We start from the raw sequence: 61,698 nt of genomic DNA, 5'->3' as shown, positions 1-61,698 counted from the left end.
CCCTTTCTCTGTGATGTCATTCTAATGGAATCCAGAAAGAACAAAACCCTGTCACTTTCTCTGTGATCATCATTCTAATGGAATCCAGAAAGAACAAAACCCTGTCACTTTCTCTGTGATGTCATTCTAATGGAATCCAGAAAGAACCAAACCCTGTCTCTTTCTCTGTGATCATCATTCTAATGGAATCCAGAAAGAACAAAACCCTGTCTCTTTCTCTGTGATCATCATTCTAATGGAATCCAGAAAGAACAAAACCCTGTCTCTTTCTCTGTGATCATCATTCTAATGGAATCCAGAAAGAACAACACCCTGTCCCTTTCTCTGTGATCATCATTCTAATGGAATCCAGAAAGAACAAAACCCTGTCTCTTTCTCTGTGATCATCATTCTAATGGAATCCAGAAAGAACAAAACCCTGTCTCTCTCTGTGATCATCATTCTAATGGAATCCAGAAAGAACAACACCCTGTCCCTTTCTCTGTGATGTCATTTTAATGGAATCCAGAAAGAACAACACCCTGTTTCTTTCTCTGTGATCATCATTCTAATGGAATCCAGAAAGAACAAAACCCTGTTTCTTTCTCTGTGATCATCATTCTAATGGACTCCAGAAAGAACAAAACCCTGTCTCTCTCTGTGATCATCATTCTAATGGAATCCAGAAAGAACAAAACCCTGTCTCTTTCTCTGTGATCACCATTCTAATGGAATCCAGAAAGAACAAAACCCTGTCTCTTTCTCTGTGATCATCATTCTAATGGAATCCAGAAAGAACAACACCCTGTCCCTTTCTCTGTGATCATCATTCTAATGGAATCCAGAAAGAACAAAACCCTGTCTCTTTCTCTGTGATCATCATTCTAATGGAATCCAGAAAGAACAAAACCCTGTCTCTTTCTCTGTGATCATCATTCTAATGGAATCCAGAAAGAACAAAACCCTGTCCCTTTCTCTGTGATGTCATTCTAATGGAATCCAGAAAGAACCAAACCCTGTCACTTTCTCTGTGATGTCATTCTAATGGAATCCAGAAAGAACAAAACCCTGTCTCTTTCTCTGTGATCATCATTCTAATGGACTCCAGAAAGAACAAAACCCTGTCTCTTTCTCTGTGATCATCATTCTAATGGAATCCAGAAATAACAAAACCCTGTTTCTTTCTCTGTGATCATCATTCTAATGGAATCCAGAAATAACAAAACCCTGTCTCTTTCTCTGTGATCATCATTCTAATGGAATCCAGAAATAACAACACCCTGTCTCTTTCTCTGTGATCATCATTCTAATGGAATCCAGAAATAACAAAACCCTGTCTCTCTCTGTGATCATCATTCTAATGGAATCCAGAAAGAACAACACCCTGTCCCTTTCTCTGTGATGTTATTTTAATGGAATCCAGAAAGAACAACACCCTGTCCCTTTCTCTGTGATGTCATTTTAATGGAATCCAGAAAGAACAACACCCTGTCCCTTTCTCTGTGATGTCATTTTAATGGAATCCAGAAAGAACAACACCCTGTCCCTTTCTCTGTGATGTCATTTTAATGGAATCCAGAAAGAACAACACCCTGTCCCTTTCTCTGTGATGTCATTTTAATGGAATCCAGAAAGAACAACACCCTGTCCCTTTCTCTGTGATCATCATTCTAATGGAATCCAGAAATAACAAAACCCTGTCTCTTTCTCTGTGATCATCATTTTAATGGAATCCAGAAAGAACAACACCCTGTCCCTTTCTCTGTGATCATCATTCTAATGGAATCCAGAAATAACAAAACCCTGTCTCTTTCTCTGTGATCATCATTTTAATGGAATCCAGAAAGAACAACACCCTGTCCCTTTCTCTGTGATCATCATTCTAATGGAATCCAGAAATAACAAAACCCTGTCTCTTTCTCTGTGATCATCATTTTAATGGAATCCAGAAAGAACAACACCCTGTCCCTTTCTCTGTGATCATCATTCTAATGGAATCCAGAAATAACAAAACCCTGTCTCTTTCTCTGTGATCATCATTTTAATGGAATCCAGAAAGAACAACACCCTGTCCCTTTCTCTGTGATCATCATTCTAATGGAATCCAGAAATAACAAAACCCTGTCTCTTTCTCTGTGATCATCATTTTAATGGAATCCAGAAAGAACAACACCCTGTCCCTTTCTCTGTGATCATCATTCTAATGGAATCCAGAAATAACAAAACCCTGTCTCTCTCTGTGATCATCATTCTAATGGAATCCAGAAATAACAAAACCCTGTCCCTTTCTCTGTGATGTCATTCTAATGGAATCCAGAAATAACAAAACCCTGTCTCTTTCTCTGTGATCATCATTCTAATGGAATCCAGAAATAACAAAACCCTGTCTCTTTCTCTGTGATCATCATTCTAATGGAATCCAGAAATAACAAAACCCTGTCCCTTTCTCTGTGATGTCATTCTAATGGAATCCAGAAATAACAAAACCCTGTCTCTTTCTCTGTGATCATCATTTTAATGGAATCCAGAAAGAACAACACCCTGTCCCTTTCTCTGTGATCATCATTCTAATGGAATCCAGAAATAACAAAACCCTGTCTCTCTCTGTGATCATCATTCTAATGGAATCCAGAAATAACAAAACCCTGTCCCTTTCTCTGTGATGTCATTCTAATGGAATCCAGAAATAACAAAACCCTGTCTCTTTCTCTGTGATCATCATTTTAATGGAATCCAGAAAGAACAACACCCTGTCCCTTTCTCTGTGATCATCATTCTAATGGAATCCAGAAATAACAAAACCCTGTCTCTTTCTCTGTGATCATCATTTTAATGGAATCCAGAAAGAACAACACCCTGTCTCTTTCTCTGTGATCATCATTTTAATGGAATCCAGAAAGAACAACACCCTGTCCCTTTCTCTGTGATCATCATTCTAATGGAATCCAGAAATAACAAAACCCTGTCTCTTTCTCTGTGATCATCATTTTAATGGAATCCAGAAAGAACAACACCCTGTCCCTTTCTCTGTGATCATCATTCTAATGGAATCCAGAAATAACAAAACCCTGTCTCTCTCTGTGATCATCATTCTAATGGAATCCAGAAATAACAAAACCCTGTCCCTTTCTCTGTGATGTCATTCTAATGGAATCCAGAAATAACAAAACCCTGTCTCTTTCTCTGTGATGTCATTCTAATGGAATCCAGAAATAACAAAACCCTGTCCCTTTCTCTGTGATGTCATTCTAATGGAATCCAGAAAGAACAAAACCCTGTTTCTTTCTCTGTGATGTCATTCTAATGGAATCCAGAAAGAACAAAACCCTGTTTCTTTCTCTGTGATGTCATTCTAATGGAATCCAGAAATAACAAAACCCTGTTTCTTTCTCTGTGATGTCATTCTAATGGAATCCAGAAAGAACAAAACCCTGTCTCTTTCTCTGTGATCATCATTCTAATGGACTCCAGAAAGAACAAAACCCTGTCCTCAAACATTTACATCAAAAGGTGCAAAGTTATGGGCAAAGACACAAAACAACCACATCAAATTAAATATTGTTCTTGATCAAATAACATAGAAAACAACCACTTTTCATGCAGCATTAATTTACCATCCTTACAAACCACTTAATGTACATTACTTTACTGTACATAGGCTGGTCATCTAGGTTTATACCTGTAGACTTTCTATCACCATGAAGAAAAACAATGACCACTACAGAAATTGAGTACATTGAGACATCAAGTGGTTTGTGATGATGTGATGATGGGCTGTGGTAAAGCATGGTGCTTGCAATGCTAAGGTTGTGGGTTTGATTCCCATGGTGGACCAGTACAAAAAAGTATGAAAATGTATAGACTCACAACTGTAAGTTGCTCTAGATAAGAGTGTCTACTAAATTGGAAAAGGAATGAATAGACTATTTACATTTTCATATAGAAATAACTTACATTTTCAAAGTACTTGAAGAAACTGGTAAACATACACTACCATTCTAAAGTTTGGGGTCACTTAGAAATGTCCTTGTTTTTGAAAGAAAGCAAATTTATTAAATAGTACCCTCAAAACACCAGTCTCAACGTCAACAGTGAAGAGGCGACTCCGGGATGCTGGCCTTCTAGGCAGAGTTGCAAGGAAATAGACATATCTCAGACTGACCAATAAAAAGAAAAGATTAAGGTGGGCAAAATAACACAGACACTGGACAGAGGAACTCTGCCTAGAAGGCCAGCATCCAGAGTCGCCTCTTCACTGTTGACATTGAGACTGGTGTTTGCAGGTCCTATTTAATGAAGCTGCCAGTTGAGGACTTGTGAGGCATTTTTTATGTCCGCAAAAAAAATCACAGCACCCCTACCCCCAAACTACTTCTCGCGGCTATGTCCTTATGCTTCCAAAACCGTACTGCAAGTGATGCATGTTCATTTTCAGACCGAATGTCGCGGCTCTTAACAAAACTCCCCCCTACAGAAGAGGCCTTCCTTCAATGACTCTTATGTGTAATATAATGGAACTGAGTCAAGACCAGGAGCTACACTTGCAGAACATCCAGAATATATATTTTTTGCATAATAATCTATTCAGAAATTATTATGTAATGATGATTCGTGCATAACATTATTGTTTATTCCAAAAATCTGAAATGCATGGAAGTATGTATAATTGTAGCCTACTACTGAGAATCCGTTTGTCTCTCTTTAACAATTTGAAAGGCAGTAAGCGGTATAGGCACTAGTCAGTCTGATTTAGGACTTGATTTTTACTGCGGTATTTTCATAGATTAAGTACTAAATTGGGTCAGTGTGTTGTACGGCATTAGTGAAGCAGAGTTTTTGTGGAAACCTGCATATCATGGAATGTAAGGATTTTAGATTTGTTATGTTAGATTGTTCTGGGACACCAAAGAAGAAACACAAGGCGGAATTCAATAGGTACATCATTTCATCTTTATATCATTTCTGTGGAAGAACAAGAAGAAACAACATTTACAAACAATAGATGTGCTCAGATCTGGAGCAATCAGGTAAGATCCTTATTCACCCCGAGTCTCTTTTTCAGTTTGTATGACAGACCTTGGGGATGGGGATAGGGGAGAATGTGCATGTTGTGGAGTGAGGAGAGCTGGTGAATTCAGGGACTCTGCTGGTTTGATTCAATATGCGATCTGATCTGACACCTTTGTGAGTTATGAAAATGCATGCACTCACTACTCTACTCTGGATAAGTGTCTGCTAATGACACATCCCTCTCACCAATATAATACAGAGCCCTCTTCAACATGACTTTCTCCAGTGCATAGTCCATTTCTTCATTGCCAACCCCCACCCTTTAGAGAGTCAATAACATTTCTATAGGCTCTAATCCATAAACTTGTCTTATGTACTGTGATTTTGCCCAGCAGTTCCACCATATATTGTTATTATTTGAATAAGACAATGTATTATTTACAACAACAAAATAATCTGAACAAAATGGAGTACAAAACCCAACAAGCTTGGAGACACAGTGCTGTCTCTGTCTCCATTAAACCTGATGCAGATGTAACAATACACAGAAAATAGCATTTCTATATGAAATCCAAGGCTGTTGAATATATAGACTTAATTGCATATTTAAACCCCAGACGTGTTTGTAAGTGAAATGGGAGTCATATGATCTTAAGTGTAAAGTTGATCTATGTATTATTATATATACAGGATCTCTTTCTCTTATTCACACATTAAACCCCCACACATTCAGTCACCAATAATGGTCCCTGACACATCATTGTCCACATCTTCTCTGATTCTCTCTCAACTGTGGTTTGGCGATGGTCAGTAGATTAGGAATGAGTTAAACAAGTAAGTGAACAAACAGTCTTTTGGTCTCTGGGTAAACAGCAATACACATGAATCTGTCCAGGAGGGTAACGGTGAGCGTAAAACACTACGTTCTAACAGACCATCTTTCAACAAGTGGAGATCTTGAGGTTATTTGTGTGTGTGTGTGTGTGTGTGCGTGTGCGTGTGTGTGTGTGTGTGTGTGTATAAGTGTGCATGAAAACAGGATGACGATCAAAATCTGTTCAATATTGTATTTTTTAAAACATGCTTCTTGAATATATATATTTTGATTTGCCCAAGTCATCATTGTTCTTCTCATGGAAAGTCTCTGGAAAGTCCTGCCCTAGAAAGTGGTGGTGGGCAAGTTGTGATTGGCTGTGTGTGTGTATCAGGGCTGTTCAGGGGTCAATGCGGAAGGCCAGCAGCTTGTCTGAGTGCAGGTTGTTGAGGGTGTGCAGGTCGGGCAGGCGCAGGAGCAGCTTGGGGAATATGGCTGCGCTCTCTTCAGGACGACGGCGGTGGATGAGAGAACGCATGGCGCGGATCAACCCTTCCTGGAGCTGTTCCACTGCACCCATGTCAGCGATGCCTGAACGGTCTGAGAAGACGAGAGGAGACAGGGTGAGAGTTTGTTTGAGAAACACCAATATCTATTTATGGATGTTGGCACAGCTTTGTGGTTGGTTAGTTTATCGCTATGCTGATGATTAAATACAAAAATATATTCGAAAAAAAATGACACCATTCATGTTACAAATGTAAGCCTATCTCCATACTGGTCAAGGTGCAAATGCAATACTATAAGGAATTAAACAGCTCTTTGTCTCACCTGCAGAGACCAGCACGACGGCCATGAACAAAGCCATCTCTTCAGGCTCCAGCCTTAGAGTTCCCAGCTTCTCACTGAAGTCAAACATGGAGTTGAGCAGCGCCCCCATTCCCAGCGCCCGCAGGGAGGACAGAGGGTATGTCTGGCTGTTCAGGAAAGTCACCGTCCTCTCCTCAGGGTTGAACAGGGTGCAGTACCTCACCATCAACACCTGACCAAGACATAAGACACAATGGAAGGTTAGCCAACAGGGAGTGGGATTAAATGTATTGGGAGAGAAAATGAAGAGGTATTTTTTACTTAATTTCAGCTGCAGTTACAAACATCTGTTTTAGGGCCGGTTTCCCAGATAAAGCCTAGTCCTGGACTAACCAAGCAGTTATTACCTGGAAGGTGCCTGATTTGAGCAGCATGACCTGGTCGTGCTGGCTGAGCTCCTGGAAGCCAGGGATGCCCTTAGCGAACTCCACCACTTCCCTCACTGCTGGGGTGAAACACTGGGAGAAAGATTCCCATACCTGCTGGCCGGAACGACTGGCCGCAGAGACAGGACACGCATTGAGAGGACAAGCCTGAGAGAGTTAAGAGAGGGTTAGATAGAGCGGGAAAGTTATCTACGTCACTTGCTTTGGCAATGTTAACATATGTTTCCCATGCCAATAAAGCCCCTTGAATTTAATTGAATTTAATTGAGCGTTAGATACAGATAGATTATAATCACACTATACTATTTGTTTTGCAGCTTAACAAAAGTCAAGTTTAAGACCAACTTTATAACAACTCTCCATTTACTCACCAGCACTTTGGTGCCCGCTGCTAACTTCCATGGACAGGAAGTCTGAGTTTGGGTCTCTTGGGTCTCTTCCTTAATGGAGAAACAGTTGTGATTGGTCGAGCTGCCCCGTTGAGGCGTGTCGATATTGGACTGTCCATGATTCTGATTGGATGTCGCAGGGTAACTATAGCAACAGTTGTCCACAGAAGGGAATGTATGGTGGTTGTCATTGGTTACTGAGCAGCAAGGGGCGGGGCCTGCAGGACAGGACTGATACCCTTGGGTAGAGCCGGAGTGGGGGGAGCCATGGAAGTTCTCCTGAGATGCGTAACTCTTGAAGGGGCAGGATGTTGGGAGGTTGTTATTGTTGTTATTGATGTTGATGCCCAACTTGGCTGCCCTGTCTTGGCTGCTGGCGAAGATGTCCTGATAGGACCGTGAGATGGCTCTGATTGCCTCTTTAGAGGGAACCTCTGCTGAGCTGGGAGGGGCTTCGGAGATAGGGGAGGAGTCTACGTCCATGGTGGTGTTAGACTCGTTCAGGCTGTTCATGTAGCTTTGCATCTCCTCCAGAAGCCTCTGCTTCTCCCTCTTAGGGATACGGCCAAAACGCACAGCTGAGGAAGACAAACAGAAGGAAATGGACAAATGGACTTGGAGTAATGTGTTTAAATGGTCTGTACAGAAACCAAAATATTCACACATATCCTTGAATACTAAAATGTGTTAATTGTATCTGGCTGTCTCTTCAATATGGATGGATCTGAGCAGATTGTGTTAGTCTTGTAATGGACCCCACAACTCCATCTCCTCCTCCCGATCCCCTCTCCTCCTCCCTATCCCCTCTCCTCCTCCCTATCCCCTCTCCTCCTCCCTATCCCCTCTCCTCCTCCCTACTCCCTCTCTTCCTCCCTACCCTCCTCCCTATCCCCTCTCCTCCTTCCTATCCCCTCTCCTCCTCCCTATCCCCTCTCCTCCTCCCTACTCCCTCTCTTCCTCCCTACCCTCCTCCCTATCCCCTCTCCTCCTTCCTATCCCCTCTCCTCCTCCCTACTCCCTCTCTTCCTCCCTACCCTCCTCCCTATCCCCTCTCCTCCTTCCTATCCGCTCTCCTCCTCCCTACTCCCTCTCCTCCCTATACCCCCTCTCCTCCCTATTCCCCTCCTCTCCTCCTCCCTATCCCCTCTCCTCCTTCATACCCCCTCTCCTCCCTATACCCCCTCTCCTCCCTATTCCCCTCCTCCTCCTCCCGATCCCCTCTCATCCTCCCTATCCCCTCTCCTCCTCCCTGCTCCCTCTCTTCCTCCCTACCCTCCTCCCTATCCCCTCTCCTCCTTCCTATCCCCTCTCCTCCTCCCTACTCCCTCTCTTCCTCCCTACCCTCCTCCCTATCCCCTCTCCTCCTTCCTATCCCCTCTCCTCCTCCCTATCCCCTCTCCTCCTCCCTACTCCCTCTCTTCCTCCCTACCCTCCTCCCTATCCCCTCTCCTCCTTCCTATCCCCTCTCCTCCTCCCTACTCCCTCTCTTCCTCCCTACCTTCCTCCCTATCCCCTCTCCTCCTTCCTATCAGCTCTCCTCCTCCCTACTCCCTCTCCTCCCTATACCCCCTCTCCTCCCTATTCCCCTCCTCCTCTCCTCCTCCCTATCCCCTCTCCTCCTTTATACCCCCTCTCCTCCCTATACCCCCTCTCCTCCCTATTCCCCTCCTCCTCCTTATCCCTTCTCCTCCTCCCTACTCCCTCTCCTCCTCCCTACCCTCCTCCCTATCCCCTCTCCTCCTCCCTACTCTCTCTCCTCCTCCCTATCCCCTCTCCTCCTCCCTACTCCCTCTCTTCCTCCCTACCCTCCTCCCTATCCCCTCTCCTCCTCCCTATCCCCTCTCCTTCTTCTTATCCCCTCTCCTCCTTCCTATCCCCACTCCTCCTTCCTATCCCCTCTCCTCCTTCATACCCCCTCTCCTCCCTATTCCCCTCCTCCTCCCTATCCCCTCTCCTTCTCCGTACCCCCTCTTCTCCTTATTCCCCCCTCTAAAAATATCCATCTGCTGGAGATGTAATTGACAGACCCCCTCTCTCTCCTCCTCTCCATCTCTCTCTCCGTCTCTCCTTCCTTCCCTCCCTCCTTCTCTGCTCTGTAAGTAGGGCAGTGGGTCATCATGAACGTGATGTCACTGCTACTGTGGCGGACAGAGAAAAAGAGAGAGAGGCTCTCCGCACGCAGGAAGGAGAGGTTGCAGAGAATGAGGGATGGAGGAAGGAGAGGTTACAGTGAAGGAGGGGGTAAGTGACAGTGAAGAGGAGGAGTGAAGTAGAGGATTACAGAAAGAAAGTGGTGAATGAGGAGAGTGAGACGCCACAAGGTGGAGTGTGAGATAAGAAGTAGACTTCATACGGCAGTCCTGCCTCATGAGAGTTCTCCAACCAAGCCAGCACAATGCATGAGGCAAAATGTAAATAATGTATAAGAATTATTAATAAGAGTGCAATCATGAACTTATGTTGTAGAAACAAACTAACTTACAGTGTTTGAGGGCAAAATAAGATACTGCACTATGCTATGACATTGGAGGAGTTATCTGTGTGTTGCTTTAGTTACAGATGTGAACATCTGTGGTAAAGATCCAATGCAGCCTTTTTTATCTCAATATCAAATTATTTCTGGGGAACAATTAAGTACCTTACTGTGATTGTTTTCAATTAAAATGGAAAAAAATAAGAAAATAATAGCTTCTGGGGGTGCTTTGCTGCAGGAGGCACTGGCGCACTTCACAAAATAGATGGCATCATGAGGCAGGAAAATTATGCGGATATATTGAAGCAACATCTCAAGACATCAGTCAGTTAAAGTTTGGTCGCAAATGGGTCTTCCAAATGAACAATGACCCCAAGCATATGTCCACAGTTGTGGCAAAATGGCTTAAGGACAACAAAGTCAAGGTATTGGAGTGGCCATCACAAAGCCCTGACCTCAATCCTATACATTTGTGGGCAGAACTGAAAAAGTGTGTGCGAGCAAGGAGGCCTACAAACCTGACTCAGTTACACCAGCTCTGTCAGGATGAATGGGCCAAAATTCACCCAAATTATTGTGGGAAGCTTGTGGAAGGCTACCGGACACGTTTGACCCAAGTTAATACATTTAAAGGCAATGCTACCAAATACTAATTGAGTGTATGTAAACTTCTGACCCACTGGGAATGTGATGAAATAAATAAAAGCTGAAATAAATCATTCTCTCTACTATTATTCTGACATTTCACATTCTTAAAATAAAGTGGAGATCCTAACTGACCTAAGACAGGGAATTTTTACTAGGATTAAATGTCAGGAGTTTTATGAAAAACTGAGTTTAAATGTATTTGGCTAAGTTGTATGTAAACTTCCGACTTCAACTGTATATAATAAACACAGGATATTCATTTTTTTACTGTACTAGGCCTTTAATATATCTGGCATCATTACATGATCGGTTGGGTCTCTGCACTGTCCCTAAAGATCATCGACCTAGATCGAGCTAAAGGGCTATACACAGTGGCATGAGGTTAGAGGAGATCTGCTATGTTAGTTTATATGGATTTACTATTATATGTCAAGAAATGAGTCTGTAGCGTCTAGTCATTACAGTATGGACTGTATCTTTAAGAAGACTAACAGGTTTCAGGGAGGGAAAGTATGCCACTACTGTGCCAACTGACTGAAATATTTGCCTTGCCTATACGGTATCATAAGACACAGAATCACACATCATCAGGCTCCTGAGAATTTAGGGCGTATTCTTTCATGTGGACTGCAGGCAGTTGACTGAGGTTTTCCTGTTTTCGCAACAGTTGCAGCAGAAGGAAAGAGGTTTCTAGGTTGCGGTTCTTGACAATTGCGAGAACATATTTTTTAATAGGGTCAATATGAGTGTTTGTTCCCTTAAAAAAACTCTACACTACCCTCATTTCTTGTACTCAACCTTTGTGCAACCAAACTGTCGACCGCATGCATAAATCACGCTTGGTTCTCTCATAGATTAAGCAATATAGAGAACTAGAGATAACTACAACAATACTGACAGGAAGAAGAGTAGAAGACAGGCAAACTATTTGAACGAAGTCACGAGGAACCACTATTTCTGCTATGCTTTTTTAGATAAACCGAAACGTATTCTCGTAATCTGCTATGATTGGGCAATTTATCAATATTTTGCTTATTAAGACTAAAAGCGTAGGATACGATTGATTAATTGCGTGTCAAGGACAGGCTGTTTTGTTCCTGCATCTCAAGCTTAATTGTTTGCTGTATCCCTAATTAATTCCACAAGATGTTATAAGGGCAAACAGTACACAAGGTAATCAAGTTGACCCTGTTCCAATTTCCCAAAATAATTCCTGTTTGCTGCAGTTTTCTGGATGACAGATAGCTTTTGGGACTTCAAGGCTCCTGTTCTCATAAATCACTGTCGGAGAGGAGAGTGGGATGGGGGTGAGGAGAGTGGGATAGAGGAAGAGCACAGGATGAAAGTGGGATGGAGGAGAGGAGAGTGTGATGTAGGCAGAGGAGAGTGTGATGGAGGGAGGGGAGAGTGTGATGGGGAAGAGGAGAGTGTGATGGGGAGAGGAGAGTGGGATAGAGGAGAGGAGAGTGGGATGGAGGGAGAGGAGAGTGTGATGGAGGAGAGGAGAGTGGGATGGAGGAGGGGTGAGTGGGATGGAGGGAGGGGAGAGTGGGATGGAGGGAGAGGAGAGTGGGATGGAGGAGAGGAGAGTGGGATGGAGGGAGAAGCGAGTGGGATGGAGGAGAGGAGAGTGGGATGGAGGGAGATGAGAGTGGGATGGAGGAGAGGACAGTGGGATGGGAGGAGAGTGGGATGGAGGAGAGGAGAGGGGGATGGAGGCAGAGAGTGGGATGGGGAGGAGAGTGGGATGGAGAGGAGAGTGGGATGGAGGAGAGTGGGATGGAGGCAGAAGAGAGTGTGATGGAGGGAGAGGAGAGAGGGATGGAGGGAGAGGAGAGTGGGTTGGAGGAGAGGAGAGTGGGATGGGGAGAGGAGAGTGGGATGGAGGGAGAGGAGAGTGGGATGGAGGCAGAGGAGAGTGGGATGGGGAGAGGAGAGTGGGATGGAGGGAGAGGAGAGTGGGATGGAGGGAGAGGACAGTGGGATGGAGGAGAGGAGAGTGGGATGGAGGGAGAGGAGAGTGGGATGGAGGGAGAGGAGAGTGGGTTGGAGGAGAGGAGAGTGGGATGGAGGGAGAGGAGAGTGGGTTGGAGGAGAGGAGAGTGGGATGGGAGAGGAGAGTGGGATGGAGGGAGGGAGAGGAGTGTGGGATGGAGGAGAGGAGAGTGGGATGGAGGAGAGGAGAGTGCGATGGGGAGAGGAGAGTAGGATGGAGGGAGGGAGAGGAGAGTGGGATGGAGGAGAGGAGAGTGGGATGGGGAGAGGAGAGTGGGATGGGGAGAGGAGAGTGGGATGGAGGGAGAAGAGAGTGGGATGGAGGAGAGGAGAGTGGGATGGAGGGAGAGGAGAGTGGGATGGAGGAGAGGACAGTGGGATGGGGAGGAGAGTGGGATGGAGGAGAGGAGAGGGGGATGGAGGCAGAAAGTGGGATGGGGAGGAGAGTGGGATGGAGAGGAGAGTGGGATGGAGGAGAGTGGGATGGAGGCAGAAGAGAGTGTGATGGAGGCAGAGGAGAGTAGGATGGAGGGAGAGGAGAGTGGGATGGAGGAGAGTGGGATGGAGGAGAGGAGAGTGGGATGGAGGGAGAGGAGAGTGGGATGGAGGGAGAGGAGAGTGGGTTGGAGGAGAGGAGAGTGGGATGGAGGCAGAGGAGAGTGGGTTGGAGGAGAGGAGAGTGGGATGGGAGAGGAGAGTGGGATGGAGGGAGGGAGAGGAGAGTGGGATGGAGGGAGGGAGAAGAGAGTGGGATGGAGGGAGGGAGAGGAGAGTGGGATGGAGGAGAGGAGAGTGGGATGGAGGAGAGGAGAGTGGGATGGGGAGAGGAGAGTAGGATGGAGGGAGGGAGAGGAGAGTGGGATGGAGGAGAGGAGAGTGGGATGGGGAGAGGAGAGTGGGATGGGGAGAGGAGAGTGGGATGGAGGGAGGGAGAGAAGAGTGGGATGGAGGAGAGGAGAGTGGGATGGGGAGAGGAGAGTGGGATGGAGGAAGAGCACAGGAGGAGAGCTCATGGAACATGGAGGAGAAGAACATGGAGAGGAGCAGGGACAAGAGAGAGAGGAGGAATCTGAACAAGAAAAAGACAGACCGACTTTGAAACCTTTGAATGAGCAAGAGGCTGTGTGGATATAGGGTATTTTCCTAAGTCTGCCCTTCAACAGTAGGCCAGTGCAATGTCTCAGGTGAAAGATGTATTGTTTTATTTTACCTTTATTTAACTAGGCAAGTCAGTTAAGAACAAATTCTTATTTACAATGACAGCCTAGGAACAGTGGGTTAACTGCCTGTTCAGGGGCAGAACGACAGACTTTTACCTTGTCAGCCCTGGGATTCGATCTAGCAACCTTTCGGTTACTGGCCCAACACTCTAATCACTAGACTACCTGCCGATAAAAAGATAAGGTGCAGTGCTGATGGAACTTGTAACTGATAAACACTCATTGGATGGCCTCAAAAGACTCTCTGCCCCATTTTGAGCCTGCACTACCATTAAGATTTCACTATAACTCTTACCATCTCTGGACATGCCAACGAAGAGGCATTTCTTGAAGCGACAGTGTTGGCAACGGTTGCGGTTCATTCTCATGATGAGGCAGTTCTCATTTTTCACACACATCTTGTAGTTGATATTCTGCTGGATGCTGCGACGGAAGAAACCCTAGACAGGAAATACAAGCAGATGTACAGTTAGTTTGCATCCTGGTTGGTTTTTATGGTAATATAGACTGTGTAATGTAATCATATTATATACAGTTTGTGTTTATTTGTCAGGGTCTTTACCTTGCAACCCTCACAAGCGTGCACTCCGTAGTGGAACCCAGATGCAATGTCTCCACACACTTTGCACAGAAGCACTATCCCACCAGCCTCTGTAGACATAGCAAGAGAGAGGCACAGATAATCAGAAATGTGATCAGATCAGTGAGCCTACGAGGGTGAATACCAACCAATTGTACAAGCAACAAAAGATGTGTACAGTCAGCTAAAAGATGCAGGGGACATGGGTCATGGATAAGGTGGATATTCAGGTTCAGGAAGTAAAGAGGGAAAATAACACATTGGTAAACAACTCACTGGTGAAAGTTCCTGTGAATCCACATGGTCTTGTCCCAGCGATGGGGTGTTGGTAGGTGTCCTGGTGGGTGGATGTTGATGTAGCCACATTGTAGACTTCTGGGAACTGGAACACCAGTTTGGAAGATGGAGGGGTACATCTTCCTCCCCTCTGGCCCTTCAGGGACCCCAGGTGCCCGAGCTCTGTGAAGGTGATCTCCTCTGGGGAGGAGGGCTGGGAGTGGGAGGGGGGGGGGGACTCGGTCTGGTACCCACTGGACGGGCTGCCTGGGCTGGCACTGCCAGAGGAGCCCGCATACAGAATAACACCACCTGTTCACAAAACAGAGACAGTGCAGGGAGTTAGTCAGGTAGCTGGCACAAAATAGCTGATAAGTTTGCTCTGAAAAGGAGTTTAAAGTATCAAAGTGCATGCTGTAGTTTAGGATGCCATTTTCAACAAGCAAAAACCTTAATTTGAAAGGGCTGTACTGAATTCATTTTGGTGTCGAAAAATAGTGTGTAACATGTTTTGGAACAGCAAGTTTTATGTGATGTCATGTTGCACATCCCTCTGACCCTGCAAAGGAGGTCAGCTCTGAGAATGTGCTGCAAGCGTCCTGCCTCATCATATGATATGAATTTAATAGGTATAATTGTGCATTCAAGCACATGCAGGGTGTGGAGCAAGGTAAAACATGTGGGAAACAGCGCATTGCTTTTGTGCCAACCAAATTCTAAATATGCACATTTTTCCAACAGTGGTGTGTTTCCAACAAACTGACTCGATGGAGAATTAAAATCAGTGTATGATTATGTACTTTTTTCTGCTTACGTTTTCATGTAGGCCTACCGAATAAAAATCGAATATTCAATGTGTTTCGTCACATTTTCAAATTTTCAAACAAATTTGCATTAAATATAAAACGTGACTACTCTGGTTTTGGCACGTGCGCGCTGTAGCCAATAGCTCGCAGATACAGTGAAGGGTAGGCTGTGTGTGTTGACTAATCTACTTGATGAGATTATTTTAAGAGCGAAAACGTTTGTATTTTACCCACACAAAATCATCACACCATGTCGAACGAGCAAAATATCTGTCTGCATTTATAAAATTACACAGAAACTTCCTGTTTTCATCACAGCTGTCATTATTTCGTTTTATAAAATATGACGTTAGGCTCCTCGCATAAAAACTGTGGATGGAAACGTGGTAATTAAATTTTTTTTGGCGTCAGGCAAAGTATTTATTTGCGGTCGTTATAAATAGGCTAACAGGCCCCTCAGCTGCCTTCTCATCCTCTCCTCGTATCTCTGGTTATCATGAGCTGTCCACGCGCTGAGACACCACTGCGCGCGCTGACATGTGTGCGCGAGGTATACTGCCTACACTATAGTTAAAACAATCACCACCCGGTTCTGTGTGGCTCAGTTGGATCCACTGGGGACCAGTACGGGGGAAAATTATGAAAATTAATGCACACACTACTGTAAATCGCTATGTTCGAGACCGTATGCTAAAATGTAAAAATGGGTCCATGATTTTAGAAATATAGGTCTGGTGGGGGAGCGCCCCGGGAATGGTATAGAGAGGTACTTACTTACCGACTTTATTGTCCCCATGGGGACATTTTGTTGCAGTTTCATGTACACGTTTAAATACAAAACTAAACTTTCATAACAGTTACATACCAATAAAACAAAACAAAAAGACTAGCCTGCTGGTCTTACTGAGTCGATGGGAACATTAGCCTGCTGGTCTTACTGAGTCGATGGGAACATTAGCCTGCTGGTCTTACTGAGTCGATGGGAACATTAGCCTGCTGGTCTTACTGAGTCGATGGGAACATTAGCCTGCTGGTCTTACTGAGTCGATGGGAACATTAGCCTGCTGGTCTTACTGAGTCGATGGGAACATTAGCCTGCTGGCCTTACTGAGTCGATGGGAACATTAGCCTGCTGGCCTTACTGAGTCGATGGGAACATTAGCCTGCTGGTCTTACTGAGTCGATGGGAACATTAGCCTGCTGGCCTTACTGAGTCGATGGGAACATTAGCCTGCTGGTCTTACTGAGTCGATGGGAACATTAGCCTGCTGGCCTTACTGAGTCGATGGGAACATTAGCCTGCTGGCCTTACTGAGTCGATGGGAACATTAGCCTGCTGGTCTTACTGAGTCGATGGGAACATTAGCCTGCTGGCCTTACTGAGTCGATGGGAACATTAGCCTGCTGGCCTTACTGAGTCGATGGGAACATTAGCCTGCTGGCCTTACTGAGTCGATGGGAACATTAGCCTGCTGGCCTTACTGAGTCGATGGGAACATTAGCCTGCTGGCCTTACTGAGTCGATGGGAACATTAGCCTGCTGGCCTTACTGAGTCGATGGGAACATTAGCCTGCTGGCCTTACTGAGTCGATGGGAACATTAGCCTGCTGGCCTTACTGAGTCGATGGGAACATTAGCCTGCTGGCCTTACTGAGTCGATGGGAACATTAGCCTGCTGGCCTTACTGAGTCGATGGGAACATTAGCCTGCTGGTCTTACTGAGTCGATGGGAACATTAGCCTGCTGGCCTTACTGAGTCGATGGGAACATTAGCCTGCTGGCCTTACTGAGTCGATGGGAACATTAGCCTGCTGGCCTTACTGAGTCGATGGGAACATTAGCCTGAGCTATTTAGGAGTGATATCACACCTGGCACAAATGATTGTCTAGTTCTGTTTTTCCTGCTGAGGGGTGCTCTATACCTGCGAACCAGAGGGGAGTAGTTCAAAGTCCAGGTACAGGGGGTGGCTTGGGTCTAAAATTATTTTGTGAGCCTTGCGGAGGGCCCTGACCTTAAAGATCTCATCCAGGCCTGTCTGTTTGACTCCAAGTACCTTGCTTGCTGTGGTGATAATCCTTCTCAGTTTATTTCTCTGGCTGACAGTGGCATTGCCAAACCAACAAACAATACAACATTTTTAAATACTCTCAATGAAAGATTTGTATAACAGAGTCAGTATAGTACAGTCTACATTAAAAGATCCCAGCTTTTTGAGAAAATACAGTCTCTGTTGGCTCTTTTTGTAGGTCAGGACTGTACATTTTCTCCACTGAAGCTTATTGTCTAAGAGAACACCCATGTATTTGTATTCCTCTACAATCTCTATATTCTGACCTCTGATAGATGTTGCAGAGGTAGGTTTTGTACACTTCCTGAAGTCTATGCACATCTCTTCGGTCTTGTTGGTATTGTGGACCAAGTGTGATTCCTCACACCACTCTACAAAGTCATCTAGGGCCGATCAAGGCAGTGTCATCAGCAAACTTAACGAGGTGTCTGTTAGGATGGGAACTAGTACAACTATTAGTGTACAAGATATACAGGAGTGGGGACAAAACACATCCCTGAGGAGAGCCTGTGTTGGTATTGCGTATGTCTGACACATGGGGACCTATTTTGACTCACTGTGAGCATTGGCTCGGGAAGTTCAACAGCCACAAAACCAGCCCCCCATCTAAGGAGAAGTCCCGAATGAGTCTCTGTGCCAGAATGTAGGGCTGGATTGTGTTGAAGGCAGAAGAAAAGTCAACAAATAGAACCCTAACATGGGATTTGGCACCCTCTAGATGTCTATAGACCATGTTAAGGAGGGTAAGAATGGCATCATCAACTCCTCTGCTAGGCTGATAGGCAAACTGAAATGGGTTGAGAAACTTCTGGGTAACGCTGAAATATGACTTTTCACAAGTTTCTCAAGGCATTTCATTACTAAGGATATCAAGGCTACAGGGCGGCAGTCATTCACCACAGAGGGTGTAGCCTACTGTACATTAAACTAGCACGCTGCCCTAGGTATGAAAAGAGTGAGTCACATTCTCCCATAGAACTATATTCCCAAATAGCATGCACTTGTCATGTAACCTTACATTTTATATGGGAAACATGACCATCTGTCCTTTTCCTTCCTCTTGTTGTCTTCCCTGTTTTTCCCTTGATTGTTAACACAGCAGAGCTAGTGCTGGTCTTTTGACAGGGACCTCCTGGTCCTGCCCTGGCCTGCCACTTCCTGAGACTGGAAACAGACAGCCTGCTGCTGACCCAGCCAGGACTTGTCCCACCTCCACACGCACACAAAGACTTTGGCATGTCCACCTGAATACTCGCGTGAGCTACTTTTATGTTAGTTTGTGTGTGTGAGGGTCCCTCAAAACTGGTGCCATAAATGTGGTCAATTAATTATCAGATTTTACAGTCTCCCCAAGGCAAAGCTTGACTATACTGCTATATACTGTACTGCAGTAATATGTCATCTACTTGACCAGCGGCTAAGTATATGGCCTTTGTGTCAAGTCAACTAACTCAAATTCAGAGAACATGGCCCTCATGAGAGTATAGAAAACCATAGGGGGCTATAGGACTTTAGGAATGTAAATTGGCTTTGATGTTCAGCTAGAAGGATAGCATATAGCCTATAGCGCGCACCAGAGGATGCCCAATGTAACCCAGGGAAGAGACAGAAGAGGAGCCATACACTCACTAGCACAAGCTAGTTAAAATGCACATCAGTGCAGACAGACACTACTGTTAATTGTGGAATCAGCAGCAGGTTGGGAAGTGAGGAAAGCAGCTTCCAATCGTGACCTTAAACCACCCGTTCTGCCACTAATCTATGTGCCTGAGTCGAGGTGTAGAGCCAGACAGGCTGTCAGGCAGACTGTCAGGCGGGGAAACGTGAGCGCTGAGCACTTAACAGGCACAACAATCCTTGCCCACATCCTCCTCCCCTCCTCTCCCTCCCCTATTATAGCCTTCCCCTGGTTTGTTCTCTGAGCTATGCTATGCTACAGCTGTAAGCCTGGCAAGGCTGCTAGTATTTTCCTAGCTTGTTTTGCCTTTGCAATGACATGTCATGAAGGATAGGGTTGAGGTAGAGAATAGGGTGGAGGTAGAGAGTAGGGTTGAGGTAGGGTGGAGGAAGAGGATAGGGCGGAGGTAGAGGGTAGGGTGGAGGAAGAGGGTAGAGTTGAGGTAGAGGGTAGGGTGGAGAAAGAGGGTAGGGTGAAGGAAGAGAGTAGAAAGTAGAGTTGAGGTAGAGGGTAGGATTGAGGTAGGGTGGAGGTAGAGGTTAGAATAGAGGGTAGAAAGTAGGGTTGAGGTAGAGGTTACGGTTGAAGTAGAGGGTAGGGTGGAGGTAGAGGGCAGGGTGGAGGTAGAGGGTAGGGTGGAGGTAGAGGGTAGGGTGAAGGAAGAGGGTAGGGTGGAGGAAGAGGGTAGGGTGGAGAAAGAGGGTATGGTGGAGGAAGAGGGTAGGGTGGAGGTAGAGAAGTTCACCCATTTGACTCCACTCTAATTTATAGCTAGATCATAAAAGTTTGTGAATTATTGATGTACAGTATGTGGCTGAAGCCAGGATCCAAACTGACAGCTGCCAAAGCATCCTAAGTAAATACATTACAGTAAACAATGAGGAACATGTTACTATGTCTCTAAAAGACTGCATTAATCCAGCTAGGAGAAGAGTAGGCCACTGTCTCAGTAACAAGGTGCAATGGTATTTGGATTTGCACTCCGTGGCTGACATAGATATTGCAGCAGGCCTATAACCACACACACACACAACACGTGCACACACACATACTGATGCCACAAAAACACTCACACACTTTAACACTCACCACATACACTGCTGCTACTGTCTATTATCTATCCTGTTGCCTAGTCACCTCTACGTACATATGTATATGTACATAGTTATTACCTCAATAGTTACCTCAATTACCTCGTACCCCAGCACATCGACTCGGTACTGGTACTTCCTGTATACAGCCATGTTATTACCTCGTACCCCAGCACATTGACTCGGTACTGGTACTCCCTGTATATAGCTGTGTTATTACCTCGTACCCCAGCACATTGACTCGGTACTGGTACTCCCTGTATATAGCCGTGTTATTATCTCGTACCCCAGCACATCGACTCGGTACTGGTACTCCCTGTATATAGCCGTGTTATTACCTCAATAGTTACCTCAATTACCTCGTACCCCAGCACATTGAGAGTAGAAAGTAGAGTTGAGGTAGAGGGTAGGATTGAGGTAGGGTGGAGGTAGAGGTTAGTTTAGAGGGTAGAAAGTAGGGTTGAGGTAGAGGTTAGGGTTGAGGTAGAGGGTAGGGTGGAGGTAGAGAGTAGGGTGGAGAAAGAGGGTAGGGTGGAGGAAGAGGGTAGGGTGGCGGTAGAGAGTAGGATGGAGGTAGAGGGTAGGGTGGAGGTAGAGGGTAGGGTGGAGGAAGAGAGAAGGGTTGAGGTAGAGGGTAGGGTTGAGGTAGAGGGTAGAAAGTAGGGTTGAGATAGAGGGTAGGTTTGAGGTAGAGGGTAGGGTAGGATAGGGTGGAGGTAGAGGGTAGGGTGAAGGTAGAGGGTAGAAAGTAGGGTAGAGGTAGAGGGTAGGGTGGAGGTAGAGGATAGAGTTGAGGTAAAGGGTAGGGTGGAGAAAGAGGGTAGGGTGGAGGAAGAGAGTAGAAAGTAGAGTTGAGGTAGAGGGTAGGATTGAGGTAGGGTGGAGGTAGAGGTTAGGGTAGAGGGTAGAAAGTAGGGTTGAGGTAGAGGTTACGGTTGAAGTAGAGGGTAGGGTGAAGGTAGAGGGCAGGGTGGAGGTAGAGGGCAGGGTGGAGGTAGAGGGTAGGGTGGAGGTAGAGGGTAGGGTGAAGGAAGAGGGTAGGGTGGAGGAAGAGGGTAGGGTGGAGGTAGAGGTTAGAATAGAGGGTAGAAAGTAGGGTTGAGGTAGAGGTTACGGTTGAAGTAGAGGGTAGGGTGAAGGTAGAGGGCAGGGTGGAGGTAGAGGGCAGGGTGGAGGTAGAGGGTAGGGTGGAGGTAGAGGGTAGGGTGAAGGAAGAGGGTAGGGTGGAGGAAGAGGGTAGGGTGGAGGTAGAGAAGTTCACCCATTTGACTCCACTCTAATTTATAGCTAGATCATAAAAGTTTGTGAATTATTGATGTACAGTATGTGGCTGAAGCCAGGATCCAAACTGACAGCTGCCAAAGCATCCTAAGTAAATACATTACAGTAAACAATGGGGAACATGTTACTATGTCTCTAAAAGACTGCATTAATCCAGCTAGGAGAAGAGTAGGCCACTGTCTCAGTAACAAGGTGCAATGGTATTTGGATTTGCACTCCGTGGCTGACATAGATATTGCAGCAGGCCTATAAACCACACACACACACACAACACGTGCACACACACATACTGATGCCACAAAAACACTCACACACTTTAACACTCACCACATACACTGCTGCTACTGTCTATTATCTATCCTGTTGCCTAGTCACCTCTACGTACATATGTATATGTACATAGTTATTACCTCAATAGTTACCTCAATTACCTCGTACCCCAGCACATCGACTCGGTACTGGTACTTCCTGTATACAGCCATGTTATTACCTCGTACCCCAGCACATTGACTCGGTACTGGTACTCCCTGTATATAGCTGTGTTATTACCTCGTACCCCAGCACATTGACTCGGTACTGGTACTCCCTGTATATAGCCGTGTTATTATCTCGTACCCCAGCACATCGACTCGGTACTGGTACTCCCTGTATATAGCCGTGTTATTACCTCAATAGTTACCTCAATTACCTCGTACCCCAGCACATTGAGAGTAGAAAGTAGAGTTGAGGTAGAGGGTAGGATTGAGGTAGGGTGGAGGTAGAGGTTAGTTTAGAGGGTAGAAAGTAGGGTTGAGGTAGAGGTTAGGGTTGAGGTAGAGGGTAGGGTGGAGGTAGAGAGTAGGATGGAGAAAGAGGGTAGGGTGGAGGAAGAGGGTAGGGTGGCGGTAGAGAGTAGGATGGAGGTAGAGGGTAGGGTGGAGGTAGAGGGTAGGGTGGAGGAAGAGAGTAGGGTTGAGGTAGAGGGTAGGGTTGAGGTAGAGGGTAGAAAGTAGGGTTGAGATAGAGGGTAGGTTTGAGGTAGAGGGTAGGGTAGGATAGGGTGGAGGTAGAGGGTAGGGTGAAGGTAGAGGGTAGAAAGTAGGGTAGAGGTAGAGGGTAGGGTGGAGGTAGAGGATAGAGTTGAGGTAAAGGGTAGGGTGGAGAAAGAGGGTAGGGTGGAGGAAGAGAGTAGAAAGTAGAGTTGAGGTAGAGGGTAGGATTGAGGTAGGGTGGAGGTAGAGGTTAGGGTAGAGGGTAGAAAGTAGGGTTGAGGTAGAGGTTACGGTTGAAGTAGAGGGTAGGGTGAAGGTAGAGGGCAGGGTGGAGGTAGAGGGCAGGGTGGAGGTAGAGGGTAGGGTGGAGGTAGAGGGTAGGGTGGAGGTAGAGGGTAGGGTGAAGGTAGAGGGCAGGGTGGAGGTAGAGGGCAGGGTGGAGGTAGAGGGTAGGGTGGAGGTAGAGGGTAGGGTGAAGGAAGAGGGTAGGGTGGAGGAAGAGGGTAGGGTGGAGGTAGAGAAGTTCACCCATTTGACTCCACTCTAATTTATAGCTAGATCATAAAAGTTTGTGAATTATTGATGTACAGTATGTGGCTGAAGCCAGGATCCAAACTGACAGCTGCCAAAGCATCCTAAGTAAATACATTACAGTAAACAATGAGGAACATGTTACTATGTCTCTAAAAGACTGCATTAATCCAGCTAGGAGAAGAGTAGGCCACTGTCTCAGTAACAAGGTGCAATGGTATTTGGATTTGCACTCCGTGGCTGACATAGATATTGCAGCAGGCCTATAAACCACACACACACACAACACGTGCACACACACATACTGATGCCACAAAAACACTCACACACTTTAACACTCACCACATACACTGCTGCTACTGTCTATTATCTATCCTGTTGCCTAGTCACCTCTACGTACATATGTATATGTACATAGTTATTACCTCAATAGTTACCTCAATTACCTCGTACCCCAGCACATCGACTCGGTACTGGTACTTCCTGTATACAGCCATGTTATTACCTCGTACCCCAGCACATTGACTCGGTACTGGTACTTCCTGTATATAGCCGTGTTATTACCTCGTACCCCAGCACATCGACTCGGTACTGGTACTCCCTGTATACAGCCATGTTATTACCTCGTACCCCAGCACATTGACTCGGTACTGGTACTTCCTGTATATAGCCGTGTTATTACCTCGTACCCCAGCACATCGACTCGGTACTGGTACTCCCTGTATATAGCCGTGTTATTACCTCGTACCCCAGCACATTGACTCATTACTGGTACTTCCTGTATATAGCCATGTTATTATCTCGTACCCCAGCACATTGACTCATTACTGGTACTTCCTGTATATAGCCATGTTATTATCTCGTACCCCAGCACATTGACTCATTACTGGTACTTCCTGTATATAGCCATGTTATTATCTCGTACCCCAGCACATTGACTCATTACTGGTACTTCCTGTATATAGCCATGTTATTATCTCGTACCCCAGCACATCGACTCGGTACTGGTACTTCCTGTATATAGCCATGTTATTATCTCGTACCCCAGCACATTGACTCATTACTGGTACTTCCTGTATATAGCCATGTTATTATCTCGTACCCCAGCACATCAACTCGGTACTGGTACTTCCTGTATATAGCCATGTTATTATCTCGTACCCCAGCACATCAACTCGGTACTGGTACTTCCTGTATATAGCCATGTTATTATCTCGTACCCCAGCACATTGACTCATTACTGGTACTTCCTGTATATAGCCATGTTATTATCTCGTACCCCTGCACTTCGACTCGGTACTGGTACTTCCTGTATATAGCCATGTTATTATCTCGTACCCCAGCACATTGACTCATTACTGGTACTTCCTGTATATAGCCATGTTATTATCTCGTACCCCAGCACATCAACTCGGTACTGGTACTTCCTGTATATAGCCATGTTATTATCTCGTACCCCAGCACATCAACTCGGTACTGGTACTTCCTGTATATAGCCATGTTATTATCTCGTACCCCAGCACATTGACTCATTACTGGTACTTCCTGTATATAGCCATGTTATTATCTCGTACCCCTGCACTTCGACTCGGTACTGGAACTTCCTGTATATAGCTATTTTATTTTTTACTCGTTATTGTTATTCGTTACTCACGTATATTTTTTAAATCTTTGACTATGCATGGTTGGAAAATGACCTGTAAGTAACCTTTTTACTGTTAGTCTACACATCTTGTTCATGACGCATGTGACAAATACCATTTTATTGGATTCATTGGAGGGGCCTGAATAGAAGGAGTTGAATTTATATTATGGATTGCTTTTATGTATATTTATATTGCAAGTATATTCAAAAGTCTACTCTATTCAGGTATTTAGGTTGCATTATAAAGAAGAATGACACCAATGGGACTATTTGGCAGCCACCAAATATCCATGTAGACTAATTGCATTATGCATAATTTGAGGATTATAATAGATTATCTCCATCACACTGCATTACCAAGAATGCAGGATGTCACGGATTGCCCTGTAGCAGTTTTAGCATCACTCTGAGGACTACAGCGGATCAAATGACTTTGCAGGCTACAAATAGCCTACTGTCAGGGAGTGCTGTCACGTTCCAACTGTACATAGCACACTTAGTCTAGCCTAGCGGATGTGTGCGCTGAACCTTCAGTTTGGGAGAGATGTTGATCAGCGGCGTTAGTTGGGTATCGCCATACCCTAGCTCAAGACCAAAAATGGTAAGTAGGATAAAACAATGTACACTAAAATAGTTCCAATCCCGATTCTAACTAAACGGTGACGTTTAGCTGGTTTTAGGACCATGCAGAGAGCAGCTGCCGGCCTGCAACCCTTTCTTTCACTTTTAGAGAGCAGAGCGCAGACAGTGCCAGTTTGCTTTGGCAGTCAGCCGTTTAGGCAGTGCGCCAATTGCTTTGAATTTGACGTCGACATTTGAACTCGGCCTTCTAAGCCTTGATGTTATCTGATAGATATATACTGTATGTGTTATCAATGATGTCAATTCGGAATTGGGAGGTGACCATTCGAAACAAAAGCTATTTTATTGCTGTTAAAATACAGGCTGTGATAGCTGTAGGCCTGATTGATATTTAAATTAATTTGACCAGTAGACTAGTGCAATTTTGGTTTCATGTAGTGGTATGAAAATAAACATAACTGAACTTGCTATTTGGAGCATTTCCCCCAAATGGATGTCATAATTTTGACTTCAAAGACAATAACAATTGTAGGCAATAACCAATGTACATGGTCATACAGTGACAGAATGATAATTGAGATAATGCAAATCATTAATTGTTACTTAGTTAGGATAACTTTTTTTCCCTTCTTGCTGTAGGCCTACTTTTTCATCATCCCAATTCTGCATCCCTAATCCCTACCTGTAGCCTACTTCCCTCTGGTATAATGCATTTCCACACTATCAGTCTTGCTTGTCCATCTTCCTCAATTAAAATGAGATATTCTTACAGATCAATCTTGTTGCTAAAACGTCATTAATGTTATGTAACTATAGTGTGGATGTAGGGCTGTTTAAAATATATAAATATATATTAATCACCCAGATGCGTAAACAACACAATAATATCAGACAGACAAGCTGGCCCGGGGAAATGCGCTGCACTATTTACGTGCCTTGTTGATACATTTTCAATATTCTCCAAGCGGCATCGTTCGTTGATACAATGTTTCAATATTCTCAGAGCAACCATTTTGATACATTGCTTCAATACTCGCAAGATGTTTACCTTCCCTGGCGAAAAATGCAGACAGGCAAATGTATGCATGTGCGGGAAGTGCACGAAGCAATGTTGACATTGTAGTCTTTGATGTAGGCTATGCTTTTTATTTCTATTCATTTATCTGGCATAGTTTGCATTTGCGGTCAGCTGTTTTATGCACCGGTTACTTTCACATTGGTGTCGGTATTTGAAACCGGCCCTGTTGTGACTTGATAGCACGTATTACGCATCTATTTCATGTTGCTCTGTATGCGCCGTTCCACAAGTAAATGAGTCAATTTATGATGAGGTTGAGTAGTGTTTGACATTGTCCACGGCGTTCCACACACCTTAAACATAATATTGCGCTGATAATTAATGCCTGGGGTCAATCACAGCCCCCAACCCACCACACCCCACTTTGCCATACCCTAGTTTTAGATGAACTGACGCCACTGATGTTGATGCAAGGGACTTGTGAGATAGGATCCAGGACTAATGCATTAAATCGAGCATTATGCGGGAAAACGTGACGAGAGATAAAGTTAATGCATGAAATCTCTGACACACTTTCCAACCTAACATCCCCCTTTCCACCACCGGAGGCACCATCACTACAGAAGTGCCGGGAGAGAGAGAGCGAAGAGAAAAAATAAATGGGGAGAGAGAACTGTATCGGCCTGTAAAATCACGCGCCGCACGCGGTTTAGCATATGCATCCACGTGAGGACGATTCGAGAATGAGAGGAGTGCATTCAGTGGGAAGACTCGCGCTGCATGAAGCTATCACCAGCAGTCAGAAATGATAATCACCACCCGCGCTTTATAGCCTCTGTTATAATTTTCGAGGAAACTCAAATAGAGCATGGTGTACGGTTGGTTGGGGATGTTCTGAATGGGCGCTAGAATCATTCGTGCGAACTGCAAGGACCCCCCCCACACACACACACCGCACGCGATCATTCATAGAGCCAGTGGCCAATATTGACCACATAGAAACACTGGATTTACAGTTCCAACAACAGGTTGGATGATCTGATTAGACATCCTGTGGGTAGTGGACACGTTTAGATGTAGTTCACAGCACCCAGATTGTGCCAACGCCTGACCTGACTGGCATGGTTCCAAAGTGTGTGTGTGTGTGTGTGTATCCGGGCTTCTCAGTTAAATGCCATCACCCCATTGCATTGCTCTGTGAGGCTTACCTAATTGGGCAGCAGGTGAATATGGGGCTCTGGGTTAAACCAGCAGTAGCCTCACTCTCAATATTATGCAATCAGTTGAACTATCTTGTGTTATTTAGATTAGGATGTATATGGATTACATCTGATTTTGTTTACTTCTGCTTGGTTTGATAAGATAAATCAAGAATGCATGTACTGTATCTCTCCCTCTAAGACCATTACATATCAAGGTCAAACTACTACTAGCTGTAGGTTAACTGAGCCATGTAATCATAGAGTCAAGTTGGATGACATTCTCAATGAAGAAAAGAGAGAGAGCCACCATTCAAAACCGCCTCCAAGTTGCAGGCAGATGGCAGGAGTAAAAAATGCTGCGGCATGGGGCTCAGATATCCCACATTACTGCACCAGTGACCTTTTAACCTCCGTATTGTCATGCAAACATCCGCAAATTGTATACAGTATTTAGCCTACCCGAATAGCCCATACAAAATATCTAAGGCCAATAAATAAAGTAGATGATGAATGAGTTAATAAAAACATTTTTTATATATAACATTTAAACAAATAAATGACAAAGTAAGTTTAGTGTAGGATGCAGAGGTCTGAAAAGCTCCAAGTTTTGTCCTCCAGATAATAACTGACGTGGAACCCGTGGAACACATGGAACATGCAGAAGGGCGCCTTGACCCAGACCGTTTCCATCACCTGGACTGAAACGTGACTGCAGAGTTAGTAAATGAATCACCACTCAACAGCTAGGAGTGGAAGTAGAATATGTAAATAAATATTATGATGCCAGGTGTACTTTGGCTAACCTTGCGGAAACACCTCCCAATGCTCCATGCATAACTCTATAGTTTCCCATAGCCATAAGCTTTGCGTTATCAACCCATGCCACTGGCCCAGCCTCCAAGGCCGGCAGGTAGCCTAGAGGTTAAGAGCGTTGGACCAATAACCGAAAGGATATGCAAAACAATACATTTACATTTCACATGTGTATAACACACAATTGTACATGTGTGAAATAGGACAAAAATAGGCACCCACCAAATTAGTAATCACAACACTTCTCCTATCTATTCAGTATCTCAATGCACACTGGGTGGTACAGAATAATTTACTTATAGATACACACGAAAACAAAGTTGACTGCCTACTGTTGGCAATAAGCATAGAATGCATTGGAACCAGTGACAGCTCACTCCATGTGAATTTGTTTTCACGAGGAAAAACAGGAAGTGTCTCCTACCCATATGAAAAGATAGTATAGTATACTATGGTATAAATACTGCACTCTTAGAAAAACGGTTTCAAAAGGGTTCTTTGGCTGTCCCCATAGGATTACCCTTTTTGGTTCCAGGTAAAGCCCTTTTTGGTTTAAAGTAGAACCCTTTTGGCTTCCATGTTGAACACTATGTGGTTCTACCTGTAACCAAAAAGGGTTCTTCAAAGGGTTCTCCTATGGGGACAGCCAAATAACCATTTTAGGTTCTAGATAGGACTTTTTTGTAATATCCAACAAGTGGATGTTTTCTGTCAAGCATACAGTGTATAGTATTTACTGTAGTGTTTTTGCAGACTTTATTGTAGTATTTACTGTAGTGTTGCGGCCATGACTGTAGTATACTGTAGTATTAACAGTTTACTATAGTATAAATACTGTAGGAAAAAAATGATTGTATATACTATAGTAATTACGTAGTGTTTTTGCGGACTTTAGTATACTACTCATTCAAGGGTTTTTCTTGATTTTTTATATTTTCTACATTGTAGAATAATAGTTTAGACATCAAAACTATTAAATTGCACATATGGAATCAGGTAGTAACCAAGAAAGTGTTAAATAAATCAAAATATATTGTAGATTTTATATTCTTCAAAGTAGCCACCCTTTGCCTTGATGACAGCTTTGCACACTCTTGGCATTCTCTCAACCAGCTTCATGAGGAATGCTTTTCCAACAGTCTTGAAGGAGTTCCCACATAATGGTGATTACTTGATTGTTGGCTGCTTTTTCTTCACTCTGCGGTCTAACTCATCCCAAACCATCTCAATTGGGTTGAGGTCGGGTAATTGTGGAGGCCAGGTCATCTGATGCAGCACTACTATCACTCTCCTTCTTGGTCAAATAGCCCTTACACAGCCTGGAGGTGTGTTGGGTCATTGCCCTGTAGAAAAACAAATGATAGTCCCAGTAAGCGCAAACCAGATGGGATGGCGTATCGCTGCAGAATGCTGTGGTAGCCATGCTGGTTAAGTGTGCCTTGAATTTGAAATAAATCACTGACAGTGTCACCAGTAAAGCACCCCCACACCTTCTCCTCCATGCTTCAAGGTAGGAACCACAAATGCGGAGATCATCCGTTCACCTACTCTGCATCTCACAAAGACACAGCGGTTGGAACCAAATCTCTCAAATTTAGACTCATCAGACCAAAAGACAGATTTCCACCGGTCTAATGTCCATTGCTCGTGTTTCTTGGTCCAAGCAAGTCTATTATTCTTATTGGTGTCCTTTAGTAGTGGTTTCTTTGCAGCAATTCGACCAAGAAGGCCTGATTCACTCAGTCTCCTCTGAACAGTTGATGTTGAGATGTGTCTGTTACTTGAACTCTGAGGTGCAGTTAACTCTATTGAACTTATCCTCTGCAGCAGAGGTAACTCTGGGTCTTCCTTTCCTGTGGCAGTCCTCACGAGAGCCAGTTTCATCATAGCGCTTGGTGGTTTTTGCAACTGCACTTGAAGAAACGTTCAAAGTTCCTGACATTTTCCAGATTGACTGACCTTCATTTCTTAAAGTAATGATGGACTGTCGTTTCTCTTTGCTTATTTGAGCTGTTCTTGCCATAATGTGGACTTGGTCTTTTACCAAATAGGGTATATCACCCCTACCTTGTCACAACCCAACTGATAGTCTCAAATGCATTAAGAAAGAAAGAAATTCCACAAATTAACTTTTAACAAGGCACACATGTTAATTGAAATGCATTCCATGTGACGACCTCATGAAGCTAGTTGAGAGACGGCCAAGATTGTGCAAAGCTATTGTAACGGATATGAAACGGCTAGCTTAGTTAGCGGTGGTGCGCGCTAAATAGCATTTAAATTGCTTGAAGTAGTAGTTCCCCTTGCTCTGCAAGGGCCGCGGCTTTTGTGGAGCGATGGGTAACGATGCTTCGTGGGTGACTGTTGTTGATGTGTGCAGAGGGTCCCTGGTTCGCTCCCGGGTATGGGCGAGGGGACGGTCTAAAGTTATACTGTTACACTATCATCAAGGCAAAGGGCAGCAACTTTGAAGGATCTCAAATATAAAATATATTTTAGATTTGTTTAGCACTTTTTTGGTTACTACATGATTCCATAGTTTTGATGTCTTCACTATTATTCTACAATGTGGAAAAAAAGTTCAAATGAAAGAAAACCCCTTCAATGAGTAGGTGTGTCCAAACTTTTGACTGGTACTGTATACAGTGCCTTGCGAAAGTATTCGGCCCCCTTGAACTTTGCAAACTTTTGCCACATTTCAGGCTTTAAACATGAAGATATAAAACTGTATTTTTTTGTGAAGAATCAACAACAAGTGGGACACAATCATGAAGTGCAACGACATTTATTGGATATTTCAAACTTTTTTAACAAATCAAAAACTGAAAAATTGGGCGTGCAAAATTATTCAGCCCCTTTACTTTCAGTGCAGCAAACTCTCTCCAGAAGTTCAGTGAGGATCTCTGAATGATCCAATGTTGACCTAAATGACTAATGATGATAAATACAATCCACCTGTGTGTAATCAAGTCTCCGTATAAATGCACCTGCACTGTGATAGTCTCAGAGGTCCGTTAAAAGCGCAGAGAGCATCATGAAGAACAATGAACACACCAGGCAGGTCCGAGATACTGTTGTGAAGAAGTTTAAAGCCGGATTTGGATACAAAAAGATTTCCCAAGCTTTAAACATCCCAAGGAGCACTGTGCAAGCGATAATATTGAAATGGAAGGAGTATCAGACCACTGCAAATCTACCAAGACCTGGCCGTCCCTCTAAACTTTCAGCTCATACAAGGAGAAGACTGATCAGAGATGCAGCCAAGAGGCCCATGATCACTCTGGATGAACTGCAGAGATCTACAGCTGAGGTGGGAGACTCTGTCCATAGGACAACAATCAGTCGTATATTGCACAAATCTGGCCTTTATGGAGGAGTGGCAAGAAGAAAGCCATTTCTTAAAGATGTCCATAAAAAGTGTTGTTTAAAGTTTGCCACAAGCCACCTGGGAGACACACAAAACATGTGGAAAAAGGTGCTCTGGTCAGATGAAACCAAAATTGAACTTTTTGGCAACAATGCAAAATGTTATGTTTGGCGTAAAAGCAACACAGCTGAACACACCATCCCCACTGTCAAACATGGTGGTGGCAGCATCATGGTTTGGGCCTGCTTTTCTTCAGCAGGGACAGGGAAGATGGTTAAAATTGATGGGAAGATGGATGGAGCCAAATACAGGACCATTCTGGAAGAAAACCTGATGGAGTCTGCAAAAGACCTGAGACTGGGACGGAGATTTGTCTTACAACAAGACAATGATCCAAAACATAAAGCAAAATCTACAATGGAATGGTTCAAAAATAAACATATCCAGGTGTTAGAATGGCCAAGTCAAAGTCCAGACCTGAATCCAATCGAGAATCTGTGGAAAGAACTGAAAACTGCTGTTCACAAATGCTCTCCATCCAACCTCACTGAGCTCGAGCTGTTTTGCAAGGAGGAATGGGAAAAAATGTCAGTCTCTCGATGTGCAAAACTGATAGAGACATACCCCAAGCGACTTACAGCTGTAATCGCAGCAAAAGGTGGCGCTACAAAGTATTAACTTAAGGGGGCTGAATAATTTTGCATGCCCAATTTTTCAGTTTTTGAATTGTTAAAAAAGTTTGAAATATCCAATAAATGTCGTTCTACTTCATGATTGTGTCCCACTTGTTGTTGATTCTTCACAAAAAAATACAGTTTTATATCTTTATGTTTGAAGCCTGAAATGTGGCAAAAGGTCGCAAAGTTCAAGGGGGCCGAATACTTTCGCAAGGCACTGTATATACTTGGCATGTAGGTGTCACACTTTTGGGTAGTACAAACTGGGTATGGGGAGGAAAATGGGCAGGGTATATGCAAATAAATACTGTAGTATAATATACTATAGAAATTACTGTAGTGTTTTTGCCAACATTACTGTAGTATTTACTGTAGTGTTTTTGCCGACATTACTGTAGTATTTACTGTAGTGTTTTTGCCGACATTACTGTAGTATTTACTGTAGTGTTTTTGCCGACATTACTGTAGTATTTACTGTAGTGTTTTTGATGACATTACTGTAGTATTTACTGTAGTGTTTTTGATGACATTACTGTAGTATTTACTGTAGTGTTTTTGCCGACATTACTGTAGTATTTACTGTAGTGTTTTTGATTACATTACTGTGGTATTTATTGTAGTGTTTTTGATGACTTTACTGTAGTATTTACTGTAGTGTTTTTGCCAACATTACTGTAGTATTTACTGTAGTCTTTTTGCCGACATTACTGTAGTATTTACTGTAGTGTTTTTGATGACATTACTGTAGTATTTACTGTAGTGTTTTTGTTGACATTACTGTAGTATTTACTGTAGTGTTTTTGCCAACATTACTGTAGTATTTACTGTAGTGTTTTTGCTGACATTACTGTAGTATTTACTGTAGTGTTTTTGCCAGCATTACTGTAGCATTTACTGTAGTGTTTTTGATGACATTACTGTAATATTTACTGTAGTGTTTTTGCCGACATTACTGTAGTATTTACTGTAGTGTTTTTGCGATCTGTAGTATACTGTAGTACAGTATACTACAAAATGATATAGTAGGTAATACACATGATCGAGGGATGCTACAGTGTGTACAATTCTACAATATACTACAGTTTACTACAGAATTCTATAGTAAGTATTGTAGCATTCTATAGTAAACTGTAGTCATTTTTTTATGTGGGAAGTTGGTGAACTTCAAGCACTGTCACATATCATGTTCAATCTTTTTAGCAGTTTTTCATGTGCACCTTTGTATGCTTGAAAGAAAACATACACTTGTTGGATATTACTGTTTCAGAACTTATATCAATCAGTATTCATTGCATTTTCCAAGTTCAAGCATGGGAGGATAATGCACAAAAAGCATGATGGTCCTGTTATAAAGTTGAATTGTTCTCATCTCCATGTCGCAACTTTCTAAACATATAGAATTGAACATACAGTACTAGCCTTATAAAATGGTTTAAAATCGTATTAAGTCGACCCCCTTTCTAACATGCCGATGAAGAGACACCTTCAATGTAAAACCTCATCATGCAGGACATTTGGGAACATATTTTACACACAAATACGCACGACTGCAAAGAGAAACAAACACAATAAAACGTGGTAAATACTCTTTAAATTCTTTAAAAAATCATCATCATACTCAACTCAAAATGTATAACTCCAATACCAAATTCAATATTGAGCTACAAAAAATAGTATTGCTATTCGACTGATACATAACATGTATGCAATAACAAAATATAATTTGAAAATTAGCAATCAATGGAAATAACAAAACATATCATCGCAATCATAGCACTTACCACCGGGACTGTCCATGTTTCTTGATGTGTCTTGTTTGCTGTGATGAATGAAGCTCGACTTGTCAATATACAGCTGCTTCTGAATGTCAATATGCAGGATCAATACTAAACTACAGACAGGTGATAGTCGAGAACTACCTGTGCGTAAAATACCTGACCCTTGAAACGAGCGCACAGTTGAAGACAATAGTATTGATCTGTCAACAGAACACTCTGTAGTATACTGTAAGCACGGTTATGTCCAGCTGTATTCTATGCAGAACAGTTATGTCCTGGTGTGCAGGATATATTATTATTGCATGCTACCTGGATCCGTTCTGCACTGTGCTAGTGAGTTGCTTGGTTCAGCGGAAGGGAGTGTCGCGAGCAGAGAACAAGTGATTCTAATTTTAAAAATCCCAATAATTCACAGCTCCATCAGCATCTCCGAGGATGAACTGAACTGTAAACTAGATCAAATAATACACGCACTCACTTCCACATCAATCACGTTTTCAGGTGACTTAAAAAAATGTCACTCGCTTCTGCGTCCTCACTCAATTTCTGTTGTGTCTGTTTTGATGTATATCTCATCTCACTATATGTCCCATTTGAACTCTCCTTTCACCCTTTACTCTATAATGCGTTCTCATTGGCCGGTATCTAGAGCTGAGGGGAGATTTGATGCGCTTATGTGACGGTGCTACGCGTTTAGTAAAGCCACGGTGCATGTGCGCCCTGCATGTGCCTGGGCTTGCGCCGCCCTACTGACATACTGTACATTTTATACATACCATAATGCCGAGCGTGCGATAACGAGAAGTGGGCGGATGAGGCACATGCACAATGGGCGGCGCACACCGTGACTGGTCCGGAAGTTTTTAGTAGCGGACTGCCGCTTGAAGTTGATGGGCGACATTCAGACCATTTGTCTTAGGAACAAACACACAAACAAGTGACACATGTTGTCCTAAATGTGAGTGTTTGTGTTTGTGGAGGAAATGTAGGCTGTCTCTTCAGCATACAGTATTTTACCGTGGCAGGATTAATCACGTCCCCTCAGTAACATTCAATTGCAGTTCATTATTTTGTCACTAGAGAGCGCTACAACGCCAGCAAACCCATCTTTGTAGCCTCAATTCTCCACACATTCATTTTTCTGAAGTGTTTGGGTGAGTTCAAGAGGATCACTTATGTCAAGCCTTCCAAAGTGTGTTGCATTATGAGGATCAAAATTGTCTTACTTGTGCCTACATGACAACTGCATGACTTTACATAAACAATGCGATCAAAGATCATGACGTTTTGACTGCAAGTTTCTGCAGTTGCTCATCATCAACTTCATGTTGCAGACAGCAGCTGCATTGTGGGAGCCTCTATTGTCAACCCATCATTAGGGTGTTTTTGTTTGACCAACGCAAGTGTGACCAAATTCATGACTGGAACAGGTAATTTGTACATTGATAGACTCCAATGTACAAATGATTGTGACATTTCAGTCTCTCTCACAAATTGAATTGATAGTACAATGTACACACATACAGTACCCGTCAAAAGTTTGGACACACCTACTCATTCAGGGTTTTTCTTTATTTTTTACCATTTTCTACATTGTAGAAAAGTAGTGAAGACTTCAAAACTATGAAATGACACATGGAATTATGTAGTAACCACAAAAGTGTTAAATAAATCAAAATATATTTTATATTTGAGTAGCTTCAAAGTAGCCACCCTTTGCCTTGATGACAGGTAATTTGTACATTGATAGACTTCAATGTACATGTTACATCTGCTCCTGCCACGTCCACTAGTGCTCATCCTGTGTCTCCTTGACCTGCTGCCACTCCCCCAGTGCTCTCTCTCTCTCTCTCTCTCTCTCTCTCTCTCTCTCTCTCTCTCTCTCTCTTTCTCTCTCTCTCTCTCTCTCTCTCTCTCTCTCTCTCTCTCTCTCTCTCTCTCTCTCTCTCTGTGTGTGTGTGTGTGTGTGTGTGTGTGTGTGTGTGTGTGTGTGTGTGTGTGTGTGATTTGTGGGCAGAGACAGGTGTGCTGGAGTCAGAGCAGATCCCCACCAGCTGCAACCTGTTCCATAATCAAGACCTCTACATATACTCAGTCCTGCCTCTTCTCTCTGCCAGATCGTAATCTATGCTCAGTCAGTCCATGTTTCTAGCCGTTTGTTCCTGTTTAGATCCTGTTGGCCTGTTTTTCCTTGCCTGACGCAGTTTTCCTCTCCACTACAGTTCTGCCCGCTCTGACTCTGGTCCCTGTCTCCAGTCCGACTTCTCATCGTCCTGCTGCTCTGTCCTGGATTCCCCACTCTACTACTCCCTTGGATTCCCCTCCGGACCTGCTTACCCTGTCCCAGCACCTCTCGCTCCAGCCTCAGCCTCGCACCTGGTTTTCGGCAATCTGCCTGAGCTTCCCCTGGCCTGCACTCAGTCCCCCTCCCCCCCCCCCTCCCGTGTTTCAATAAATACCTTGGTTACCTCATCCCAGTCTCCTCGTCTGAGTCTGCTCTTGGCTTCCCCTGTTCCGCTCCACTTGACAGTACAAATGATTGGGATATTTTCGTCTCTCTCACCAATTGAATTGATTGGACAATATACACACATATATTAACAGTTTGTGAGTGTGTAATATGGGGGTTGGAGCCATGTGTATTTCATTACTAATAAAAACTTTTATAAACAATGGCAATCCTGCCTTGTTGCGTTGAACCTTGCTGTTGGAAAACCACATTGGTGTCCGACTTGGCTGTTGCAGATGCACCTCCCCCGACTTCATTCCTCAACTTTCATCTGCAGTGGATTGCTTCAGCCTTACCACTCAAACGAGCCCCCTCTCTTCAGGACAATGGTCGAGATTGCCCATTGCGCAGATAACTGATGGATCATAACTTTGGATGCGTTGACATTTATACAGGCAGCCCAATTCTTCACAAATGTTTCACAAATTTGTATTTTTTGCCTACTTGATGAGGAAGATGTTGCGAAAACACATTGTTCCTTTGTCTTCCTCAAGCAATTTTGCGTTAAGACTTGTTGCAACTGTGTTTATTTTTATCTGAAACTACCCAAACCTGCTTAATCTGCGCTACTATCCTACCTACCGTTTTACCATCCATTTGTAAATTAGGTGTGTAGGCCTACAGGTGTACTAGCAAGAAATATATCACTCTCCGCTCTTATGTAAATGATTCCCTGACAGAATTAATTTGGTGTCAGATTTGAAGTGCATCAAATTATGAAGTGTGTGTTGGCCGACTCATGTACATGTCATGATGAGAACATATTATGTCAGGGCACGCAAATAATTACAGGCTGCTCTCGCTGTTTGGGCACTGAACGGAACAGAACAGAACAGAAGTCGCTGCCAACACAGACACCTGCAAAACACCTTGTGCCTCAGGGCTAAAGAGACAGTCATCACTGTCTGTCTCGCTCTCACGCTGTCTCACTGTCTCTCTCTAACACACCATTTAATTTGGCTGAAAAAGTTCATTGTTGAGTGAAGTGATGCCAGTTTAGCTGTGGGTGATGAGAGCTTATAGTTTATACCATGCTGAGCCTGCCTCACAGTTGGTTTAGATTGCTCATAGAATGGCTGATTTAAGCTTCAGAAAGGACATTTTCTGAGTAAAGAATGCAGAAAACTATTTCAAGTAAGTGTGGTATTATTCCTGATTTCAACATGGCTTTACAACTGCATGGGAGACAGTAGCTCATCTGCATCTTTCTAGAGTTGTGTTCACCACTCTTTAATCACACTATGGGTCATTGATTCACAGTTTTATGTGCAGGGGGAGATGGGGGAAGGATGGATGGAGAGGGAAGGAATACCTTTCCTTTAGAGCAGGAGGGAAGGAGAGAAGGAGGGATGGAAAATAGGACCTTTCCTTTAGAGATAGAGAGAAGGAGGGATGGAAAAAGGACCTTTCCTTTAGAGATAGAGAGATGGAGAGGGATGGAAAATAGGACCTTTCCTTTAGAGATAGAGGGATGGAGAGGGATGGAAAATAGGACCTTTCCTTTAGAGATAGAGAGATGGAGAGGGATGGAAAATAGGACCTTTCCTTTAGAGATAGAGAGAAGGAGGGATGGAAAATAGGACCTTTCCTTTAGAGATAGAGAGAAGGAGGGATGGAAAATAGGACCTTTCCTTTAGAGATAGAGAGATGGAGAGGGATGGAAAATAGGACCTTTCCTTTAGAGATAGAGAGAAGGAGGGATGGAAAATAGGACCTTTCCTTTAGAGATAGAGAGAAGGAGGGATGGAAAAAGGACCTTTCCTTTAGAGATAGAGAGACGGAGAGGGATGGAAAATAGGACCTTTCCTTTAGAGATAGAGAGAAGGAGGGATGGAAAAAGGACCTTTCCTTTAGAGATAGAGAGATGGAGAGGGATGGAAAATAGGACCTTTCCTTTAGAGATAGAGGGGTGGAGAGGGATGGAAAATAGGACCTTTCCTTTAGAGATAGAGGGATGGATGGATGGAAAATAGGACCTTTCCTTTAGAGATAGAGGGATGGATGGATGGAAAATAGGACCTTTCCTTTAGAGATAGAGAGATGGATGGATGGAAAAAGGACCTTTCCTTTAGAGAACAGATTTGCTGTAATTACTGAATCACTTCCATATGTGTCCCCGACTGCTTTCTAGCTGCCTGCCCTCACCACCCGTCTCTCTCTCTCTCTCTCTCTCTCTCTCTCTCTCTCTCTCTCTCTCTCTCTCTCTCTCTCTCTCTCTCTCTCTCTCTCTCTCTCCTTCTTTCAGTTTCTCCCTCCCACTCCTGTTTTTTATTTATTTTTGCCTTCACAGAAGTCTTCTCTCTCTCTCCACAGCACTCGGAGCAATTTTGCAAAACTACTGCTTAAACAAAGTCTATCTTAATCAGAACATCTTGGCACATTTGGCTCTACACCGCAACTTGTGGTGATTCAATTAGAACGAGCCAGCCAGGGAGAGAGAGGTAGGGGGGAGAAACAGACAGAGAGAGAGAGGAGAGAGGGGGTGAAAGAGAGAGGAGAAAGAGGGGGAGAGAGGGAGAGAAAGGGGGGTTTAAGGGCGAGCGAGATAGAGGGAGAGAACGTTGGGGAGGGGGTGAAAGATGGGTGAAAGAATAAAAAGTGGAAGGAAAGAAAAATAATGTGGTTTTGGGTGAAAGAGAACAGGAAGAGCTTGAAGAGAGGGAAGCAGAACGTAGAGAGAGAGAAAGGGAGAGAGAGAGGGAAAGTGCAGAGAAAGAGGGAGAGAGAGAGAGAGAGGAAAAGGGAGCAGTGGAAAGAAAGAAAGAGAAATTTAAGCAGAAAGAGGGAGCGCTGTAGTAATGTTTTTTGACAGAGGTGGGTTCGCAGAGGGTTCATGGTGACATCATGGCTGATTTAGAGGAAAGTATAGACAGGAGAGCCATTCACCTTTCATTGGTCACACATGTTAGGGAATAGGTCTATGTGCTCATGAACTGGCACACATGCCTGCCGCTAACTGTGTGGACAACCCTTCATTGCACCCCCAAAATACACTCTCACGCACATACGGACACACACTCACAGATTCCTTTGGTGTATAAACTCATGCTTATTGTTTTTTTTAGCATAGTAGTAGTGCTAGTGGTGGTGGTGGTGGTGGTGGTGGTGGTAGTAGTGGTAGTAGTGGTGGTGGTAGTAGTTGTGGTGGTGGAAGTAGTAGTAGCGTGAGTGATGGTAGTAGTGGTGGTGGTAGTAGTACTGGTGGTGGTAGTAGTGGTGGTGGTGGTAGTAGTGGTTAAGGTGGTGGTAGTAGTGGTGGTGTTGGTAGTAGTACTGGTGGTAGTAGTAGTGGTTAAGGCAGTGGTGGTAGTAGTGGTGGTGGTAGTAGTAGTAGTTGTGGTGGTAATGATAGTGGTTGTGGTAGTGGTAGTAGTACTGGTGTTAGTAGTATAATTGGTGGTGATAGTGGTGGTGGTATTAGTGGTAGTGATAGTGGTGGTGGTGTTAGTAACCACTACTACTACCACCAGTACTACTAGTAGTGGTGTTGGTGGTAGTGATAGTGGTATTGGTTGTGGTAGTAGTACTGGTGGTGTTGGCAGTAGTGGTGGAGGTGGTGGTGGTAGTAGTGGTGGTAGTAGTGGTAGTAGTGGTGGTGGTAGTGGTTGTGGTAGTCGTAGTTGTGGTGTTGGTAGTTGTACTGGTGGTGGTGGTGGTGGTAGTTGTATTACTAATAGTGGTGGTAGTAGCAGTAGTGGTGGTAGTTGTGGTAGTAGTAGTACTGGTGGTAGTAGTAGTAGTGGTGGCAGTGCTGGTAGTGGTGGTAGTTGTGGTAGTAGTAGTAGTGGTGGTGGTAGTAGTGGTGGGGGAGGTGGTGGTAGTGGTGGTAGTAGTGGTAGTAGTAGTGGTGGTGGTAGTAGTGTTGGTAGTGGTGGTAGTAGTGTTGGTAGTGGTGGTAGTAGTAGTCCTGGTTGTAGTAGTTGTGGTAGTATTGGTGGTGGTAGTTGTAGTTGTAGTAATAGTACTGGTGGTGGTGGTAGTGGTGGTAGTAGTAGTGGTAGTATTGGTGGTGTTTGTAGTGATGGTAGTAGTAGTCCTGGTTGTAGTAGTTGTGGTAGTATTGGTGGTGGTAGTTGTAGTTGTAGTAATAGTACTGGTGGTGGTGGTAGTAGTGGTGGTGGTGGTGTTTGTAGTGGTGGTGGTGGTAATATTGGTAGTGGTGGTAGTAGTAGTTCTGATTGTAGTAGTAGTAGTGGTGGTGGTAGTGGTGGTAGTAGTGGTGGTAGTTGTGGTAGTAGTAGTAGTAGTGGGGGTAATGGTAGTAGTGGTGGTGGAGGTGGTGGTAGTAGTAGTGGTGGAGGTGGTGGTCGTGGTGGTAGTAGTGGTGGTGGTAGCAATAGTGGTGGTGGTAGTGGTGGTAGTAGTAGTACTGATTGTAGTAGTAGTAGTAGTGGTGTTGGTAATGGTGGTAGATGTGTTAGTAGTAGTAGTGGTGGTATTTGTAGTGGTAGTAGTAGTAGTAGTAGTGGTGGTAGTAGCGGTCTTAGTGGTGGCAGTAGTGGTTTTGGTGGTATTTGTAGTGGTGGTGGTGGTAGTAGTGGTGGTGGTTGTAGGATGTGGTGGTAATAGTGGTGGTGGAGGTAGTAGTAGTGGTGGTGGTGGAGGTGGTGGTGGTGGTAGTAGTAGTGGTGGTTGTGGTGGTAGTGGAGGTGGTGGTAATAGTGGTGGTGGTGGAGGTAGTAGTAGTGGTGGTGGTGGTGGTAGTGGTGGTGGTGGTGTTTGTAGTGGTGGTGGTGGTTATTGGTAGTGGTGGTAGTAGTAGTTCTGATTGTAGTAGTAGTAGTGGTGGTGGTAGTGGTGGTAGTAGTGGTGGTGGTGGTGTTTGTAGTGGTGGTGGTGGTAATATTGGTAGTGCTGGTAGTAGTAGTTCTGATTGTAGTAGTAGTACTGGTGGTGGTAGTGGTGGTAGTAGTGGTGGTAGTTGTGGTAGTAATTATATTGGTGGCGGTGCTGGTAGTGGTGGTAGTTGTGGTAGTAGTAGTAGTAGTGGGGGTAATGGTAGTAGTGGTGGTGGAGGTGGTGGTAGTAGTAGTGGTGGAGGTGGTGGTCGTGGTGGTAGTAGTGGTGGTGGTAGCAATAGTGGTGGTGGTAGTGGTGGTAGTAGTAGTACTGATTGTAGTAGTAGTAGTGGTGTTGGTAATGGTGGTAGATGTGTTAGTAGTAGTAGTGGTGGTGGTATTTGTAGTGGTAGTAGTAGTAGTGGTAGTGGTGGTAGTAGCGGTCTTAGTGGTGGCAGTAGTGGTTTTGGTGGTATTTGTAGTGGTGGTGGTAGTAGTGGTGGTGGTTGTAGGAGGTGGTGGTAATAGTGGTGGTGGAGGTAGTAGTAGTGGTGGTGGTGGAGGTGGTGGTGGTGGTAGTAGTAGTGGTGATTGTGGGGGTAGTGGAGGTGGTGGTAATAGTGGTGGTGGTGGAGGTAGTAGTAGTGGTGGTGGTGGTGGAGGTAGTGGTGGTTGTGGTGGTAGTGGAGGTGGTGGTAGTAGTTGTGGTGGTAGTGATCATTGTAGTAGTATTTATGGTGGTGGTAGTACTAGTAAGGGTGGTAGTAGGAATAGTGGTGGTGGTAGTAGTGGTGGTAGTAGTAGTAGTGGTGGTTGTAGATATGGTAGTTGTGGTGGTGGTAGTGGTGGTAGTGGTGGTTGTAGATATGGTAGTTGTGGTGGTAGTGGTGGTAGTAGTAGTATTAGTGGTGGTTGTGGTGGTGGTAGTAGTAGTAGTGATGGTCTTGGTAGTGGTGGTTGTAGTAGTAGTTGTGGTATTGGTTTATGGTATTGGTTTACTGATTATAGTAGTAGTAGTGGAGGTGGTAATGGTGGTAGTTGTGTTAGTAGTAGTAGTAGTAGTGGTGGTGGTAGTGGTGGTAGTAGCGGTCTTAGTGGTGATGGTGGTAGTAGTGGTGTTGGTGGTATTTGTAGTGGTGGAGGTAGTAGTAGTGGTGGTGGTAATAGTGGTGGTGGTGGAGGTAGTAGTAGTGGTGGTGGTGTTTGTATTGGTGGTGGTAGTAGTAGTGGTGGTGGTAATAGTGGTGGTGGTGGAGGTAGTAGTAGTGGTGGTGGTGGAGGTAGTGGTGGTGGTAGTAGTGGTTGTGGTAGGGATTGTTGTAGTAGTATTTATGGTGTTGGTAGTGGTGGTGGTGGTGGTAATACTAGTTGTGGTGGTGGTAGTAATAGTGGTGGTGGTGATTGTAGATGTGATAGTGGTGGTAGTGGTGGTAGTAGTAGTAGTAGTGGTGGTGGTGGTGGTGGGGGTAGTAGTAGTGGTGGTATTGGTAGTGGTGGTTGTAGTAGTAGTGGTGGTGGTGTTTGGAGTGGTGGAGGTGGGTGTGGTGTTGGTAGTGTTCGTGGTAGTAGTAGTTGTGGTGATGGTCGTAGTGGTAGTAGTAATAGGTGGTGATGGAGGTGGTTGTGGTAGTAGTGGTGGTGGTGGTGGTAGTTGTGGTGGTGATTGTAGTCCTAGTAGTGGTCGTAGTTGTAGTAGTGGGTGTAGTTGTGGTGGTGGTAGTAGTGGTAGTAGTAGTGGTGGTGGTGGTGGTGGTTGTAGTGGTTGGTGGTGGTAGTACTATTAGTTGTGGTAGTAGCAGTAGTGGTAGTAGTAGTGGTGGTATTGGTGGTAGTAGTAGTATTAGTAGTGGTGGTGGTGGTAGTAGTAGTAGTAGTGGTGGTGGTGGTAGTAGTAGTAGTAGTGGTGGTGGTGGTGGTGGTGGTTGTAGTGGTGGTGGTAGTACTATTAGTTGTGGTAGTAGCAGTAGTGGTAGTAGTAGTGGTGGTGGTGGTGGTAGTAGTAGTAGTAGTGATGTTTGGTGGTAGTGGAGGTGGTGGTAGTAGTGCTGGTGATTGAGGTGGTGGTGGTGGAGGTGGTGGTAGTAGTAGTGGTGGTATTGGTGGTAGTAGTAGTATTAGTAGTGGTGGTGGTGGTAGTAGTAGTAGTAGTAGTGGTGGTGGTGGTGGTGGTGGTTGTAGTGGTGGTGGTAGTACTATTAGTTGTGGTAGTAGCAGTAGTGGTAGTAGTAGTGGTGGTATTGGTGGTAGTAGTAGTATTAGTAGTGGTGGTGGTGGTAGTAGTAGTAGTAGTGGTGGTGGTTGTGGTGGTGGTTGTAGTGGTGGTGGTAGTACTATTAGTTGTGGTAGTAGCAGTAGTGGTAGTAGTAGTGGTGGTGGTGGTGGTAGTAGTAGTAGTAGTGATGTTGGTGGTAGTGGAGGTGGTGGTAGTAGTGCTGGTGATAGAGGTGGTGGTGGTGGAGGTGGTGGTAGTAGTGGTGATGGTGGTGGAGGTGGTGGTAGTGGTAGTAGTAGTGGAAGTGGTCACCTCTGTGTCTAACACACATTATACTGTTCTCCTAGCATCTCATTTTCCTTTGAGTTGTATTCCTCTATGTGTTTATGGTTTCCTTCATGGCATTTGGAGTGTGCTTGTGTTTTGCCAGGAGCCTGAATGAATGATCTCCTTCATTTCACAGGATGTGTATTTAACTCGCTAACTTAAAACTGACTATATGTAAGTGAGTGAGTAGGTAAGTGTATATTTATGTGTGTGTGTGTTCGAGTGTGTGTCTGCATGCGTGACTGCGTCTTTGTGTCTGCATGTACATGTGTGTGTGCACATGGCTGCCTTGCTTCCCCAAGGGACCAAACTTCACATGACATCAATCTGAATCCAGGGAAATAGTGATCTCATTATAGGCATCTTGTAGCTGATTAAAACCTGCCACCAGCTCACTCTCTCTACCTCTCCCTCTCTCTCCCTCTCTCTGTCTCTCTCTCTCTCTCTCTCTCTCTCCCTCTCTCTGTCTCTCTCTCTCTCTCTCTCTCTCTCTCGCTCTCTCTCTCTCTTTCTCCCTTCCTCCATCTCTCTCTCGCTCCTCCTTATCTCCCCCTCCACTCTCTGCACCAGCCCACTCCCTCACCTCCCTCTAACCCCCTCTCTATTCCTCCTGCTCTATCGCTCTAAACCACTCTCCATTGTCTCTCCCACCCCCCCTTCCCCCTCACTATCTTTCTCCCTCCGTTTCTCTCTCTCCCTGTCCCTCCCTCTTTCTCTCCCTCCATCTCTCTCTCCCACTCAACCCCTCCCTCTCTCCCTGATTCCCCTCTCAACCCCTCCCTCTCTCCCTGACTCCTCTCCTCTCAACCCTTCCCTCTCTACCAGATTCCCCTCCTCTCAACCTCTCCCTCTCTCCCTGATCCCCCCCTTCCCTCCGTCCTCTCCTCTTTTCTTCTTCAAAGACGAAGTCTTCTGATGCTTTATTGATTTCAAAAAAGTTTTAGACTCAATTTGGCATGAGGATCTGTTATACAAATGGATGGAAAGTGGTGATGGGCGGAAAACATACAACATTATAAAAATCCATGTACACAAACAACAAGTTAAAATTGGCAAAAAAAACACACATTTCTTTCCACAGGGCCGGGGGGTGAGACAGGGATGCATCTTAAGCCCCACCCTCTTCAACATACAGTATATATCAATGAACTGGCGCGGGCACAAGAACAGCCTGCTGCACCCGGCCTCACCTTACTAGAATCTGAAGTCAAATGTCTACTGTTTGCTGATGATCTGGTGCTTCTGTCCCCAGCCATGGAGGGCCTACAGCAGCACATAGATCTTCTGCACAGATTCTGTCAGACCTGTGCACTGACAGTAAATCTCAGTAAGACAAAAAAAAAATGGTGTTCCAAAAAAGTTCCAGTTGCCAGGACCACAAATACAACTTCCATTTAGACACCATTGCCCTAGAGCACACAAAAAACTATACATACCTTGGCCTAAACATCAGCGCCACAGGTAACTTCCACAAAGCTGTGAACGATCTGAGAGACAAGGCAAGAAGGGCCTTATATGCCATCAAAAGGAACATAACATTCTACATACCTATTAGGATCTGGCTAAAAAATACTTGAATCAGTTATAGAACCCATTGCCCTTTAAGGTTGTGAGGTCTGGGGTCCGCTCACCAACCAAGAATTGAGAAAATGGGCCAAACACCAAATTGGGACTCTGCATGTGGAATTCTGCAAAAAAATATCCTATGCGTAAAACACCAAATAATGCATGCAGAGCAGAATTAGGTCGATACCGGCTAATGATCAAAACCCATAAAAGAGCCTTTAAATTTTAAAATGAAGTGATTCCCAAACCTTCCATAACAAAGCCATCATTTACAGAGAAATTAACCTGGGGAAGAGCCCCCCTTAGCAAGCTGGTCCTGGGGCTTTTTTCACAAATACAAACAGACCCACAGAGCCCCAGGACAGCAACACAATTAGACCCAACTAAATCATGAGAAAACAAAAAGATAATTACTTGACACATTGGAAAGAATTTACAAAAAATCAGAGCAAACTAGAATGCTATTTGGCCCTAAACAGGAGAGTACACAGTGGCAGAATACCTGACCACTGTGACTGACCCAAACTTAAGCGCATTTTTGACTACGTACAGACTCAGTGAGCATAGCCTTGCTATTGAGAATGGCCGCCGTAGGCAGACCTGGCTCTCAAGAGAAGGCAGGCTATGTGCACACTTCCCACAAAATGAGGTGGAAACTGAGCTGCACTTCCTAACCTCCTGCCAAATGTTTGACCATATTAGAGACACATATTTCCCTCAGATTACACAGACCCACAAAGAATTCGAAAACAAATCCAATTTTGATAAATTCCCGTATCTATTGGTTGAAATATCACAGTGTGCCATCACAGCAGGAATATTTGTGACCTGTTGCCACAAGAAAAGGCAACCAGTGAAGAACAAACACCATTGTAAGTACATCCTATATTTATGTTTATTTATTTTCCCTTTTGTACTTTAACTATTTGCACATCATTACAACACTGTATATAGACATATTATGACATTTGAAATGCCTTTATTATTTTGAAACTTTTGTAAGTGTAATGTTTACTGTTTATTTTTTATTGTTTATTTCACTTTTGTTTATTATCTATTTCACTTGCTTTTGCAATGTAAACATATGATTCCCATGCCAATAAAGCTCCGTAAATTGAATTTAAATTGAATTGAGCGAAAGAGAGAGCGAGAGGGACTGGGGTGAGAGAGAGAGAGAGAGGTTGGCGAGAGGGAGAGAGAGAGAGAGGCTGAGGGGCGAGAGACAGAGAGAAGCGGGGGGAGAGAGAGAAGGAGAGGGAGAAAGAGGTAGAGAGAGGGTTAGAGAAGAGAAAGAGATAGGACTCTGATCTATCTTCATTATCCTCTACTCTGCAGTCTCCCAGACAGTCACATCATAAATCTCCCCCTGCAGCACACTTCACTGACACTGAAACACAAACACTGCTGACCCCTGACCTCCCCTGCGGCTGCTATTACTGACACACACACACAGTTCAATAGACTGTTGCACACAGCTCACACACACACAGTTCAATACACTTATACACAGCTCACACACACACAGTTCAAAACACTTATACACAGCTCACACACACACAGTTCAATACACCGTTGCTCACACGCACACACAGTTCAATACACCGTTGCTCACACACACACACAGTTCAATACACCGTTGCTCACACACACACACAGTTCAATACACAGTTGCACACAGCTCACGCACACAGTTCAATACACCGTTACACACAGCTCACACACACAGTTCAATACACCGTTGCTCACACACACACACACAGTTCAATACACAGTTGCACACAACTCACACACACACACAGTTCAATACATGGTTGCACACAGATCACACACACAGTTCAATACACTGTTGTACACTGCTCACACACATAAAATAAGCAATACATGGTCAATACACACAAGTATGTAAACAGAGCACACACCCACAAGCATTGTTGAAAATGCACATTTATACACACACATGCACACACCCACACACATCCATGAAAATACACACACATTTAGTTGTGTGATACACTCATTCTAGTATCATTATGGAGCGGATAATATTATCTAGCATTACAGTATGTAATGACTTCTGTTGCTTGAGTCATTGTCACGACTTCCGCCGAAGTTGGTGCCTCTCCTTGTTCGGGTGGTGTTTGGCGGTCGACGTCACTGGCTTTCTAGCCGCCACCGATCTACGTTTCCTTTTCCATTTGTTTTGTCTTGATTGTACACACCTGGTTTCCATTACGTTATAATTTATTCCCTATTTAACCCTCTGGTTCCCACATGGTTTTGTGCGTGTTAAGTAGTCGCTCTGTTGTGTCGAGCTGGAGTATTTTTCCCTGTATGGAATTTGTTTGTGATTTTCCGAGTAAAGTACATTGTTACTCAGTTGTGTGTCCTGCGCCTGACTCCGTCCTACCTGCTGCACACTGACTCATGACAGTCAATTCCTTGTTAAGAAATCAGATCAGTTGTGACAAATGTATTCTGGGATTATGTCGACATTTGTGATACACATTACTACTATGTTCATCACAGAGAAAATGCCATTATGTTAGCATTTTGAAGTTACTTTCTCTTTGACTTCTGTTCCAACAGTCATTAAAAAATCTGATGATTTGTGCGGAATGTAGACATTCTACTGTCACGGCAAATATAGGACCAGTTTATCTACATCTGCTATGTCAATATTGACATCCATATGAATATTTCTAGACTTTGCTGCACCATATCAACAGCTCCTGCTTCTGAATCTTCACCTCATTTATCGTTATTAAAGAACACCTAACAGTAGATCAGAACAGCTGAAGATGAAATTTAAACTTATTGGGTCACTTATTGACACCAACAAACACCCCATAATATTTGTCCCACTGCCTTCCCTAAATCATGGCATTGAACGGTTCAGCTGACATTTAGCCCTCCATAACTGGCTACGAGACGATCACAGCTCTGTGGGTGTAACATTTATTGACAATTTCGATACCTTCTGGAAACAAAGCTTGTATTATAAGGAGGATGTGATCCACCCAAATCATTTGGGTTCCTGGATCCTTTCACAGCATTATAAGGCTGCGTTGAGACACTAACTTATCAATGACTTATAAAGCCCAGCTCATTTAATCCCTACCATTGTGTCGCTGAGTTGTCATAATATGTCAACAAATGTACATTATCCCAGGGGTGATGGAAGACACAATGTAAGTAACCTAATTTATGGCCCTCTTACTGTCCCGAATGCCTCTGCTGATCATTGTATGCAGTAATCATGTCAAAATCGAATCAAATTGTATTGGTCACATACACATTTAGCAGATGTTATTGCGAGTGTAGCGAAATGCTCGTGCTCCTATTTTCAACAGTGCAGCAAAATCTAACAAATAATCTAACAATTCCACAACAACTACCCAATACACACAAATCTAAGTAAAGGAATGTATATACATGTAAATATATGGATGAGCGATGACAGAGCGGCGTAGGCAAGATGCAATAGATGGTATAAAATACAGTATATACATATAAATATATGGATGAGCGATGACAGAGCGGCATAGGTAAGATGCAATAGATGGTAAAAATACAGTATATTCATTTATCCTTTATTTAACTAGGCAAGTCAGTTAAGAACAAATTCTTACTTACAATGACAGCCTAGGAACAGTGGGTTAACTGCCTTGTTCAGGGGCAGAATGGCAGATTTTTACATTGTCTGCTCTGGGATTTGATCGAGTAACCTTTCGGTTACTGGCCTAATGCTCTAACCACTAGGTTACCTGCTGACCCAATATGAGATGAGTAATGCAAGATATGTAAACATTAAAGTGGCATTATTAAAGTGACCAGTGATCCATTTATTAAAGTGGCCAATGATTTCAAGTCTGTATGTAGGAAGCAGCCTCTCTGTGTTAAACAGCCTGATGGCCTTGCGATAGAAGCTGTTTTTCAGTCTTTCTGTCCCAGCTTTGATGCACCTGTACTGACCTCGCCTAATCATGTGCCTATGAACCAGAGTTATATTGTTAGCACTGAGGCGGTGTGCCCAAGCAGGAAGTCTACTGTGTGCAGCTTAACCTGCACTAACATAAATAACCTGAGCATGTCTACCTCTGCTAAGCTTCCCAGTAAAGCAATAAAAGAAAAGTGCTAAAAATAGCCCACTTTCACGTATGTAGCTTAAGAAACTAGTAGTTTCTAGTAGTTGTTGCTAGAAACAGATGACATTCATATTCTGACAATCTCCGAAACTCACTTTGATAATACCTTTGATGATACAGTGGTAGCAATTCGGTTATAAGATCTACAGAAAAGACAGACGTTACAAAGGTTTAAATTCAGAAACACATTCCTGTAAAGCTTATAGAGGATCTCATGTTAAATACTGTTGAAGTAATATGGCTGCAGGTTCATCTGCCTCACCTAAAGACCATTCTGGTGGGAAGCTGCTATAGACCACCATGTGCTAACAGTCAGTATCTGGATAACATGTGTTTGTTTTTTAAATGTTTTAATGTTTCACCTTTATTTATCCAGTTAGGCCAGATGAGAACAAGTTCTCATTTACAACTGCGACCTGGCCAAGATAAAGCAAAGCAGTGCAACACAAACAACAACAGAGTTACACATGGAATAAACAAACATACAGTCAATAACACAATAGAAAAGTCTATATATAGTGTGTGCAAATGGCACAAGGAGGTAAGGCAAATAATAGGCCATTGTAGCAAAGTAATTACAATTTAGCAAATTAACACTGGAGTGAGAGATGTGCAAGTAGAAAAACTGGTGTGCAAAAGAGCAAAAAAGTTAATAAAAACAATATGGGGATGAGGTAGGTAGATTGGATGGGCTATTTACAGATGGGCTGTGTACAGCTGCAGCGACCGGTAAGCTGCTCAGATAGCTCATGCTTAAAATTAATGAGGGAGATATAATTCTTCAACTTCAGGGATTTTTGCAATTTGTTCCAGTCATTGGCAGCAGAGAACTGGAAGGAAAGGCGGCCAAAGGAGGTGTTGGCTTTGGGGATGACCAGTGAGATATACCGGTGGGATTTGAAATGGTCAGTGATCTGTTTGTTAACTTGGCTTTCAAAGACTTTAGAAAAGCAGGGCAGGATTGACCTAGGTCTGTAACAGTTTGGATCTAGAGTGTCACCCCCTTTGAAGAGGGGGATGACTGTGGCAGCTTTCATATCTTAGGGATCTCGGACGATACGAAAGAGAGGTTGTACAGACTGGTAATAGGGGTTGCAACAATGGCGGATCGGCATCGTCGGGATGTTAAGCCCAGCCGGCTTGTCCAGTGCCCGTGCCTCGGCTGGCCCATCAGGCTTGCCCAGGTGGGACGCCGGGTGGCTCCACTAGAAGGGGGGGGGGGGGGGGGGGTACTGTCATGCCTGCTCCCGCTCTAGGGAAACAGGCTGCCCAGCATTACGCACTCCAGCCACCATTATTACGCACTCCTGCTTCCCTCGTCACGCGCATCAGCGATTCATTGGACTCACCTGTGTTATTACCTCCCCTATATCTGTCTGGTCCCCAGCTCTGTTCCCCGCTTCTGCATTAATTGTTGTATGAGTGTAAACTAAATGTTCACTCTCCGTACATGCTTCTCATCTCCAGCGTTGGCTCTTACAGATTCCTATGTTGTTGATATAAATAATATTTGTTGATGTGTAATGAGAAGCAACCAGACGCTGCAGTTGACACATTTATGATATTGCTTATCCCAGTTACTAATAAGTATGCACTCATTACCCTAACCCTTAAACACTGTTATATCCCGTGGATTGCTGATTAATTTAAACATTGTATGGTTGAAAGGGATGAGACAAAAGAAATGGCAAATAGGTCTGGCTGCACAACCGATTGGCAAACGTACTGCAAATTGAGAAATCATGTGGCTAAACTGAATTAAAAGAAGAAGAAACTGCACTATGAAACAAAGATAAATGACATAAAGAATGATAGTAAAAAGCATTGGAGCACCTTAAATGGGTAGAAAGGCAAACTCCGCTCCATCATTCATTGAATCAGATGGCTCATTCATAACAAAAGCCACTGATATTGCCAACTACTTTAATGATTTTTTTCATTGGCAAGATTAGCAAATTTAGGCTTGACATGCCAGCAACAAACACTGACACTACACATCCAAGCATAGCTGACCTAATTATGAAAGACAAGCGTTGTAATTTTGAATTTCATAAAGTGAGTGTGAAAGATGAAAAAATTATTGTTGTCTATCAACAATGACAAGCCACCGTGGTCTGACCTCTTGGATGGAAATTACTGAGGATAAGGCAGACAATATTGCCACTCCTATTTGCCATATCTTCAATTTAAGCCTACTAGAAAGAGTGTGCCCTCAAGCCTGGAGGGACGCAAAAGTCATTCCCCTACTTAAAAATAGTAAACCCCCCTTTACTGGCTCAAATCAATAAATCAGCCTATTATCAAACCTTAGTCAACTTTTTTATTTGTATTTATTTTTTGGTATTATTTTACCCCTTTTTTCTCCCCAATTAGTAGTTCAAGTGTTGCCCCAGGTTGAGAGCTGTGTGTCCTCCGAAACACGTCCACGCCACTGCTCCTTGACACACTGCCCGCTTAACCCAGAAGTCAGCCTCACCAATGTGTCTGAGGAAACACTGTAGAGCTGGCGACCTGAAGTCAGTGCGCATGCGCCCGGCCACCACAAGTAGTCGCTAGAGCGTGATGGGACAAGGACATCCCAGCCGGACAAAGCCTCCCGTGACCTGGACGATGCTGGGCCAATTGTGCACCACCTCATGGGTCTTCCGGTCACGGCTGGTTGCGACACAGCCTGGGATCATACCTGGATCTGTATTGACACCTCTAGCACTGCGGTGCTGTGCCTTAGACCGCTGCTTGACCCGGGAGGCCATGAACCTTAGTAAACTTTTGGACAAAATTGTGTTTGACCAGACACAATGCTATTTTACAGTATACAAATTGACAAAAGACTTTCAGCATGCTTATAGGGAAGGACATTCAACAAGCACAGCACTTACATAAATGACTGATGATTGGCTGAGAGAATTTGAAAATAAAATAATTGTGGGGCCTGTTTTGTTTGACTTCAGTGCGGCTTTTGACATTACCGATCAGTAATAGTAGTCTACTGCTGGAAAAACTTGTGTGTTATGGCTTTACACTTCCTGCTCTGTTGTGGATAAAGAGTTACCTGTCTAACAAAACACAGCGGGTGTTCTTTAATGGAAGCCTATGCAACACAACCCAGGTAGAATTAGGAATTCCCCAAGGCAGCTGTCTATGCCCCTTAGTTAAAAAAAACTTTACTAATGATATGCTACTGGCTTTGAGTAAAGCCAGTGTGTCTATGTAGGCGGATGACTCAACACTATACACGTCAGCCACGACAGCAACTGAAATGACTGCAACACTTAACAAAGCGTTGCAGTTAGTTTCATGATGGGTGGGAAGGAATAAGTTCGTCCTAAATATTTCTAAAACTAAAAGCATTTGTATTCACTAAACCCTAAACCGCATTTGCATTCAGTAAACCCTAAACCGCAACTAAATCTTGTAATTTATCATGTGGAAATTGAGCAAGTTGAGGTGACGAAACTGCTCGGAGTAACCCTGGATCGTTAACTGTCATGGTCAAAACGTATTGAATCAACAGTAGCTAAGATGGGGAGAAGTCTGTCCGTAATAAAGCTCTGCTCTGCCTTCTTAACAGCACTATCAACAAGGCAGATCCTACAGGCCCTGGTTTTGTCGCACCTGTTCAGTCGTGTGGTCAGGTGCCACGAAGAGGGACTTTTGCAATTGGCTCAGAACAGGGCAGCATGGCTGGCCCTTGGATGTACACAGAGAGCTAATATTAATCATATGCATGTCAATCTCTCCTGGCGCAAAGGGGAGGAGAGATGGACTTCATCACTACTTGTATATGTGAGAGGTATTGACATGTTGAATGCACCGAGCTGTCTGTTTGAACTACTGACACACAGCTCAGACACCCATTCATACCCCACAAGCCATGCCATCAGAGGTCTCTTCACAGTCCCCAAGTCCAGAACAGACTATGGGAGTCGCACAGTACTACATAGAGCCATAACTACATGGACCTCCCAGATAAAAAACAGCGGGGACTGTGAAGCAACACAAACATAGGCACAGGCACAGACATATGCATACAGACACATGATAATATACTGTACGTAATATACAAACATGTACACATGGATTTTGTGTTGTAGATATGCGGTAGTAGAGTAGGGGGATGAGGGCACACACTTAATGTGTTGTGAAATCTGTTGTGAATGTACTGTAATGTTTTTAATATTGTATAAACTGCCTTAAAACCTCTTAGAACTACCCATTGTCATGAATTGTCATCAACTACACTAATTAGCATAGCGCAACGGTCAAAAAATATTACTAGAAAATATTCATATTCTTGAAATAACAAGTGAAATATAGTGAAACACAGCTTAGCCTTTTGTTAATCACCCTGTCATCTCAGATTTTTAAATGATGCTTTACACCCAAAGCAAGACAAGCGTTTGTGTAAGTTTATCGATAGCCTAGCATAGCATTATGTCCAGCTAGCAGCAGGAAGCTTGGTCACAAAAATCAGAAAAGCAATCAAATTAAATCGTTTACCTTTGATGAGCTTCGGATGTTTTTACTCACGAGACTCCCAGTTAGACACCAAATGTTACTTTTGTTCCATAAAGATTATTTTTATAGCCGAAATACCTCCGTCCACGTTTTGTTGAGAAATCCACCGGATATTGCAGTCAAAAAAACTCAAAATTAGAACCATAATATCGACAGAAACATGGCAAACGTTTTTTATAATCAATCCTCAAGGTGTTTTTCAAATATCTATTCGATAATATATCAACCGGGACAATTGGCTTTTCAGTAGGGGAACAATGGCCGCCTTTGTCTATTACGCACAAGTCACTCCACCTGACCACTGACACAATGTTGTCGTTCACGCTCATTTTTCAAAACAAAAGCCTGAAACTACGTCTAGTGGCTGTAGACACATTAGGGAAGCCATAGAAAAAGGAATCGGGTGATATCCCTTTCAATGGGCAATAGGGATGCATAGAAAGACAGGTGTTTCAAAATAAGAGTCACTTCCTGATTGGATTTTTCTCAGGCTTTCGCCTGCAATATCAGTTCTGTTATACTCACGGACAATATTTTTACAGTTTTAGAAACTTTAGAGTGTTTTCTATCCTAAGCTGTCAATTATATGCATATTTTAGCATCTGGTCCTGAGAAATAGCCCGTTTACTTTGGGAACGTTATTTTTCCAAAAATGAAAATAGTGCCCCTTAGTTTCAAGAGGTTAACGTTGCTGGACTCCAGGAAGAATAGCTGCTGCTTTGGCACAAACTAATGGGGATCCATAATAAATACAAATACCTGAAAGTAAACTAGCTTATGATAAGGATCGGTTAAAGAGGTCTGTGCTGTGTGGCTTAGTAAAACCACTTCCTCTAGGGTTGGGTTGAGTGCGGATGTAAGGATCAGTTTCTCTCTCACTGCCTGTCTATTAGTGTGAACATAAACAACACAAGCTCCACACAGGAGTACTTTCTGCATGATATGCTGCATTTGGCCACATACTGTATCTGTAAAGCACGTTGTGACAACTGCTGATGTAAAAAGGGCTCAGATTTGATTGAATTTTATGAAGAAAAACATTTCCACAGAGGACTATGTATGGGAATCCCGGAGGGAGTGCTATAGACGTGAAGGGAACACAGGGACACAGAGGTGGTAGGAAAGACAAAGTGCTTTTATGTGGGTCTAATTGCTTGATTTGATTAGAGAGACATATTGAGGTCAGGGTAAATCGGGATGCAGACTTCAGATTTCTATCAATGGGCCAGTAGAGGACACTCAGGAGGAAGGAACTAGCTTTATTGGGTTGCGTTCCAAATAACACCCTATTCCCTATATAGTCCATCACTCTATGGGCCCTGGTCAAAAGTAGTGCACTGCATAGTGAAAAGGCTGCCATTTCAGACGCAGCCTTGCAGTTTAGGAGGAGGACTTGGACAGGAGATGTGATGATGTCAGTTAGAAGAAGCCAGGTGAAGATGTGATGGATAGTATAGAATTGTGTTGAATGTTATGGCAGTGACTCCCTGTCATAGTAAAGTTGTAGAGACGACACATGATGAGGTGGGTTGTATTTGTCTATTCTAGAGAGGAGTTAGATATGTTTGGTGTTTAGAGAACATTTTGAGGAATAGAGAAGTGTATTTCTATTATGAAGAACTAGTGAGCTTGGGCTAAATTCTAGTAGCCTTGAGAACCCTGCCCTTTGTTCTAGAAGGGGTCAGAGACCAAACGGGTAAAGGAAGGTGCCCGTTGAGCAGTGTTTAAGGGTGTGTTTAAAAGCTGAGGTTTTCTAACCAAAACAATCTGAGATCAGAACATGACCTTGAGAAACAAACAGCACCAGGCTAAGACACAGTAGGCACACACCCAGAACCACAAACGAACTCCTCGACAAACACAAACACAGATCTGAAACATATGAGCTCATATGAAGACAGAGCTAGAGAGTGAGAGAGGGAGAGAGAGAGAGCGAGACATGGGGACATGGAGACATAGAGAGAGAGAGACATGGAGAGAGAGAGAGCGAGACAGACAGACAGACAGACAGACAGACAGACAGACAGACAGACAGACAGACAGACAGATTTAGAAGCACCACACCCAAACTGCTGCTCTGCCATCTTACTGGGGACTTCCCAATTGCCTACCACCACTTTGTTTGGTTTGTAACTTTGATTTTTTTTCTTCTTTTTGGGGGGGATAGGCAGTGATTAGATTATATGGTAACACTTTATAATTACTTTCATTAGTACGCATTTATAAATGGATAGTAAACTTTTAAGTATTTATAATGGATTATTCATGAAAGCTATATAAAGTGTAACCATACACTTATGTATGTAACCATACACTTATGGGTTGAGAAAGTTGCTGAACGGGTCAGACATCTTGTAATCCATGTGTCGGTATACATTACTTTTATAAAATGTTGGATTTCAGCTCATACAGTAACCCACTGTATTACATACCTACTACATACAACTCAACCCACTTGGAACTTGGAACTTTAAAGAGCCACTGAACACTCCGATTGGCAAGTGTGTTTTTCTGTTGCTCCTTCAAAAAATTAGATTTCAGTCTTGGAGGTGTGTTTCCCGACCAATTCCGCATTTCGTTAATTATGTGTGTATCCCACGAGACACTCTAGACAAGGAAGCCTATTTCACGTTATCAAAATCCCCGAAATGAATCTAAGATAACTCAAGATATCTGTTATAAATGTGCACGTTTTTGTCACGGATGTTTTATTTGAGCAATTTTACATCTACCTAAGTTGTTTGGTGCTGTATTTCTCAAGTTACAAAATGTGCCACGTGTTGTCTTATGTAAACAAAGTGGGAGCTGCTGGGCAGGTCTGTCTCACTGTCTATGTTATTGGATAGAGAGCAATCACTGCAGCTCTTCACCCCATGTTAGTGGGAAAATAGACATGTCAAATCAAAACCTCAACTTAATTTACCCGTTGTGACACATGGCTGTTCCAAACTCTGTTTTAGATGAGACTTACTTTATGACAAAAATGATCCTGTTTACCCTTTGTTGACAATTTTGACACTAGAATACATTTTTCTGACTTAAATCGATGCCACAAAGGCCGATTTCAAAGGGATTTGTAGCTTTTTAATGGCAGTCGCTCTTTAAATGAAGCATGCTTAGTAGACTGGTTGAAGTCTGTGTAGATATTTAGTCAGATATATTTAATATGTCTGCTACCGATTTTGTGTTTTTATAATAGACATATGTTTTGTTTCTTGCATCTTTGACTCTTAAGTTCAGTATAACTATGTTTTCGACACACAGTACAGATAGAATGGAAAGTGTGTGTTCTATAAAGAGAGGATAGAAAATGAGGGGGGGGGGGGGGGGGTCCCAGTACCGGGGACCTTTAGATGAGTCTTTGGGGGGGAGAATAAGGGAGAAAGGGAGAGAATTAAAAACAGAAGCATAAGCTTTCTAGGCCTTTTTTCTTCCCTCTAGGCATTTTGTGGCCGGTAAAAAAATGTGCTGTATATTTGAAGTTTGGATCACGTGATTTGTTGGCTTTATGAATCAGAGAGCATGATTATTTCTTAGTGAGAGAGACAGAGAGGGGCTGTTGAAAAATACAGAGTTGGAAAGAGGGAAAAAAGAGAGAGGAGAGGGAGAGAGTGTGCCTGTGTTGATAGAGAAAGAGAGCAAGAAGAGGGAGGGAGAGAGAGAGAGAAGGGAGGGAGAGAGAGGAGGGAGAGGGAGAAGGGAGGGAGAGAGAGAGAAGGGAGGGAAAAAGAGAGAGATGGGAGGGAAGTCAGGGAGAGAGAGAGAGAAGGGAAGGAGAGAGAGAGAGAAGGGAGGGAGAGAGAGACAGGAGGGAGAGAGAGAGAGAGAAGGGAGGGAGGGAGAGAGAGAGAAGGGAGGGAGAGAGAGAGAAGGGAGGGAGGGAGAGAGAGAAGGGAAGGAGAGATAGAGAGAAGGGAGAGAGAGAGAGAGAGGGGAGGAAGGGAGATAGAGAAGGGAGGGAGAGAGAGAGAGAAGGGAGAGAGAGAGAAGGGAGGGAGAGAGAGAGAGAAGGGAGAGAGAGAGAGAGAAGGGAGCGAGAGAGAGAGAAGGGAGGGAGAGAGAGAGAGAAGGGAGAGAGAGAGAGAAGGGAGGGAGAGAGAGAGAAGGGAGGGAGGGAGAGCGAGAAGGGAGGTAGAGAGAAACTTGCTGCTGCCCTGTTTTTACTGTCAAAGGGGCTCTGATGAATGTACACAAATCTCTCCAAATGTTCCTTCTGCTCATCTGTCTGTTTGGACCAGCAGCACCCCAGCTAGCGATCTATTAGTCTGTCTGCCAGCACAACATCGGAGTGGGTGAGTACTTTTTTATAGAAACAATATGATCTGTTGTTCTCCTCTTTTTCCATCTATTTTTCTATTCTTTCTGCTCTTAGAGTTTGAAGTTAGAGCTAGAGACTGGAAGAGACTGCAGTTTTGTGAACAGAAGCTTGAGTATAAACTATTGAGAGTTTAAATTAAAGACAGAGACTTTGAGGCAGAGAGTGTATATGGAGTAGATAGAGTGTGTATAGAGAAAGTTGTTCAGGGTTTCATTAAACTGGACCAGGTTTCTCCTAGTTGTATTTATTTGTTTCAGAGTGGGTCAGTTCTGTCGGGGTGCATTTCATAGTTTACAGTGTGTGTGGGTGCATTTCATAGTTTACAGCGTGTGTGGGTGTGTTTCATAGTTTACAGTGTGTGTGGGTGTATTTCATAGTTTACAGTGTGTGTGGGTGTTTTTCATAGTTTACAGTGTGTGTGGGTGTGTTTCATAGTTTACAGTGTGTGTGGGTGTGTTTCATAGTTTACAGCGTGTGTGGGTGTGTTTCATAGTTTACAGTGTGTGTGGGTGTGTTTCATAGTTTATAGTGTGTGTGTGTGTATCATAGTTTACAGCGTGTGTGGGTGTGTTTCATAGTTTACAGTGTGTGTGGGTGTTTTTCATAGTTTACAGTGTGTGTGGGTGTGTTTCATAGTTTACAGTGTGTGTGGGTGTGTTTCATAGTTTACAGTGTGTGTGGGTGTATTTCATAGTTTACAGTGGGTGTGGGTGTGTTTCATAGTTTACAGTGTGTGTGGGTGTTTTTCATACTTTACAGTGTGTGTGGGTGTTTTTCATAGTTTACAGTGTGTGTGGGTGTGTTTCATAGTTTACAATGTGTGTGGGTGTGTTTCATAGTTTTCAGTGTGTGTGGGTGTTTTTCATAGTTTACAGTGTGTGTGGGTGTTTTTCATAGTTTACAGTGTGTGTGGGTGTGTTTCATAGTTTACAGTGTGTGTGGGTGTGTTTCATAGTTTACAATGTGTGTGGGTGTGTTTAATAGTTTACAGTGTGTGTGGGTGTTTTTCATAGTTTACAGTCTGTGTGGGTGTGTTTCATAGTTTACAGTGTGTGTGGGTGTGTTTCATAGTTTACAGTGGGTGTGTTTCATAGTTTACAGTGTGTGTGGGTGTGTTTTCATAGTTTACAGTGTGTGTGGGTGTGTTTCATAGTTTACAGTGTGTGTGGGTGTGTTTCATAGTTTACAGTGTGTGTGGGTGTATTTCATAGTTTACAGTGTGTGTGGGTGTGTTTCATAGTTTACAGTGTGTGTGGGTGCGTTTCATAGTTTACAGTGGGTGTGGGTGTGTTTCATAGTTTACAGTGTGTGTGAGTGTGTTTCATAGTTTACAGTGTGTGTGGGTGGGTTTCATAGTTTACAGTGTGTGTGGGTGCGTTTCATAGTTTACAGTGTGTGTGGGTGTGTTTCATAGTTTTCAGTGTGTGTGGGTGTGTTTCATAGTTTACAGTGTGTGTGGGTGTGTTTCATAGTTTACAGTGTGTGAATGTTAAGAGTGTTATCCCAGAGTGTTTTTATTAGCATATGTGCCTTTGTAAGTGTCAGTGGATACATACCTACCTGGGTCCGCTTGATCTACACTGTGCATGAGTGGAATAGAGAGAGAGTGTGTGTGTGACTGACCCATCTTTGACCTAATCTTCCCTACTTATTATTGAACCACATGGACACAGCACAACAGTGTGAGCAGTCAGCCAGGGACTCGGGGACAGACCATTGTTTTCCTCCTTCAAAACAGCAGAACCCAATGTTTCTGGACCGAGGTGCCTCTGCTCTCCAAATCTGGGTTTAGTTTACTTGTCAGTTTATTGTAGTAATGTCATTCATAGCTGGGGGTGGTTGTTTTTTGTTGTGTTATTTGTTGTTGATTTAAATCCCCATTAGCTTTTGCTGAAGCATCATCTATTCTTCCTGGAGTAATCAAAAAACACTCAACATGACAAGTAACAAAACACTGATAGAATGAGAGACAAGAATAGTTGGGGAAGGTCATACACTTTTTTCGACAGATAGACCTGCATTCCTGGTTAACTGGTTCAGTTTGTGTGTGTGTGTGGGGGGACGGATCTGCTTTAACATTGCAGATAGATTGTAGTTTCCATTAATGTAATTGTCACTTCCAATCCCCCATATACAGTGTATATATAAATACTATTTGACTTATATTATTTCCCACTAACCCTACCATCCCTCCCGTAATTGGAGTAAACTAATGGACAACAACACTTAGGCTTCTACTTCCAACTCATACACACTATACCCATTTTACAGACACAGTATATAGTACAATAGTTATCTTCTGTTTGTTTTTAGTCCCATCCTTCAGCAACCCTTAACCCCTCCCATCTATCTCTGAACACCATCCAGTTTTGATTTCAATATGCCATATATTTTTAGTTCTGAGCGTAGCTTGTTACCGTGGCAGCAGGCAGGCAGCACCACGTTAATGAACAGGTACCATGCTACAGCGACAGTACATTTAGTGCTACATGATGTGAACATTTCAGAGAGGGATCAAACTGTTTAGATAGAGTCCATGTTGTCTTTTCAACCCATCATGTTGTTCTGAACTGTGTGTCTGTTCTGAACTGTGTGTCTGTTCTGAACTGTGTGTCTGTTCTGGACTGTGTGTCTGTTCTGAACTGTGTGTCTGTTCTGAACTGTGTGTCTGTTCTGAACCGTGTACGTGTGTGTGTCTGTGTGTGACTCACAGGTCAGTCCACTGCCCTTTTCAGTGCCTTGGTCTTGGCATTGCACCTGTGTGTGTCTGTGTTTTGTGTGTTTGTGTGTGTGTATACATGTGTGTGTCTGTGTTTTGTGTGTTTGTGTGTGTGTATGCATGTGTGTGTGTTGCATCTGTGGCACTTCTGGCTTCTCTCGCTTTCTCTAAGTCAGTGAGTTAGTCAGTCAGTCAGTCAGTCAGTTAGTCAGTGAGTTAGTCAGTGAGTTAGTCAGTCAGTCAGTGAGTCAGTCAGTCAGTCAGTCAGTTAGTCAGTGACTTAGTCAGTCAGTCAGTCAGTTAGTCAGTGAGTTAGTCAGTTAGTCAGTGAGTTAGTCAGTCAGTCAGTTAGTCAGTCAGTCAGTCAGTCAGTCAGTCAGTTAGTCAGTGAGTTAGTCAGTCAGTCAGTGAGTCAGTCAGTCAGTCAGTCAGTTAGTCAGTTAGTCAGTGACTTAG

The 61,698-nt window shown here is 43.8% G+C and overlaps 1 protein-coding gene across 1 annotated transcript; it reads right to left on the bottom strand.

The window, feature by feature from the left end:
* Window positions 1-4,909: 4,909 nt before the first annotated feature.
* On the bottom strand, window positions 4,910-34,715 carry LOC139416816 (nuclear receptor subfamily 1 group D member 1-like). Its single transcript, XM_071165895.1, has 8 exons — window positions 34,154-34,715; window positions 14,641-14,952; window positions 14,347-14,435; window positions 14,080-14,224; window positions 7,431-8,026; window positions 7,021-7,206; window positions 6,635-6,845; window positions 4,910-6,403 (listed from the first exon to the last, which is right to left on the bottom strand). The coding sequence occupies exons 1-8, from the start codon at window positions 34,167-34,169 to the stop codon at window positions 6,204-6,206; spliced, it is 1,755 nt and encodes a 584-aa protein (XP_071021996.1). The 5' UTR covers window positions 34,170-34,715; the 3' UTR covers window positions 4,910-6,203.
* Between the last annotated feature and the right edge of the window lie 26,983 nt (window positions 34,716-61,698).

This window comes from Oncorhynchus clarkii, chromosome 9 (assembly GCF_045791955.1).
Source record: "Oncorhynchus clarkii lewisi isolate Uvic-CL-2024 chromosome 9, UVic_Ocla_1.0, whole genome shotgun sequence".
Taxonomy (NCBI): Eukaryota; Metazoa; Chordata; class Actinopteri; order Salmoniformes; family Salmonidae; genus Oncorhynchus; species Oncorhynchus clarkii.
Note: the sequence above shows the minus strand (reverse complement) of the source record. Positions and strands in the feature narration are given on the sequence as shown.

Bases quoted from the DNA above. Each gene is read 5' to 3' on its own strand.
- LOC139416816 (XM_071165895.1), bottom strand. The intron at 8,027-14,079 runs GTAAGAGTTATA...TGTCTTCCTCAG, and splicing joins CGTTGGCATGTCCAGAGATG to CTGTGCGTTTTGGCCGTATC. The intron at 7,207-7,430 runs GTGAGTAAATGG...TAACTCTCTCAG, and splicing joins CAGCGGGCACCAAAGTGCTG to GCTTGTCCTCTCAATGCGTG.